We start from the raw sequence: 72,089 nt of genomic DNA on the forward strand, positions 1-72,089 counted from the left end.
ACGCGTTTGACAGACAGAATAATAATAATAATAATAATAATAATAAAAAAGAAGAACTTTGCTGTCTTTCTTGCGCTGCTTCTTCCATTAGCGTGTTCGACAAGGCGTCGCGGAGGAAGATACTTGTGTGTGTGTGTTTATAATGTACTCGTATGTACTGTGTGTGTGTGTGTGTGTGTGTGTGTGTGTGTTATGACAGCTGACAATCACACACCTCGTCCTCTAAGTCTGACTGACACCGGAGGACTGAGGGAGAATACAAAACAAACACACACTTTCGTCTCAGGCATTTAAACAGCCTAAAAAAGCCTTACCCTTAACCTTTACTCTAACCTTAACCTCACCACAGTTCAAGGTTTAGCCTGAAACTGAACCAGTTCCTCAGAAATGAGGTCCTGCCTCATTCAGACCAGGTTTTGGTCTCCATGGGGACTATGTCATGATCTTTCTTTTGAACATTTAAAAAAAGTAATGCAATAGTTACTCTCCCTGGTAACTAGTTACTTTAATGGAGAAGTAACTAGTAACTAAATCTAGTAACATGCCCAACACTGATCCCCAGTGACTGCCCACTGCTTCTTCTTCTTCTTCTTCTTCTTCTTCTTCTTCTTCTTCTTCTTCTTCTTCTTCTTCTTCTTCTTCTTCTTCTTCTTCTTCTTCTTCTTCTTCTTAAAAGGCCACATGATACTGCAGTAAAGACATTTTTAAAGCAGCTTTAATAACGTTGGTATCTTTTGTAGAAAAACGATTTCCATCCGTATTCAGCCTTATATGTGTGTGTGTGTGTATGTACAGCCTAAAAAAAAGGAAAAAAAAGTCCTTTCATGACACAGTTGTAACAGGAAAATGAACCAAAGGAAACTGGGAAAACTGCCGCGTCAGCACAAGTCGGCAACGCTGTGTGTGTGTGTTTTATTTTATTTTATCTCGGCTCAGATTACAGGAGTAAGTGAGTTGAATGAACACGGTGTGTGTGTGTGTGTGTGTGTGTGTGTGTGTTTGCATTCAAATTTATTGTGAATGATAAAGAGAGAGAGAGAGAGAGAGAGAGAGAGAGAAAGACAACGCACATCAATGAACGAGAATCCCTCACCTCATCTATTAGGTGTCCCGGGGATAGTGTGTGTGTGTGTGTGTGTGTGTGTGATAAGTAATATAGCAGTGTCATAGAGGAAGCCACTGTAACCTTTACACAGCTCTTTACCCTGTCACTTCCTATAAAAACACAACTCCATCACTTTGGGAGAGAAGGAAGGAAGGAAGGAGGGAGGGAGGGAGGGAGAGAAGCAAGGGAGGTAGAGGAGAGGAAAATGGAGGGGAGGTGAAGATGAGCTGAAGGGCGTGGACACAGACGAAGAGACAGAGGCGAGAACAAAGGATGTTTCAAGTGTTGCTGTTCTGATGTAATGTTCAGAACACGAAGGAACAAGAAAAACAAGAAAATGGAGGAGTGGAAGGAAAGAGGGTGAAAATGGTTTGAGGAGGAGGACGGACGGATCACAGGAAGTCAACAAGAAATAAACACGTGTATTTAAAACTATAGACTTTTTAAAATAAAATAAAACATGTTTATTGTTACATTTAATAGAGCAAATGTAAATGAGTTTCTGTTTCTCACTTGAGTTAATGGTCACAATCAGGTTTCAAGTCGTCAATAGAACATTTGTTGTTGATTTTGTACATTTTTCCCCCCATTTTGAAGAAAATAAACGATAAAATCAGACATATCACCATAAAAAAATAACCATAGATTTTTACAGTCATTATCTTTTTTTAGAAAACAGCATAGAAGACTTTAAAATTACAGACATTTTACAGTAAATTCAGGTTAATTATATTATGTCTTACATTTTTTTACAATTGTAAAATTACAATTTTCTTTTTTACAGTGTGGGCAAAAGTGTGATTGACGGCTGCTATCATCGTCATCATCAACGTCGTCTAGACACTTTTTCTTTGTGTGATGTCACAGAAATTTTAAAAAAGTCACGCGCTGTAATGGATTTTTTTCCCCCTGAGACAGAGCGAGAGAATTGGATTTGAATTGACCTTTTACCTTTTTAGCTTCTATACATTCACCACCATCACATACATCAACTCTTTGACAATATAAGGGATGAGGAAAGTCTTCATTTGACAGCTGCTCTATAATCTGTCTGGTTCAATCCCAAAATCCACTCTGATGCTGATCTGTCTGATCAATATGTTTCTGTAACAGTTCATCAAATATGTAAACAGTGGCATTTAACACTTTAACAGTGTTTTAATTGAATTTTATTTCATTTAAATACAACAAATGCAAAAATTAAAGATGTTTGGTTGTAATAATGCAAGAAAAAAACAGTAAAAATAACAGTATTATTCTGCATAAACCTAAAGATTGTTCATTAAATATAGATATTTGATCATAATAATTTGGGGAACAACCTGTAAAAACATAGTATTTTAGTATTGTTTAAGTAGAAATACAAGCATTATCACTACATGAACATGTATTAGTCATTTTAAAAAGGTTGAATATAGGTGGTAAAACAATTTTGTAGATTAACATCTTGTTCTTTTACTGCACACCTTTAAATATAAACACACTTCAAGAATGTTCTATATAGGTCTTTAGTTTTGGTTAAAAGAGGATTCTTAAAAAGGTGCAATATAAATTTATATATATTATAAAGATTCATGCAGATCATTTATTGAGACTCTTAAGATTTGCTTTTAAAAGTGACTTCGACTGCGTCATAAGTAAGAAATCAGTCGATAAATGACTAATAAAAAATGATAAAATAGCCGTCAACAGTTTTGTGCATTTCAATATTTAAATAACAACTAATAAAGTCATTTATAAAGATTAAAGACAAGTCGTCATAGGATTAGTGATCAAAAATCCTTAAGTTCAAGTTAAGTTTAGTTCACATGAGATAGTGATTTGTTTTCATTTACTTGAAAATAACTGAAAAATAACCACTTTGATGAAATCACAGTTATTATGTAAAGCTGCTCTTGTGTCGGGGAAGTCAAAGTGTTTAATGAATCGCTGTGGACTCACTTTTGGCTCAAACACAAACACAAACACAGCAGCAGCAGCAGCTGAGGATTAATAATAATAACAATAATTATTAAGTCTCGTTTTGGTTCTGACCTTGACCGTTGTCTCGAATGAAGATGTACAATAAGATTAATCCGTGGTCACTTTAACGTCTCACTTTCTCTTCTTGGACAGTTTTCAAAGGTCCAGTATAAAACATTTAGCCAAATTTATTAGCTTAGCATACTATCCTACATATATTTGTATCAGTGTATAACTGTATGTATTAGCATGGTAATAACAAGGGTAATAATGTGTAGAAAGTGTATCATGTGGTCATGAGAATTAGTCCCTGTTAACAAATTCTGGTTCAGGGAATGTTACCTTTTGGTTGCGGGAATGTTGCCTGAAGGTTCCCCCCAGGTTCTCCTGTGGTTGATATGGAAAGTTTTTCCAGTGTTCCTCTAACATTAGTTTTTAGTTGCACATTGGGTTCCCACAAAGTTCCCCTAACGTTACTTTGTCACAACCTTTATACAACCTTTACAGAACGTTCTCTTTCGGTTTCCAGGAAGTTCCCCTGACCACCTTTGTCACAACCTTCATACAACCTTTAGAGAACGTTCTCTTTTCGTTCCCAGAACGTTCCACTAACGTTACTTTGTCACAACCTTCATACAACCTTTAGAGAACGTTCTCTTTTGGTTCCCAGGACTTTCCCCTAACATTACTTTGTCACATCCTTCAAACAACCTTTAGAGAACGTTCTCTTTTGGTTCCCAGAACGTTCCCCTAACGTTACTTTGTCACAACCTTTATACAACATTTAGAAAACGTTCTTTTTTGGTTAGCAGAACGTTCCCCTAACGTTACTTTGTCACAACCTTTATACAACATTTAGAAAACGTTCTTTTTTGGTTAGCAGAACGTTCCCCTAACGTTACTTTGTCACAACCTTTATACAACATTTAGAAAACGTTCTTTTTTGGTTAGCAGAACGTTCCCCTAATGTTACTTTGTTAGGTCATGGGACCATGACCAAGATGATCTGCAGAAGTACGAGAGAAGAGAGGTGATTTTAGTGACTTTGATTTTCCCGCATTAAAATCTCGAAGGTTTCCAGAGAAAGGTCCGGCGAAGAAGGGAAATTGCCTTGTTGATGCCAGAGGTCAGAGAAGAATGACCAGACTGGTTCAAAACGACAGGAAAAACACATGACACTAACTCAAATAACCACTCATTACCACCAAGGCATGAAGACCTGATCTCTGTATGTTGGGTCATGGGTCACATTTTGACACAGATGGACGGCAACACCAGCTGCCACCACGACCACTTTATTTAGTTTAACTTAGTTTATGTCAATCAACATGTACAAGGCACCACGTAACCTAGAGAACAATTATGTGTCCTGTGTTCCTAATAAAGTGTCCCGTAATTAAAGAAACACCTTACTTATGAAGCTCATTTCTCTATTGTACATGTTAATAACAATAAGGCTCAAGATACTTTACTCCTATCAATACTCATTCCTCTTCAGACAGACGAGGTGACCTTTACTTTGCTGGACGCTGCAACATTCTTCATGATCCTCCTCATGACAGGAGGAGGATTCAGCGGGTACGGGGGCTTTCGGAAAGATGGAGCTCCTTGTAGCGCGATAACAAATCACTTACTGGGGGACATTAAAGGGCTGCGGCTGAGACTATGTTTCCGTCCGGAGACTAAAGAAATGTCTTCTACTGACTCTACTGTAAAAATATTGAACCTACGACACCAGGAATGTCCAGTTGCAGCTTTCAAGAGACTCTGTTGGATCCGAGCAAAAGGGACCAAAGCTGTATTTCTCTGCTCTCCATCCATCTTCTACCACTTTATCCTCCACGTGAGGGGCTGTACCAATCTCAGCTGATATATAGTATTAATAGGGCGAAAGGGCAGATTGCCAGTCCATAGTCGATTGGTAACAGAAGGGTTAAGACTAAAAACAGTTTCTTGTGTTCAGAATGTTTTCTTGTTTTCTAAAAGTATGGCTCCATGATGAGTTATAGCCATAACTTCTACTCCAATGTTTTAACAGTAAAAACAAAACAAACACACTGCAAGCTTGTTCAGGGGTTTACCCATTCACTTTAACACAAAACACACACAGAACAGCTCTGCCACTTTATTTAAAATCCCTTAATATGAGGAAATGAAGTAGAGAAAAGAACAGAGAGAAGGCTGCAGTACCACTGAGAGAGAGAAAGAGGGCAACAGAGAGCAGGACATCTCCGTGTTTGTGTACAATAATGTCGTTAAACTGTGACACAAATGTTTGTTAATCAAGTGGATTAATACCACAGTGTTTATGTCAAAATTCTGCATAGACACAGATTTGGTCCCCACTAAAGCTCATTTTCATTACTTACTTATGTACTGTTTTCATTCATTTGGCAGGGTGGTTAGCGACACATTTTCTGTCAGGTTTATGCCTTTCCTTGGACTTTAAACGTCCAGTGTGTAACGTTTAACTGGCATAAATGAAGTATAGTGTACACTATATAATATCTGTACTGTATCTACAGTCATGCCATGAAATGTCACTAATTGTCACACACTTGAACCTTCTTCAGAGGTTCTTACATCATTGTTGTTGCTGTGGATTTGGGCCCCTGGCATTCGCCTGCTTTTCCACATGAAACTCAAGAGAAAAACTGACAGATTGAGACATTTTCAGAACAGTAAGCAGGTGTAATTACATGCCAAGAAATAAGCATTTGAAAGGAATCAGAGAAAGAGGTGAGCCGTACTGCTTCTATACATTATGCCTGTCAAATGAAATGAAAAGGACACAACAAAGGAAGAAAGAAAGTAAAAAACGACTACCTATCTTTCCATGTACATCTCAGGTAATACCAGGCATCCTGTGTTTATCACAAATGAGGAAATGAAGAAGACAAAGATGAAGGCTTCTCCTCCCCGCTTTAATACCATACTGAGTTACAAGAGACTGTGTGCTGCAATGCAGGTGGAGAGAAAAATGATGCATGCTGCATGTACACACACACACACACACACACACACACACACAGAAATATAAACTAAGCTATAGCTTCTTGTCAATCACTGCCCACAGGTGACTCCTAACTGTGCCAAGATGCTGAGAGACTATGAAGAAGAAGAGAAGAAGGAGGTGGTGAAGGAGGAAGAACATATTTGACCTACTGTGATACACTTTACACACACTTAATAAACACAGAGAAAATATGATATGTAGCTTATTTTCACTGGTCAGAAAACCTGTTTAATGCATGTTAGGTATCTAAAGCTCACTTCGACCAGTGCCTGATTTTGAAAAATGCCAAGAAGTGGTCTGAGAGCTGAGTGAGGAGGAGTAGGAGGAGCCTCTCAGTCTCTCACTCACACCGTGCCTCAAGAGGTGGAGAGATAAAAACGATGTAAAGGCAACACCCCCTCTGGTGTTAATAAAAGTGGGAGGAGTCTGTGATTACCAGTGAAGCACAAGTGGATTTAACACAGTTGAATGCAGTAGCTGGTGTTTGGCCAGAGTGAGGCAGTAGATACGCCCATTATTTTGTGACAAACTATTTCCGACCATTTTCTTCGATGATTTAACGCACTTCCAATGAACTCTCGTCTCTCTGGAGCTACGTCGTTGTTGTCGTTGTTGTTCAAATCGCGCTGTGAGTGAAGCAGAAGGTTGAGGCGTTTCAGAATAAATCTGATCCGTAAAAAAAGTGATCAGATTCGACGCTGTCCAGACTGCCGAGAAAACGAGCGAGATACAATCTGGATATGCTTATAAATCAGCTTTGGACTGCAGTCAAACAAACAAGACTGTAGTTGGCAACGCTACGACATGCATTCATCGTCTAGAAGTTACCAAACATAATAACTATTTACAACTCAATGCAGCCATAATGTCTTGTTCTTTGTTCTTTAGCCACTTTTGCTTCAGCTGCATGAGTGACGTCGCAATTCAAGCACGGAAAAATAAAAACAGGACAGATGAACCGCTGCTGATGGAAAAGATGTCAATCGTCTCTTTTAGTTGCTAATTTTGGTGTGAAAGAGGCCACGTGTGCGTTATATGTGAAGTGTTGTTACACGTCATTAATCTGCTGTGTGTAGAAACCATCATTTTGTTTTGATTAAAAAAGATCAATAAAGAAATGATCGATGAGTGAGAAGAGTTCTGACTTTGCTGCTGCCTGTAGGGAATGATTTACTATGAAAGAAAAGCCCAAAAATACTGGAATATTAACATTATTTATTGTCACCATTAACTTCAGACAGTCCGTGACCTTTGGATCACACCATCTCTTCATCTGCGCCGCCTCCACCTCTCTCTTCACCCTGACGCTATAAAATAGTTCAGTTTAAATCCATGCATTAAGTTTCAACTCTGAGTTTTTTGTGTTTTGATTCATTTCTCAATGTCAGGAATTTGAGAACACAGTGATTAAGAGTGGAGACAAACACACACGGTGGGAATTTATTGACTGTATTATCATTACAGTGTTCTATCATCAATAATAAATGAGTTATCCCTTACATTTGTACAGTAATTTTCTGCCGCAGCGACACGCGGGATAAATCACCAGCAGCTTAAAAGGTCACCGGTGTTACCTTTACGAAGAGCAAAACAGCTACTAATCAAATGAAGCTGCATAATTTCACAAGTTATTTGTTTTTTTTGCCTCGGTAAGCATCGCCACCAAACGTCTGACTTTAATAAATAACACATTTGAACGACAAGTATCAAGCAGTGAAGTTATTGTCATAATCATAATCAGCTTTTTTGTCAAAACTAAGCTTCACTGAAAAGCCTGAAACGCTGATATTCATTGATATTAATATTAACTGATATTAATACACATGTCAATTAATGAACTATACAGGTTGATAATCATGTGATATATATGATAATAGTGTGTGTTAGCTCACTCTTTCCCTGGTTTCCAGTCTAATATGTGGTCATTGTAAGACAACACAAGTACTTGGGCACCATCATGGAGGACAAAGTAACTTTTGAAGCAAGTACATATAGAGTTTTTTTCAGCAAAGCCTATAGACATCAGATTTTCACCAACTATAACACACCTGAGCAAAAAGTACTCAAACTGTCTATTTTGTTACTTTATATTACTGCTAAAAATGTGATATAAAATGAATAAAAATCATAACTTTGACTCAACACATAAGAAGACGAAACAAATGTTTATTTTATTTTTTTATTGGTCGAATTTAACATTTGCACTAATCTGCTGATTTGGCTTAGTTGAGGTCTGCCAAATTGGTACTACTTTGCACAACCTTGGCAATGTCTACATCAAAGATGTGCGGCCATATGCCAAGACAGGTTGGGGTGAAAGGAAAAAATGGGGGACAGAAAGGACAAGAGGGAAGTGAGGTAGAGACAGAAGAAAGATCCCCCTCTTAATGCAGAAATCCATCCTCAGAGACAAGGTTTACTTTGTTCAAGAGACCAAAGTCCAGCAGACATCTGAGAGCCTTTGAACCGTCGTCTCTCTTTGCCTAAAACAAAATGTCGCCGGGTGACACCAGATGTTACATCACATTAGGTCATTTAGCAGACGCTTTTATCCAAAGTGACTTACAGTAAGTGGTAGATGTAAACACTTGACTGGAACAGAACCTGTGTCGACGTGATGGAGACGTTTTCGGGAGCTCGTATCTCTTAAAAGTTGCGGAATGAAAAGGTTACGATGAGGTGTTTTTTGTTTTTTTTCCTCAACACGTCCATGTGATGTGTGAGCAAACACATGACTGCTCACACAGTGACACCAAAAAATTAATTTGAAGCAACACAACATGACATAGTGTCTCAGTGTGTGTGTGTGTGTGTGTGTGACCCATGGGGTGTTTGAATGTAGCAGATATGAAACGGGGCATTAATTGAGCTTCAAACTAAAGGGAACAGAGGGAGCTGGGGGGCGGGGGGGGTAAGTTGTTTGTGTGTGTGTGTGTATGTATGTATGAGAGAGAGAGAGATTGAGATGAGTGAGAAAAAAGGGGGGATGAGAGAGAGAAGGAAAGGCAGCAGAGACAGACAGACGCAGTGAGAGAGACAGAGAATCACGCTGAAGGGAATAACAGCGAGTGATGCTCATTAAAACTGATTATTAAAGCAGCAACACTGAAGAGCTGCAATCAGGCATAGCAACAACATCCCAGATGTGTTTGCGTGCACGTGTGTGTGTGTGTGCATCTGTTGCACACATTCATCCACTGAAGTATCACATCGTTCCTGTGCATACAGTTAAAACATGCGGCTGATTTCCATGAATGTAACACTTATTCTGTTATTCTCACACACACACACACTCACACTCACACACACACACACACTCACGTCTGCTCTGTAAAGCATGAATTAGTCGTCTAACGAGTGCTGCCACAGTGAGCTTGAGCAAAGGAACTTAAGGCAGCAAACTCAAATGTCAAATGATTCAATGGTTCTGACAAAATCATGCTCAACCAGCTGGAATATTATTAATAGATATTAATATTTCAATACAATTTTTTAAAACGGTTATTTTGCATTTCCACAGCATAGTCCCTGGTACCAGGTACTTTTATAGTATTAGTTTTATTGCAACATACTTTTACTTGAGTATATATTTGAAGAAATTACAGTGCTTTTAATGACGATCGTTACTTTAATACTTTTTTACTTTAATATCTTTCTTGTTTTATTATCTATTTCTCTCCCTGTTGGCTATGGCTGACAAAATCTTGCCAATCAAATCAAAAGGGCCAGTAGTGTAATCAGTGGGGGTTGTGTTAAAAGTCAAGTAAGTCAGGTTTAGACTACAAACTCTTTTGGACTCAGTCTTCATTTAATCTGTGACAGGAAGTGCATAAAACAAATAAAAACAAAAGTTGGACACATGTGGAGCCTCAGGATATGACGTTGAACCTTTTGCAGGTTAAACATTGTGAAGCCAGAACAGAAAGAAAAGGTGCAATGATGTCAGGGGACAACAGTCTTCCACAATCCCTGCAGTCCTACATCATCAACCACTTGCATCAGTGAGAGATTTTGTTTCCAAGTCTCTACTCAGAAGACAAAATATTGCTCTGACTGGACTGTAAAGTAATAAATGTTCCTCCAAGGACTTTATCTCTCTGTATGCAGCGTCGAGATTTCATTACTTTGGTCAAATAAGGTTTTTCTAGTTGTTGTTTTCTAATAAGAGAGAAAGCAGTAGTTTTGGTGATAAAAGCACACAACAATGTTCGTGGTTGAGGCGGTCGTGTCGAGTTGTGTCGAGCAATGAACTGTGGCTTTTTATTTGTATATATGAGGTAGATGTGAATGTGAAGGCCTCACTCAAAGCACTCATTTAAAATTAATCCAAAGGCTTCAGTCCTCATGAGGACGAGGCATAACAGCGAAAAGTCCTTGAGCTCTGAGACCGACAATGGATGAGGTCACCGATGACGTGAAAAGCTTTCAGGGGCTGAAAAGTCTTAGAAAATCTTTAACGTGTGGGTGACAGGATATTAAACCAATGGATTTTCATGTGTTTAAAGGGTTTAAGCTGCCATCTGAGTGATTATTTCAGCATTAATTATCATCAACAAAACATGTCTTTTATGTCCAAAAGCTTGACACTGTGCTCGAACCAACTTCATGATGAAATTCTGTCCTTTTTTCAGTTTGTAAATTTGTGCAACGCAGACTTTCATTCTTCACCGTCTTGGATAATTATTTAAATGCTTTGAAATTGAAGCCTAACCCAATTTAATTTTTTTTTTACCCTTTTTCCTTCTAAATCATCATATTTTATTTCATATTTTCTCATCTACATATTTTGCTTTTATCTCATGTCTTCTGTTTCTTATATTTCAAGAGTTAGCTAGCTAGCTATAGTGCAGCCAAAAGATAGCTTCACGTTAGCTAAAAGGTGACATTGCTGACAGTATCTATCTATCTATCTATCTATCTATCTATCTATCTATCTATCTATCTATCTGTCCTCGCTTCTCTCAAAGCAAAGGAGAGAATGAATCATAGAAAACATGAAAATACACCCCTGAGGTGTGTGTCTTTTAGAGTGTCACGCGTCAGAAGCACATAGGTTAGCCTCCCAAAGCTAAGAACATGCTAACAGGTGTTTTTATTCAGCTGTCATGTTACCGTTGTGGTTGTTCACCTGGGAAGCAAACCTCCCTCTTTGCAGCATAATTCATACCTCCGATGTATATGCTCCGTATAATTAAAACTGTTGGATTAATGGTGATAACGACTGAATTAATGTGTTTGCTGATGCCGCACCAATAATTGGTGCTCAGCGGCATGAAAGCACCAAGTTAATCAAATTTAATTAAAAACACACTTCTCGATAGTCAACGTCAGCTGCAGTGGAGACGAATGCCCCACCCCCCCAATCCTTCCTTCTGCTGCACGTGGAACTATCTACCCACGGACAGTGATCAATCAAAACAAATAAAGCATCTACTTAATGTGCACACAGTATAACATTGTGTGTATTTCAGGCTGTAAAGGTTTGATTAGAACGTGACGCCTGCACTCCAGAGTCCTCAACTCATTTATTAACAACCCCAAAAATACCAGCACCTCATAACTATTCCTCACCAGCTCATATTAATCATCCTGTGTGCATAAGCTCATCCCTCTGCTGTCCTTTACTCTCCACGTTCTCTCTTATTTTACCTCCTCTCTGTTTTTATTTGACCCTTTGCTCAGGTTTGAATCCCCAGTGAGGGCTGTTAACTTGGACAAGACATTACGGAGCACAGGGAATTGATGGGGAGCTTATGCTTATTTGCTCATACGCTATTGGCTCCAATGTAGAAGTGGTTCCATGTACCGTTTAGGATGAGAGTCACCAAAGACTGAGGTGTGAAGCTGGAAATGACACGTTCACAGTGAAGTTCAGGGAAGGTGCAGACATTTGTGGTTTTATAAAGTCTGTAATAATTTAGCTCTTTAAACACCTTCAGGAATGTCAAAACTCTTTTCAAGAGCCGCCAGATTCAACAAGGTAGTGAGATAATAATCACTGCATTATGACTAAATTATTAAGTTGTCAGCAATTACCTTTGTTTAAATGACAATGTAATTAAATGCACATGTACTTGGGCAAACATTTGCAAATCCTTGTTTCTTTACAGGGCAAATATTATCTATTATATGTGTCACACAATTGTAGTTTTTTTTTTGGGGGGGGGGTGATAAAAGTTGAGTTGTGTAAACATAATTTAAAGGGTTAAAATTTCCAAAAAATATTATTAATATTTGATGTGCATATTTCAGGCTTCAGTAGCTTTAAAATTTTGACTAATTTAAAGTGGAAAAACAATATATATAATGTTTTTACAGCTGTTTTTGGGAAGGTACCATTTTCTGCCGCTAGGAACAAATTTGTAATTTTTTTTAGGAGCTCTTAAATCAGCATTGTTTTAACAAGTTTGAATTACTTTGTTTTTAATCAAATAAAAATAAGAATAAGGTAATAATTTAAAAAAATAACAATCAATATTGCTGCACCTGCTATGAACAAATCTTACAGGTGAATGTGTATGTTCTAAAATAACTGAAAAAACTTAGTACTGAGATTCATTCTATTTTTTTTAATATTTAAATTGTTAAATATACATACATGTTTCTGTATTTTCTTCTTGTTAATAAAAGGAAATCATTACAGCATTGTTAAAACACTATAATCATGGATCAAGATTTTTTTCAACAAAACATACCAAAGGTGCAGAGCTGAGCAAAATATGGTGGATGAAATTCAAACCAAGGAATGTATACCACGTATACGCTTCTACACACACACATACACACACACACACACCTTCCTCCCCCTGACTGCGTCCGTCTCTCTCATCTGTCCATCCCCTCTTCTCCTTTTCTCTTTCCCTCTTCCATGCCCATCTCTGTTCAAAAGGTTAGTAAATGTCAGATGGGAGTTGTCATCATCTTCAATGGCATCATCTTTCTTCATAGAAACAGTGTGTGTGTGTGTGTGTATGTGTGTGTGTGTGTGTGTGGAAGTTGAAGGGAATACAATTGAACAGAATGAAATAGAACAGGATATTGAAAATGGGAAATTACTGCTTTCAACACAACGCACTTGCACACACGCGCGCGCACACACACACACACACACTCATCCATGCACAGAGAATGACTTGAAACAGAGCTGGGAATGAACAGTATATATAATACTTCATGCCTCACACTATCTACTGTCTTTCCTCTGTTTCTTTAGCTTTCTTTTTTCTTTTTTGCTCATCATAAAAAAACCCACAGAACCTCACACTGAGCATCAGGGAAGCTGCTTGTGTGACTTTTTCCACACACTCAGATCTTCTCTCTCTCTCTCTTTCTCTCGTCTCACTATTATGTCTTCATCACAGCCTGTATTTGGCTCTCTATATTTTATGACTAATAGAAGGAGCGGGCCTTTGTGGCGACCACAAATCCCCACACTCCGACAGTTTTACAGCCTCTAAAGAGCCTCTTGACAAACGACTGGGCTGTAAACCTAATATTCTAATGCTGTGTGTTATTGTAATGGTGCGTGTGTGTGTGTGCTCGTCAATGTATACAACAGTGGACCTTGGCGTCGTTACACGTTCACCAACGGGGGACCTCCATGCCATCAGGGGACATTTTTCATATCCCCTGTTGGTCCTGCTTTAACTCGTGCTAAAATCATGTCTCAGACCCTCTGATGATTTTTTTTTGAAAAATTGCCACTAGGGGACCTGCACATGTGTGAGTGTTAAAGACCCTCCTCAGCACTGCCCCTACTGACTGGAGCAGGAATCACATGCGTCACTTCTTAGCGCTGTGTTCGTGATAGAGTGATGGATGCAAGTCAACGTATTTTAAATAGAAGTAACAGGCTTTTCTTTTCACCATCAACCAAAGCATTGTTGCTCTCTCTGTTGTGCAAGTGTCAGCAGAGAAGAAACCGCCGTTATGTGTGGTTTCACAACAACCATCCATGACAAGATACTACTTCAGCGTTTCATTTCGGTAACTTTTTCATTGATTTTGTCAATTTTTTGTTTTTTTCTTGGCATATAATTTTATTTCTATTTTTATTTGGATTTTGGATAGATAGATAGATAGATAGATAGATAGATACACTTTAAGGTACAGCAGCAGGGTTTCAGGCACTTTACAAATCTTAAAAAATAAATGTTAACAGGAAAAAAATCCTTGTATTTGTATTGCCTTTTACAACACATTGGTCAAGTGTGGTTGTTTTAAAATGTGGTATAGAAATGAACTTTACTTACTAAATATATAATAAAGTGGCACATGATTGCATATTGGCCCCTTCATGTTATGGTTTGACAAATCATGAGTGGAGTCTGCAGGTACATTGATAAGGCCACACAGGAACCGCCACCCCCCCCCCCCCACACACACACCATCCTCCACTTGATCATACAATCTTACAGTGTATATGTCTCACACCTTTTCTTTCTTTACTCGTCCCTAATCCCCTAATGGCTGTACGCTGTTATTTCCCCCGAGGGCCGGTGAGCCGAGCACCACTGCGGGAATGCATTAAATTCAAGAGTTGTTGACGCACGCTCAACGAAAAGCAATAACCTGCAAGGGGTCATTTTTTTCCCCCACTTTTCTCTCATTTTCAGAGGTCGAACAGAATTGCCTTTCCAGTGCCAGTGTGATTATGTTCCGTTTAACATGGGAATTATGAGAATTACACAGGTAAGTGTGGTGCAGCATGCCTTCACAAGATTAAAAACAGCTGCACTGGGACGCAGACAGGCACAAAGGACAGACGAGAGGAAATGGAGGGGAAATATCCTGAGGTGAGGCGACAAGACAGTTTAGCTTTACAGTTTTAATAAACGATATTTAGCCTCAAACTTTTTTTTCCGCAAGAATTACTTACAGTTTACGGAGTGAAATCGTCAATCCTGTGTGTTTGTTGCTGCAGACTGTGAAACGTAGACCGCCAGCTGTTTGAGAGAAGCTTAAAAAGCCCTAAAGCCCCAACAGGCAACGTGTTGAAATTTATTCTCTGTGCTTTTTACCTCGAGTCAGGGGGTTGGTGGCAAATATTTTATACTAACAAGATGTTAACCTCGTTCTCTTTACCACCTGCTGCCATCTGCTAAACCAGACCAAACATATCAGATGTTACTGTATCACAGGAAACAAGCTGAGTCACAAATTTGCTAGATCCCATTTCACCGCATGTCCCGACAACTTATCTCGACCCATTCATTCTGTGTGTTAACGTGTAGAGAGGAGGAGACACCATCCCTGCTAAGGTTTAAGGTGAACTGTAAGGGCTAACTGGCACTTAAAACGTTGATTTTTCAGGGGAACACTTCACATTATGAGATACGATTTCCAGATTAAACCAAATCCAAATAAACTAATGTTAACTACTAAACTAACGGTTCTTTTCTACTACACAGTTGTAGCACAGCTTGATGCGGCTTTTGTTTTTCCATTAATGATAGTACCTGGTGCTTTTTTTAGAACCTGTTTTTGCGAGGTTCCAAGCGAGCTGAGCAGATGCTAAAATATGACGTCAACAGACTGCCAATCACGGATTGGTCAGGGAGTGTCTGACAATGCCAGACTGAACAATGCCAAACTGTAGATCAGTTCAAAAGACATACAAATCCTGACATGCCCAACTAACCCATATTTTTTGAGGGCATATTTAAACAGATAGTTGAGGGATATATGCCCAGATTAAACAAATCCATTAATGTTGCCATCATTAACCCTGTGAGAAAAAATTACAACATCACTTTTTCTTAAAGACCACATTTACATCGTCGGTAGGTCCTATTGTTTAGCCCTGCAATGCCATTGGATGGTAAATGTGTAATTATGTAGCATGTCTTTGTTGTGATTTTACAACGTTGCGCTGCTTAAATGTTCACATAAGTAAAAATACTTATTACTACTAGAAATACAATGCATTGGATGATTCACAATTTCTAAATGTGCTATCACTGGTTATCTTGTTGTGCAGCTGTACTAACTACCAAAAACGTACTTGTTGTTGATCCATGTTATTGTACAGCCAGGGCCAGGTCAACAAGGTGCATAGCGACCTGCTTTATTTTTGTTTTCACAATAGCACGTTCGATCCCCGTTAAAAAAATTGTCACTCCTCAAAACAGGTCTTGAACACTATCCCCTCATAACTGAGTTCCAAGTAAGGTACAAGAGCTTGGGGAAGAGATAATGGTGCGTTCCATTTACGTCTGAAGTCAGCATTCCACTTGAAATGCCAGCTAGAAACTCTGACTTCCAACTACAAATGGAATGTACCATCAGACCCTGTGCTTACAGTCTTCCAGAATCCAGAATCATCCAAATCTTTTCAGACCATACTCTTGGAATAGGATCTTGGAGTCCTATGTCACGGTTTGTGAGGTTTCTCCGACTGTCTGAGTTGACTACAGCTGGGACGGACCGTCAAAGATCATAAAAACAACTGTCAGTGAGAGGCTTGGGTGAATGGGTCAAAAGTATTCTCACACCAGATGATGGAGGAAATCCCTGTGAGCATCACCCTGAGAGGTATGAGCCGAGCTCCCGTTGGGCCGGACACTCCTCCAGCCTGGATCTTCTACCTGAGAGCTGCTGAATTCAAAGTCTGGGGAAAATGGTGGTAAATACCTCAATCCTAACTCCACTGGCACAAGACAAGTTCATTAAAGCCACCGCTGCTGACTCTGTTACCCCGGCAGCACCCGAGGATCGATGTGCAATGTTTATGAAGACAGATTTGAAAATAATAAGCGGAGGAGAGAGGACAAATTAATTGAGCCACTCCAATTGTTATTATTATAATAGCCTCGCGTGTGCTTGATGCCGATTTAAATCCTTCCTGTGAACGATTACAGCTGTGTTTGGCACTCAGAGCTGTCAGGTGTGTGTGTGTGTGTGTGTGTGTGTGTTCTGCGGCAGATGCACACGCAGACAACTTTTGCGTAAAGTGACAGAGTGATGTCACAAGGCTCCTCACCTGGTGTCAGCAGAAAAGACATTAATTCACTTACTCGTCTATGAGTTGACTTTGATGGCAGGTGTAATTGAATCACACACTTGTGCACAAATAGCCTCGTGGTTGTTGCTAATAAATAAATAAACAGGCCTAATTTGGTGTCTCGCTCACAATAATTACAACACAATCTGTGATGTTGAATTTGTCTTTAATTGCTCCTCTGTCTTCCATCCCCTTCCTCTTCCTCGCCGTCCCTCCTCCCTCGCCCCTGTCGCTCCTCACCACACTGCATGCGAGGAATTAGCCGCGCTAACATTAGCCCTAATTGGCTGTCACCGCGTGCTCGGGAAACGTGAAGCCACTTCCCCTCGATATAATCATGTTTACACGCGAGTGCCGGGTGCCAGACTGCTGGGCTTGTCTCTGTCGAGCTTGTTTAGGGAGTAATTTACTGTAAAATTGGCTATGATAGTCAGTCACACACAGGCAGAGAGAGAGAGGAACCAGCTCAGCGTAAAATGGGTGCTTGTGTTGAGAGACACAATGATTTTCTTTAGTGCCGGTGATTTGGAAGTGCGGCTGAACTTCAAGAGTTTGTGCCTCATTATCACCAAATTATCTTAACCGTTTAAGCAGGAGAGAAAACAGACTTGTAGCAATGATTATTATTAGCATGCATGAGATGGATTGCCAGGCAACACAATCAGTTTGTTTACACGTGTTGTCTCTCTACCTCAATTTATCACACTAATTGGAGGATGAAACGAATCAGGATGCGCCTTCCAGTTGAAAAAAAAATGACAAAACACAACAAAGGCTCATAATTTATCCGTCACTGCAGCGCACACATGGGTTTGCTTCAAATAAAGTGGCTGAGCCTTTTCTTTTGTTACTTTTAACAGCACAGATGCAGTTTTCCTTAAAGTGTCAAGGATATTTCAGATTAAAAGCGCAGTGAGTGGAGAGGGCAGCATTCCTCATTTACTGCTCCTGTTAATTCCCATTCCCAACACAGTCAGAGTTTGCACACAGCGAAGTAGACCTGACGTTTTTCTCCTCTAATTGTGCTTTTCTTCTCCCTTTGCTGTTTCTCCATGTGTGTATTTGTGTTTGTTTGTGTGTGTGTGTGTGCATCAAAATGAGTGTGTGTGAGTGCACGTGCGTGGGGATACTTATTCATCTGTGTGTGTGTGTGTGTACAGCAACAGTGTGTATGTTTTTTGCCAATTAGGCACTCAATGACAGGACATGTGGTGAAGCAGCTCTCTGGACTATTCATGGATCAGCAGTTATGGGAGGAAAATGTGAAAATACCAAGTGGATTTACACACACACACACACACACACACACACACACACACAGATCTTAGTGGCTCACACGGATCAAATTGCCGTCTGCGAATGCATCACAGTCGCTCCTTGGGATTCACAAAATGTCTAAAGTTCAACTTGCATTTTCATACCTGAGAGTTCGCCTGGTCCATTCATATTTACCTGCCCTTCAACCAACACCACCTCCAGGGAGTTAAACACCTATTCCTGGTAGAAACTGCCTCCATGGCTGTTGTATATGAGGTAATTAATGTAGACTTACCAATGGAACAAACATCATCACACATCCCTGTCCCATTGCCTGCCTCTGTGGTAAGTTACGTGTTGGTGTACCAGAGTTATTATGGTATTATTTATGGTATTATTCCACCTGCCACTGCTCTAGGGCGCACTCTGTTAGAGGTGGCAGGTGTAACGCCACCAGTTTTAGGAGAAACAATGCCACAGCACTGTGTACAAACACTGTGTGCTAATGTGTGAACGTCAACTAAAGGAACCGAAGAGATGTTAACCACAGGTGTTACAAGTGAGTCGCTGTGTTTAAGTTCTAAAAATAGTCCACATACGGGGCAAGATACTGTGAGAGGTCCTTTCATCGAACACACGTTGCTGTTCTGTGGAACAGTGCTCTGCGTGGGCCGCATGAGACTGAGCAGTCGTCTTTTCCTGTACAGATAATAAATGGTGACGCAAAGGAAAACAAGTTTGGTATAGCTCAAAAAAGAATTAGAATATGTGGTTCGAATTCAAAATCACTCACATTTTTAACTTAGAACTTAGCTGGAGTGCAGTTTTGCAGTCACTTGGTCTCTGTGGGCCCCACTGCCCATAACTAAGAGTTCAGTTTTGTCCTGGTTGAGCTGAAGAAAAATCTCGGCTTTCAAAGTTGTAAAGTGAAGTCAAGTTTATTTATATAACCCAACATCACAAACATAATTTGCCTCAAAAGGGCTTCACAGTCTGTACACAAGTGACACCCTGTATCCTTAGACCCTCACATCGAGTGAGGAAAAAATCCAACCCTTGTAAAGGTAAAAAAAATATGCTCAGGAAGAGCTACAGATGGTTGGTGTCACATGTACAGAAACAAGTTACAAAAAACATCAAATTTACAAAAGGTGTAAAGAGAAGAAGAAAAAGAGCATTTCAAAAATGATTAACATAATCACTTTTATCTTCTCATCAAAAAAGCAGTTAAAAGGGGAATCAATCAAGAAATGTAGTAATGTAAAGCAGTGCATCATCAGCGTAGCTGTGAAAATTGACGCATCACCAAAAGGCAGTCAAATTTAAAAAGAATAGGGCCTACAGTGGATCCCTGTGGTACCCCACAATCTATAGCTCTTAGAAAATGACTCACTAATGTTTACTACACCACTTAATGGAGATAAGATTCAGACCAGTTAAAAGTCCAGTCATATTAGAGTCTGTCTAAAAGAATTGTATGATTTTTTACTACCTTCACGAGTGCTGTAATTGACCCCAGTATCCTCCACTTTACTTTTCTTCATAGGGAGGTTAAAGAGCTTGCATTATTACACTAGTGTGTCCCTTCAAATGTCCAAAAGACAAAAACTGTGGGCAGTGAAATGGAGGGAGAAGATGCTGTAGGAAAATGTGATGGGCTAAGCCATGATCAAGAAAAAGATGGAGTGGGCTGAAGAGAATAAGGATCACTCCTCCTCAGTGTCAGCTTCTGGATTAAAGTGACTAAATGTGTTTTACACTCTGTATTTCTCTCTTATTCTTTTTGGACGTGAAAGCGACTTATGCAGCCTTGAAGTGTGTTGTTCTGTTCACCCACTGCACCAGCGACACGCAGAGTCACTTCCTCCACCATCAGTCATCTCGGCTCTGCTCTCCTGAAGTGATGCCATATGGCGTCTCCACCTCTCACTCCATTCAGTGTCTCACCTCTTTATCTTCTCACTCTCCTTTCGTCTCTTTACTTTCTTCATGTGGTTTCTTCTCCAACTCAGTCCCGTTGTCTCTCATTACTCATTTTTTAATTTGTCTCCCGTTTCTGCCAAAAAGAAATAAGCCAAACGTCCTCACATTGATGAAATGTTCTTGTTTCAAGAGGAACAAAAAGAATCTGCAAATGCACTAAGCTATTTTTTTCTTGGTTACGATCCTTAAAACTAACCTGTAAATCTAGGGACTTTAGGACTTTTTGTGCCTTAAAACCTTTAAAAAAAGGCCAAAAACTAGTCAAAACCAGCCAAAATGGAAGAAATAATTTTTGTTACATAAGAAATGTTTACTTAAAATCAGTGACTAAGAATTTATACATGTGAAATGTGTTTCACAGGCATTTTGGAATGTTTCCAAGACAAAATTATCAAATTCTAACTATTTATTTTACCTCTATTTTGTCAGAAAAGAGACAGAAATCTCTTTTTATGTGGGAATGTTGGAAACATCTTGCTTCTTTGATAAGGGTACTGCCAAATTGAAGTCTCTTAAGACCTTTGCAACACCAATTAAAATGAAATCTTAAGCCAACTACACTACAAAAACCGTTCAAATGATATAATGGAGGGATAATTTGGATTCTACGATCTAGATAATTATTGTTTTCCAAGGAATGTGCAACAAATGAATCATATTTTAAGTTGAAATCATGTTATGTCATTAGATGTGTCCGATGCCGACCCACGCTCTTATGTACACATAATACAGAGTATAGATGAGGCATCTATGGGGCTGGTGATTCTTTCTGTCTTTCTCGGCATCTGTCCAAGCAACACACCTGCTGGATGCCACAGAACACATCAGTGTGGTGTGTGAGAGTCTCTCACTGCAGCCCTCTGCTCCTCTCCTACACACTCCACTCTTCTTCTCTCCTCCTCTCTCCTGATGCAGTTTTTTCCCTCCGTTTCTCTTTCAGCTTCTCGCTCTAATTTCCCTGCCCTCTCACCTTCTCTTCTCCTTGACTGTACTAACGTCCATTTTCGATCCCAAGACAGGTTATTTTTTTCCCCCTTTTCAAAAACCTCTGAGACATTATTTTGTTTTTGCAATGAAGGACAAAGTCTAGTTTGGAAAAGTAATCTACAGTGGGGTAGATATTTTGGATATTTTGCATATTCGTTCATTCATCTTCGACTGCTTTATCCTCCACACGTGGGAAGCTGCAGACAGTTCCAACAGATATAGGCTAATAGGCGGCTACGGTCAATTTAGAGTGTCCATCTAACCTCTGCATGTTCTTGGACTGTGGAAGGAAACCAGAGAACCAGGATAAAGCCTCTGTGCACACATGGAGAACATGCAAACTCCACACAGAAATCCCCTTGTTTGTGATCCAAACGGGTGACCTTCTTGCAATTTCAGCCACTGTTGTTTCAGTACATATACACATATATATATATATATATATATATATACATATGTATACATGTATAACATAACTATATAACTACAGTATCTGTATAGTGCTGTAAAACACCTTAAAGCTGTAGAGAGGGAGGAACAGTGGTCCACTGCAGTGCAGCATCTTGTGAAGGACATTTTGACATTTAAGCCGTTTTTAAGACAATTTTCGCCACGACACGTCCTTTTATTCAGCTGCTTGTTTAGTTTAAACCACAATTGTTTCATTACTTCTTGTTTTGTCATAATATAGGTTGACCAATATAATATTGTGGATTATGGCTGTATGCAGATGTCAGTCTTTAGAAATCAGTCAACTGGCTGATAAATAATGGTTTTGTCTGCTTTTGTGTTTCTACTACAGTGCCACTTATATATTCTAAATTAAAAATAGTGAAGTAAATAAATAGGTAATCAGAAAAAGTCATCTTTGTCAAAGAAACATTCAGTCACATTCATCAAGTTTTTCAGAGCAAAATGTGTAAACTAAATAATAATAATTGTTTGTTTAACTTTTCACTATGACCAACACCTATTTTAATAAAGGGAATTGTGAACATGGTGGAGTGACGCCTACAGAGCGATTTGTAGGATATTTGCAGGTAGACTTCGGCGCAGGCTGCATTTTCCCTTTCATAATCCACATTAATGGTGTTTATAACATGTTCAATATTTGAAATGAATGTTGTTCTTTTTGACAGCGCTGTAGTTTGATTTGACTTTACCTCCCACAACAGTTCCACCTCCTCCAGTCAGTGATATGTTATATGGACACAAGAGGTGACTGGATATCGTAGGAGCATATATATATATATATATATATATATGTTCCTATGATATCCAGTCCAAGGATAATGCATTCCAAATCCAGACTGTATACATTTCTTCAGCCTCTTACTTGTACATTTCTTCCATTCCTCTCAAAAATGTTCATTTTTAGGAGAAAGAGACAGAGGTTGTCAAAAATAGCAAATGAGACATTTATTCAGGTCAGTGCATATTTAAGGTGTTAGCTTTCTATTTTTTTTTCTTTGTCAACATGACTTTTTAACACAAACAATGTATTCCTCACTTTACTCATGAACCATGTGTATCTCTGCAAATATCCACCTTTATAATTGTTATTATTAGCCCACTATAGACCAGACTTGCACGTTTCATTACGAGGATTCACAAACGCCTGCCTCACATTTTATCTCCCGCAGCAGTTGAGACGTGGATGAGTCTATTTTTGTCAGCGGCTCAAAGCTTTTATGAAGATGCTGAGAATTTAAAGTGCACATAAAGCAACGGAAAAAAATATCCCCTCTGGCTCTGTCACCCTTAACATTACACACTGGAACTTTAAAGTCAGATTAAAGTGGTAAAAAAAATATAGTTTCTGACTGTCACTGCACAGGAAAATGTGTTACCAACCACCTTAGCAGATTTGTATGGGCGTGTCCACTGGAGGAGACACATGCGTACATATGGACCTTTTTAGTGGGGACCAAAGTAACTAAACACCGTTGTGTGTCAGTGTTTGTACAGAATATAAATGTAAACACTCTTGTTGTCATGTAGAGACATTTACACCATAATTATCACAGTTTACACAAACAGAGAGCTGGTTTAGCGACAGTGCTGCCCTCTGTCTCCCTCTTCTGTGTATAACATGATGAATTATGGCGTAACCTTTTATAGATATGGAAATCTATTTTGAATTCAATAGCACGTCTTTCCCTCCTTCCTCACACCCGCGTCTCTTCATCATCGCTGCAGGATGACAGTGTTTTCCTGAGGGGAACGACCTGCTGCAGCGCAGCTGTGTCACAGCGGCGGCAAACACAGGCAGGTGGAACATGTTTGTGCTGATTATCCTCCTCACTGACGCTGTCGGTCACAGACCACAACCAGAACCAGAACCACGGCTGAGAGCTCACACACACACACACACACACAGGTGAGGGTGTCAAGCACATCATACCTAATAATAATAATAATAATACTGCTAAACAAAACCAGATCTTTTAAAAAAGGTAATAAAACACATGAGGAATGTGCTTTAGACTGGTTTTACAAACCTAAACATAATAAAAACATCCCAAAAAAAGCAATTCTGATGTAAAAATCTGACGTTAAAACCCAGTTACTGACCAGTGGTTGAATAACTAAATAACACATTTATTTTCCCAGACTCAGAAAATAGAAAACAAGTGGTCAAAAATACGTTTTCAATTGTATGTGACTTTACAAACAGTTACTCCATTAGGTGAAGTCAACATTTCTATCACATTTTACATGTATACAGTACTTCTTTATTGCGCATTAGCATTGCTTTGTATTTTAAAAATAATAACTTTGATATATTTGTGTTTTAGAGAAGATCCAGGTTGTAGGATTTAGTGACATCTAATGGTGAAACAGCAGATTTATTCACTGGGACACACCTTCACAACCGGAGAGTATGTCGTTTTTCCACATTTGCATGTTAAGCTTTCACTTTATTACATGTTAAATACACACCGTGGCTGATTTGTCTCTGCTGTAGAAACTGCAAACTAAATACACCATGTTTATTTATTTCAAAGTGTCATTTGAGTGACATGAGCTGACGTGTGGATGGAGTCGGTGTCAGATTTTGTGAAAATATAACATTCATGTGTCCTCATGTGAATATGACCTTAGGAAAGGGTCAGTTCGGACAGAGTTCAAAGGTTAACAAAGGGCTGTGGGTCTGTGCTTTTATTTAAAAAATGTCAAGTCTGATGGTTTTTACCAGAGAGACACGTTCTTCTGTCTTCATGTCCATGTGGCTGCACTGACAGGACGTGTGTGTGTGTGTGTGTGTGTGTGTGAATCCACAGAGATGAAAATATAACGCTGCATCAGACTCAACTGTCAACTTACTCTGACACTGAGATGAGAGGAAGAGGAGGAGGAGAGACAGAGGAGAGGAGGAGGAGAGGAAACGCAACAACATGAGAATATTTGCCTCAGGCGATAAAGGAGCATCATACATCCCCAAACCCCTTACCCTTACCTTAACCTAAACCCCTTTAAAGATGTAAGGACCAGCCAAGATGTCCTCACTCCCGATGCTTTCTATGTGTTTTCTTTGGTCCTCACAAAGCAACAAATACAAGAACACGCACTCTTTGTTTGCTCCGCCGTGACCTGCTGCAGACAATTACGTCCCCCTCACTCTGCCACAATCACATTACTGCAGGAGAACAAGGCCAATGTACAGTCTGACAGCTGTGATGGGAAATAAACACTCTATGATTATACAACAGTACAATACATGTGTTGGGAAAACAAAAACATGGCTGAGTCACGTGTGCGTCAAGGGAGGCGTCAAGTGAAACACCTTGTGAACTGCATTATGGGTAAGTAGCCTCGCTTTACTTACTAGGCAGACGTTGAGGGAAATGTTGACATTTTAGAGAATCCTGTTACTCAAAATCATCATGTTAGCTCAGACACTAGAGTTTTTAGACCATTTCTATTTTCCTTGTTGCTGGCACCAAACAGAGACATAACTATGGGTCGTATGCATGATGTACGACCCATAGGTACATTTATAAAATAGGTAGTATTATAAATAACAGCAATCTGGTATCTTGTGTGTGTCGTCATCAAGCAATTTTGTCATGGTGGCCACTCGTGGTACTGCAACAAAAAATACTCGTGCAGCCCAAAAAGCAATTTTCCCATTGACCACAATAGTAAAAGAGACGCCTGTAAACGTGTTCACATGACACCTCGAGACGTGGACACAGGCATGTATAGATCATTATATTCTATATTTTTAATTCATGGAGTTTCACATTTGTAAAACCTTCCTAAAGGCCATAAAAGCCCAGAAAAATATTATTTCCCACAGTGACGTCACAGGTGTGTTCGAGCACAGCAAAGCGCGGTCATGTGACGTCTCGGGAACGGCACTTCTATCGGGGAAACGTACCATGTGAAAACTTTCTTTTATATTTTTGAAAATATTACAACAAAGCAGGTTTTAGTTATTTAGTTATTTATTCGTCGTTCATTAGGGATTTGTTTTCAAACTTATTATCGATGTATTAACGAGCCACTGTGTGGATTCATACTGACTGCGCTCACTTCACCACTGATGTCTTATCGTCACTATCTGTTCATAAAGTTACTGATAAATGTGATGAACACATGAATTAGAGAAGATAAAGATGTTAAGTGAAAGAATCTGGAGTTATAAAACTACGTTTAACACGTTGTTATTGTTCCTGAGTCTGCAGGATTTCTTTTTGTGATTATTATATTTACCATAAATTATAATGATAATTTAGCTTTATTTGTAAACCACCTATACAAAAATCAAAATCATCAAAATCATATTCAATGGAATTGTTTTTTAATCGTTGGTTTTAACTTTCATTTACAATTCCATGGTTTAAAGCCTGACACAAACGTGCCATCGGTATTCATGAAATCTGCTAAGTAGTTAAAGCATTCTACGTTGGTGTGATCGACTTCTGCTGAATACTTTTCCATGTCCCAACATGCTAAGTTTTTTTTTAGCCCTAACTAACCTCACTAACACTTGTGCCAAGTTGAGTTGGGAAAAAATTACTAAAAACGACCTATAATTAGGTTTCAGTTGGAGGACAGGTTGTCCTAACAACAGTGGACACCACTGTCAATTTAGCAACATTAGCAGACACTGCTAATTAAGTTAATTCCAGTTAGCTTCAAGCATGAAACCAACTCTTCTATCTGTGAGTTCTTCTTCTTCAATAAGGAAGGATCAGAATAACAACTGATAACAGCACCAAATATTATAAAATCCAGATTAAAAACCTATATTTTCTCATATGCTTATAATTTAAATGTTCATCCTTTGCATTATTTTGACGTAAATTATTGTTTTTATGCTGGACTACCATTATTCTAACTCATTCATCTAACTCACTCATCTCTCCCTCTATTTTAATGTATTTTGTTTTGTTTTTATTATATTTAGGTTTTGTTAAAATTGTTTGCTTAAATGTTTCCAAAAATGTAACTATTATTATTATTTTATATATATGTGTATATATATATATATATACACATATATATATATATATGTGTATATATATATGTATATACACATATATATATATATATATACACATATATATATATATATATGTGTATATATATATGTATATACACATATATATATATATATATACACATATATATATATATATGTGTATATATATATGTATATACACATATATATATATATATATATACAAAGCATATTGTGTTACCCATGTAACATGACATTTTATTGGGTGTGAAGACAAGTGAAGGTGCAGCAAGAGAATATGCTAAAGAAGAAGGAGAAACAACTGGTGGGAAAGTAAGAACAGAATGAAGTTGGATGCAAAGGGAGGTGGAGGAGATGAAGAGGAAGTGGAAGAAGAGGAGGAGGATGAGGAGGAAGAGATGGTGGGATGGTGTTGATGTTTGCTTCTTATTCCAGCACTAATTTTCCCCCTGGAGCTCATTACAGTCTGGAGAGAAACAGACCACAAAACCTTAAAAACTAACAGAGTGGAGAGGGAATGGAGGAGGGAGTTAGAAACCAGTAGGGAGAGGAAGAGAGAGAGAAAGCGAGAGAGAAAGAGCGAGAGAGAGAGAGAGAAAGAAGGGTGGAGTGGAAGCAAACGAAAAAGAGTGAGAGAGAAACAATAAGACATAATGTAGAAGTGAAGAGAAGTTAGGGGATTAAAAAATAGTGTGTGGAAAGTAAGGAGACAAACACACAACCCCGGTTGTGTGTGTGTGTGTGTGTGTGAGAACTCCTAAACCTCTCCAACAGTGGAACTCTGTGCTAATACACATTAACCACTAGGGGACATTATTCAGGTTCAAAATGATCAAAAACTAAAGTCCACTGTTGGATGGCGTAGAATGACGGTCCCCAGTTAGCCTGGTAAATGTGTATGTGTGTGTGTGGGGTACTTGTATTTGTTGCCTCTTCAGGACCTTTTCTTTTCCTAGAGGCAAGTTTAGGGTTAAGATTTAAATAGTGGTTATGGTTTAGGTTAAGGTCAAAGTTAGTCGTTAACTGGTTATGGTCAAAGTTAAGAATAATGTTTTGCAAATGAATAGAAGTCAATGGACTGTCCCAAACCTGTGCGTGTGTACTTATTTTGTGAGGACCAAAAAATAAACCAAAAAAAAAACAAACCCATAGGAAGTGAGGACATTTTGTGAAAGTGAGGACAGTTTTCTCGTCCTCACATTCAGTCATACCTTAAAAAGGTGTCCTCAAGAATGCGTGTGTATGTGTCTTTCTGAAGTTATACCAGCTTAAAAAATACATAAACACAATTAAGAAAAACTGCCAGACCAGGCTTTAAAGTAGGTTTAAGAAAAATAAAAGTCCCATTTAAATTTTATTGATTTCATCAGAGCAAATAAATAAGAAAACAGTAGATAAATTGATTTGATTGATTGAGAAAAAAAACAACCCAAAAGAATATGATCATATTCTAAATATTCACATGTAATTTACAGTCAAGATAATCATAATAATTATCATCATCATCATCATCATATCAGTTATAATAATAGTAATAATAATAATAAGAAATAAAAGTCATTTTTATAAGCTGTAGATTTTTCTATGTCGAGTAGTAGTTTCAGCTTTTTAGCCACAACTTGGTTTGACCCAAAAAACAAAAACAAGAAGCATGTTTTTAATCAGAAGAGCAGAACGGCAGCCTCAGATTTCCACACAATCACTAATAAGTTTCTCTTAGAATTTTTTTTTTCTTTTTTACATAACACTGAAGTACAGAAATACAGATATTACAGGTCATCAACCAGATTCAGTTTTCAGTATTATCAGTTTTAAATTCCTAATACCAGTAGAATAGAAACAGCGGCTTGGATTTTTCCGATATATTTATATAATACATATACTGTGTAAATGTATATATATATATATGTATATATATATACATATATATATATAGTAAAGTTCGTGGATTGTAAGTTCAGTGTCCAAAAGTCCAACATTGAAGAAAAAAAGCAAGGAAGGACCTGTGCTGGGAGGCAAACGAGTACAGCAGCAGATACAAGTACAGACGCGGGGGAGGAGAGGAGGGATGGGCGGCTGAGGAGCGAAAGAGTGGAAAACAAAGAGAGAGAAAAGGGTCGGTGACGGGTTAACTGAGCAGTACAAAAAGGGAAGAGAGAGACAGAAATCTGCACTTGTGGGTAAACAGCATAGTCGAAGAGAGAGAAGAGGATCCCGGAGAGGGAGGGGCCACAGATCTGAAAAACAGCAGCAGTGATGGAGGGAGGTGAGGCGGAGGTGTGGAGGAGGAGGAGGAGGAGGAGGAAGGGGGATGTTTTGACAGAATGGAGGTCGAATGTTTTGTTCGGCTGCCAGAGAGAGAGAAAGATGGTGATAAAAAACACGGGAGTGAGAAAGTGGAGCAATACTTTCTTAGAGACTTGTATCAATACTAATATTAGTTTCATTAGATCGAGTCACAGGAGAGTCGTGGCGCAGTATCAAGAGGATGTGGGTTCTTATTACATCTGTATTTAGGCGTCAATCTGAAATCCTTGTTGTGACAGAAATGTAAAAATAAATAAATAATGTTTTTGTTTATATTTACTTTATAAGGTATTTTTAAAGTATTATGAAATGATTTTATTTGTTAAAAATAGTCCAGTCTTGATGTGTCACATCTACGATAGTTTCATTATCAATGAGTAATACATTTAAAGGTCCAGAGGGTTTATCAGCAGATATTCAATATACTCCTCATATAATATAATGGTTTTAAAACAAACATTTGGTTTGCGTACGTTGAGAGGTAGACGTTTATTTGTACCTTAGCCAAGGGCCTTGCTTTGTGGGGGGACGGCCATCTTGTGCTGCCATGTTTCTACGTCAACCCAAAAAAAACCCCAAAAAAGAAAGTGGAACTATCTTTTATGGTATGTGAAGGCCACCGTAGTTCCCTGATGTCACTTATTCTTATAAACTGGACCTTTAACATATAACAAAGCATTAACACACAATGTGATTCAAATATGGAGTTTTCTAAAATTCCAATGGTTTTCAACATCTATGAGTTGTTGTTTTTTTTTAAATTGGCATAAGACTGTTTTGAATTTTGGGGGTGCCAAATATACTTGTTAAATTATCTCCAGGCTTTTACATTTACAATGGTAAGGTAATGTATCAAAAATATATCATGGAAATGCCTAAGTTACCTTCTTCAAAATAATATCTGCTGTTGCAGAAATGGCAGCAAAAATAGTCTTTGAAAGTTGTTTCTTGTGTCAGAATTGATATTGTGGGAATATTGGATCTGATATCTGACATTGATGCCATCCCAAATGTAAATATGTAAATGAAAAGCAGCACCAGCTTTTTAACTCTGTCACATTCTGGGCTGGTTGGTTCTTCTTTATGGCAGCAGAGTTTAGAGCTTTATGTAGTAAATGTGTCGCAGAGGTTGAGGTATCGATATCGAGCCATCCCGAACACAAAATGGTTGACTTTTTGGAACCGAAACATCAGATTTGAAGACAAAGGATACAGAAGGGGACAAAGTGGGAAGCGTAAAACAACTACGAAACTGGGAGAAACTTGGTCTCAGACGAACACAGTCATTTTTATAGCTATAAAACACAGCGTTAAAGGAGAAGCAAGCCCTCCCCCCTTATAAAAATCATAGTTTGGCTTTGGGGGGGGGTTGAGGCTGATCCAAAATCAGTGCGATTTAATTCCAGCCTAGGCTTAAAAAAAGACACTCCAAGTAAATGGGACATGGCGGATTAGGGCAGTTCTTGGAGAAACATTCTTCAAAGCTGATGTTGATGGAGATCAATGAATTAATGATTGAATGATGAATGTGGAGGGAGGGAGGGAAAGATGGATGGAAGGTTGCACTCAGGCTGTCGAACACCCTGGGACGTATAAATAATCGATTGCGTCTTTCAGCAGAGATTTGAGAAAAGTTTTGGGCCTTCCACAGCTGCAGTCAAGCCACAGAGGAAACACAAGGAAGGGATGGATGATGGGATGGATGACAGGAGGAAGGGACGTGAAGATGCTGACACTTAATCATTCCGTTCCTCGTCCCTCCACCCTCTGCAGCAGTGTCCCAAACAGAAGTCCCTTGTCACATCCCTTCTTCTTTATTCTTCTTTCTTGTCACTTCGCGTCTCCTTTGCCCATCTGCGTCGCACTTCCACCGTCTTCCACCAGCTTAATTTCCACCCTCTGCTCCTCCTCTTCCTCTCCGCTCCCTCTTTACATGGGGAAAACCAGGAAGCCTGAGAAGGTGGAGTATTTCCATCCCCCCATTAGGTTTCCTCTCTCCAGTTTGAGATAGACCCGGTCTCCTTTCTCCATCTGGATCAGAACGCCGTTGCTGGCCGCCTCGCGTGTCACATCCTGGTCGCCCGCGAACGCCGAAATCACCGGCCAGCCGTTGTGCATCAGGCTTACCTGGGTGAGGTGAGAGAAGAGAGACAGTTTACAGAGTGAAGAAGAAGAAGTGAAAACAAGATCCCTCACAGAGCACAGACATTTACATTTAAGCCTTTAGCAGACGCTTTTATCCAAAGCAACTTACAAAAGAGGAATAAGCTACATAGAAGAAGTCTTCGGAAGAACTCCAATAGATAGGAGCAGTGGACTGATACAGTGGGAGTGTGCAGAAGTGGATCCAAGTGCAGGGGAGGGGGTAAGGTAGTTGCTAGGACAGAAGATGCTCTTGGGTCTTTTCTGTTCTGGTAGTGCCCGGTAGGTCATTCCACCAGTGTGGAATGATACATGAAAAGAGTCTGGATTGTCTTGTGCGGGCTGTTGGCACCGTACTGAGAAGCTGACGTCACAAACATGTGGCGCGATGGCGAATCTCGTCTGTGATTGGACGGTCATTCCACGGAAGTTCAGAGGGTTTGTAGACTTGTAATGACAAGTATATTGTCAACAAAGCTCTATTTCTCTGCTTTCCAGTATCCATCCATCCATCTTCTACCGCTTTATCCTCCGTATGAGGGCAGGGCTACAGCCTGGATAGATCGTCAGTCCATAGTTTTTAGAATTTTCTAGATATCACAAACAGTCCAGGACTTACGGTAAGTACACATGCCGCGATGACAGGATTGGTAACAGAACAGGACACTTCGCCACCTGTGTTTTACAGACCAGCACCTGGAATTTTTTACTTTCTGGATCTGTATAGAACTTTACTTTCTGATAGCTATTACCATCTTACATAAGCATGAAACAATTCATCCCGATCTGTCGAGATGTCACTGAGATATACACATCTGAACTTGTTACATTGGACTTTTCATGTTAAATTTAAATTTAAATCCATTATCTGGATTAAATTTAGTCTGGTGAAGAGTCTGATACCAAATTACCCTCAAATCTTTGTGACGTCATCAGTGAGTGGATTCTTACCGAAATTCAATGGGAATATACTTGGGTGATCATCTACCAATCACAGAAACATTCATATTGATTTGTAGGAAAACTGTAGACAGGAAGTTGCTAACAGAAGGACAAACATAACCCAAAAGAGAGTCAATATCGTGATGACATCATAATTCTGGACTTCTTCATTGAGTTGCAAGATTAAAAGAAGAAAAAAAAGCTGGGGTAGGCAGAATAGTTTGGTATTATTGATCAATAAATCCATAATAAAAGTGGTCTGAGAGAGAGAGCGAACATGACACTACTACTTGTACCATTTATGTGACGGTTTAGCAAATTTTATTTAAATCCCCCCAAAATACTGCAACATCCTCATACTCCCAACGACTTGGTGGGCAGAGAAATGACAAGAGAATTGGTTTGACAATGGAAACAAGAGACAGTGCAGGTACATTTGAATTTATAATCTTGACATTTATTTCAAATCGAGCTGAAATCATGTTTGAATGGAAAAAAAACATGTTATTTTTTTTGCATCCATTACAGAGGGTTCCCATGGGTCCTTGAAATCCTTGAAGGTTTGTGAATTTGAAATAAAACATTTCAAGGCCCTTGAAAGAAAAATGAAAATCACCCTAAATAAACATGCGTCATTGAAAGTGCTTGAAAGAAGTTAAGTTGATATGTAGGTAAATGTCTCCCTTGTTTGTTACGACGCCACCTACTGTTCCACGCCCTGCGTTGCTTGATGTACGTAGACTCGGCCTAAGCAAAACAAACGTCGAGTCATGATTACCAGCGGTGTTGTGGACACTGTCCACTGTCTCTCTCTCCACCGTTGATGTGAGATACCGTGCATAACAATGAGCGAGTAAAGTTAAGCAAGAGAGCAAATGATGAACCTCTGTCTCACCAAAGAAAATGACAGAAGACTGACTTTGACCAAGATCCCAAGGACAATCGCTTGTCCAGATGCAGATCATGGATGGACGAATCGGCTCTTACAAGTTGCCCTCCCATCTTAAGCTGTGTCACCCTTGAGTTTGAGGGAATTGGTCCTGGATTGTCTTTGAAAAAGTACTTAAAATTGATGTCAACCAAGGCATGGCAATGTCATTGTGCACCAATGCTAGGTCAGCTTAGCTGGTTCAGAGCCAGAGACCGGAAAGGTAACAAAGAAATATGTTATTACGAGTAAAAGAAAGTAAACTCTTCTTTGTCCTGACTCTCCCTCTTTTTGAAACTAATGTTCCACTTCAAATATTTGCAATCGATGATGTTAATTATGTCGACTTTTGGACTATGTTCACGTAGCGTCAGCTACAACTTCCATTTAAGAACAAGTCAGTTATTTTACTCCTGGTCAAAAAAACATGAACTTTTTAAGGCAACATAAACGATCAAAAACGTTTGACTTTCAGAAGTTGTTAGTCATTAGTTGTCTCTCAGTTAGGGTTCACAGACAAAAGTCTAACTTATTGAAAAACCAAGAAGAGAAAGTGCACATAGTTACTTTTTGCAGCCCTATAAGTGGAAAGGTCACTATTTATTTAGCAAAAAGTGCCTATGCTGCAAAAATGGTCTGTTCAGGGCTTTATATAAAGCATGTGGCGACGATAAAACACCAGGATATTTTCTTTGCGTGAGACAGTTTTCAGGCGGTGCAGTCAGTGAGTTTTAGAAAAGATTTCACAAAGGCTTGGAGAGACATTTACACAGAGAGATTTACTCCAGACGCACACTATCTCTGACTCCACTAATGTTTCAACATCCTCTCCTCACAAAGACATGTACGTACAGTAGCTGTCAGTGATGTGTTCCGCTCCCTCCTCTCCACACCAGACAGCAGCTTTCATCATTTCACTCATGGAGCTGCAGCAAGAAATAAAGACGCTCCACGGCTTTGTTTCTCCCCCATGCTTCACTGAAATAATGGTTTTAAGCTTCCCCTGGTGCCGCCTCGGTGCTAAAACAAAGTGAAATGAATTTGAGAGGAGTGTCTCTTTATGCAGGATCACACTTTATAAAACCTGTGAAATCCCAGAGTAAACTCGACGCAGCACAACAAACACAGAGTTTGTGTTGTGATGCATTTTCTAAAGGAGGCCGAGCACCTTCAAGGTATGTGGTGAGTGACTGAGCGTGAGTCATGACATCCTGCTTTGTTGAATTAGAGTGCCTGCTCAGCAATCCAAGCAAACCAAGCATCTACTGTATAGTTACTGTTCGGCATTTGGACCACAGCTCCTATATCAAAATGTGCGGTTTGATCGCAATGGTGACAAAAATCGTAAAAAAAACTGGGAAAAATTTGCACATACACATGAATGTATGTGCAAATTAAGTCAAAGTTTTGATATGTAATACGTTTTTTTCACACAGGTAATAACAAGAATCTCTGCAAGAACAGCATTGTCTTCTTTGGTTCTTTTGTACACCATCATCAAACGTCTCTCAAAAACCTAAAGTTCTGGTTTCCACTGGTTTTGTTTTCATGCCGTTTTCCACGGATTCTGCTGTCATTTTCACATCCTGCCGTCGATGTAATCGTCTAATTGCCTTCACCTGGTGTTTCCCCTCCTCTTCTCCTGCACCTGCAGCTCATCAGCTGCTCATTAGTTCCCCAACACAAACACATCTGATCCACATCCACATCCATGTTACCTCTGCCCCATTTTTTGTGAAGTTTCAGAGCTTTACAGCAGCATTTAAAGCTCTGCTCCTGACCTTAATACTGGTTTGGGAATCTGCTTCTTGTTTGCCACTTTTCGGGGATCTTGATTTGCTTTTTGGACTAGTTTCCTGAAAATGTTTGACATAAGTAAATTCAACTTTCCTACATGTGAATCCCTTTTATGTTATGTATTCATGTGAACCAGGATAGGAAATAAGCACAGAATTGAGGCAAAATGTGCTTGAAATATAAATTTTTTTTTGGGTTTTTTATCGTTGCTAGTAGTTAGTAGTTTACCCCTTCAAATGTCACCACTATTGATCATTTTAAACCACTTTTAAAGACCCATATTCTACCGGGCCTTCCCTTGTATCTGGACAGATAATAGATCTCACCGCTTTACAATTTTTAGTGAAGCGTTTTTATCTTTTTTTGTCATAATTTGCTGTGTTTTATGTTCTTGTTGGAACTTTTTTTTACCTTCAACCCCGGGTTGTTTTTAAACGCACTATTAAAAAAATAACATTAACTTTTATTTCCCACTTGAAATGGACAGTTAAGTTTTGCAAAGCCTCATGAGTTTAAAAGTTTCCATCTATAGGTGACCGTAGCAAACGCAGCTCCCTGTGACCCTGTAATCCAATACAAGAGCTGTAGGATTACAGATTATAGAAAAGTATCTGTAAAAGTGCATTATTATAAAAAAAAAATTAATAAAAAAAATATTATTTCATAGTGTTCGAAATAATATTCTAGGGCTGAGAATCCACCATAAACTTAGAAACTTACGTATAAACTCTTATGGAAGAGCAATTGACAATACATTTAATTCTACCTAGAAAAGGTCTTAAAAATCTGCCCTTAAACGATCCAAAATGCACATGAAACGTGTTTAACAGGCCTAAAATAATAATAATGATAATAAAACCATAAAATACATGACAGGGTGGAATAAAATAGGAAACGGCTCAAGTCAAGAGGTTAAAAACCCTGTTTTAACTTTTAAAAGAAACTAAAAATGCAAATAAACCACAACACAGGGTGGAATAAAAAGGAGCTCGTAGAAGACTAGAGAAAAAGATAAGTTTTTTCTTTTTAAGAACACCATTGTCTACACCGTGATGTGATCAGAATAATAGTTTCTCTGCATGGGCAAATAAAATTAAGAAATACCACAAATCCTAACAGACACCAAAGGGCTGTTGAAAGACGATTCTGTAGAAGTTATATGGTTTTTAACAGCTGCTCAGGGCTGGTTTATAAGTCTCTGCAGGAGAATGTATGAATGTATGGAAAATGAAGGCAGGGACTGAACAGATGAAATACATTTGACTGCATGTTTTCTTACAATAATAGTGAGATATACTTGGTGTCATTAAAGAACATTAAAACACTTTTACAACACACGAACACACGAACAGTCCACTTCACACGGTCAATGTTAAGTTGTCGCTAACTGATGGAAAACAGTCATAAACATCCCATAATTATACACTTAAAAACCTCCATGAAGAGTCCCCACCACAGTCAAGAGCTCTCACAACCCAACTCTATCACTTTGTGTGTGTGTGTGTGTGTGTGTGTGAAACACTCAGACTATACTTACATTATCTTTTTTTTTTTTTTTCCTGCATTTTTATGGAATTGCAGCACTTCATGGGAAAGCTTCCATTTGCTGGAAATACTGTCACTTTACACAACCTCTTCCATCCAATATGTAATGTGGCTTATAGACAACATATTTATTTATGACTTACTGTATGTTGACGTAGATAAATACACAATATAGCGACTTGTACTCGTGTTATCTGTAAATGATCTGGTATCTTATGCTCTCTAGCCACAACAGCATGGCTGTACATTTTAAATGATACAACCACGGTGAAGTGAAATGACTGTTGAAAGAGAACTTTAGGTTAAAGAATTAACCACAGGTCTCTGAAACATGAGTGGGGTCAAACTATATTGAAAGAGGACTTTAGGTTAAGAGGTTAACCCTAGTTCCCTGAAACACGAGTTAGGTGAAACGTTAGGTTAAGGATTTAACCCCAGCTCTCTGAAACATAAGTGGTCAAAATAGGTTAGGGATTTAACCCCAGCTCTCTGAAACCTGTGTGAAAGAGAACTTTAGGTTAAATATGAAAATATGAAATATGAGTGAAGATAAACAATTGAAAGAGAACTTTTATCATAATCATACTAATAATAACTCAAAAGTCATGTGACTTGTGTGTATCTGTCTCATTTGCCATAAGAACAACAAACTCATCTCATGTCAGTGGGTAAGAATCCACACAGCACGGATGAATTAACATGTTTTTTTTTACGTATTTGCAGGAAACGTAATCGTCCTCCAGCTCCATGTTTGTGCTCCACAGTTAAAGCAGAAGAATCATCAGTGCAGGTGTCTTCAAGTCATTAAGGTGTGCGACGTGATTAATTACAAACATTACAACGTTTCCCTGCGTCTTCAATCACTGAGGGACGGTGAGCATAAAATAATCCAGATGATCTCATCATCAATAAATGACATCTTATTTACAAATGATGTCACGAGACGACGAGAGCCGAGGAAGTGAGAGCTCGATTAAAAGCGAACACTTTGACTGAGGCTTCTCAGGAACAATGTAACGAGTGTGATGTGATGCGGAGCAGACGCAGAGCACAGCAGACGTCAAGTGACAGCTTTTAACCACTTCATTCATTTCCGTTTTGTGGAGAAGTGAATTCACACAATTCTTCTTCTTCTTATTATTCTTATATATCATTATATTATTATTATTATTCTGAGTTGACTGAGTGTGATCTCATTTCTACACCCACAAAACAAACAGTAACACTTTAAGGAGGCGGGACTAAAAATAACAAGCACATCCTCGTCCACCCACAGTGTCAAACTGAGCTCGGCGTGTGTGTGTGTGTGTGTGTGTGTGTGTGTGTGGACACATGCGCTAAATAAAAACAGCATCGGAAAGAAAGAAAGAATGAGGTGCACATCCATTCATTTGGTACGGCCTAAACAAACCCTAAATTTTAATGATTTACCGTTGAATTACTTGCCGTTACGTACAGCAGTAGCAATCGCTCTAATGCTGCGTTCACACGGGACACGACTCTGTCCCGGGGTAACAGGACACTTGTGTAAAGAGGTTTTGATTGCATTTACACAAGAATGAATTAAACACTTTATTGGGGTTTCAGCTGTGTCATGTACGTTAAGTGAGAAAGTGATTAGAGACTTGTTCTGGATGAACGTATGAAACTTCACTAAAGTAGTTGACGACTTCTATATCTTACATTTCAAGAACATGTTTTATTTTTGGCTAAATTATAGATTATGTGAGTGAATATCTATATCAGACTTGACAGGTGTCTTGCTACGGGCACGACTAAGTGCAGTGCTGAGTTTGACGTTGTTTGGATAAGTCGTGGAAGAGATATCGCTAAAAGAAGCACACATTTGCTTCCGCCGCTCTACTGTAGCCACTCCCCCTCTCACTCACACAGCACTGTGAGTGAGACGAGGCGCCGTGAAGCTGAGGCAGACGACCAACCACAGACCGCTCACCCCACTCCCCTCTGGGAGGCGTCACAGGTTTAACTTCACAGGAAGTTATGTATGTAGTTCAATTTTCAATTTATTGTATGTCATTATGTCCGTATAAGTATTTGCTTTCTACTAAATGTCACTGAACTTTTGCTGTGTAAGAGTAACAATGAGCACCAACGATTACTGTGTTAATACAATCAAAATCTCTCTACACAAGAGGGGAGTATAGACAGGTGTAGAGGAGAGTATGCTGTTCTTGTTCTATGTTCTTCCATAGGTAACAACTTAACTGAGAAGAGTTTGTTATTTAATGAACTGTGATCTGTTTCCTTCCATCTGCCAAACACAACTGTCATTCACGTGAAATATCATTCATTTTCTCCGTTCAGGATCAGCTTTTTTCTTTATCTTTATCTTGACGCGTGATGTAATCTTCTTTTGTAAAGTCCAGACTCAGCAGAAGAACAACGGCACAGTTTTCAAAGACGGTGTGAACATTTCAAACTGGCAGAGAAATGACAGAAAACAGTAAAAGTCTGAAATGTTTCGGAAAATGTTCCAATCGGTCTTTTCTACTTATCTGTTGACTCGCTGTCATCTCTCTCTTTCTCACACACACACACACACTATAGTGATGTATCGCTCTAATAAAGATGTGACAGTGGCTTCAGAAGGATGAGTTTGGTGACCACACACACACACACACACACACACACACAGAGCATGAGGTGGACGCTCTCTCTCACACACACACACACACACACACACACACACAGTCAGTGACACCCACACAATTACCACCCATAAATATAAAAGCACGATAATGGGGCTGTGCATGATGTCAGGCCTCGATCGATCCACATTCATTTATGCATGAGCACCAATTAAGTGGCTGAGTAATAGAGAGAGAGAGAGAGAGAGAGAAAGAGAGAGAGAGAGAGAGAGAGAGAGAATCTGGACTCCGATATGCAAATCCAAGTTGTCGGCGTTTGACTGCAGCACTTAAAGCCGGCGTCACGATGACATCCTGTTATTGCGTCATCAATTCCTGTCCAGTTGTCTGTCTCTCCACGTCTCCATTTTCGTCTTTTGCTTTCTTCACTTGTTTCTCTTTAATCTTTTTCCTTCTCTTTTTACACAGAGGGAGAGAGACTTTGTCACAGTGATGGATTCACACATAATGGTGCGTCTGCCTGGCATCTGTGTCACTGTCTGTCTTTTAAAATGGCCAAGTTTTGTCAAGTTATGTCATACATCGTCATCATCGTCATTATCATCAATTCATTAGTCTGTCTCCTCTCATTTTTCCATTGTGAAACAAAGTTTATTCATTCAAGAAATAGTAAATAAGAGAAAGAAGTTCAGTGTAACGTAGAGAACGTTATCGGGTCTCTGAGTTTTTGAGCCACGCTCGTGCTGCCCGAAATATGATCATTTATGAAGAATAAGGATCAGAGTTATGAGAATATGAAGACAAATCAAAACAATACAAAGAAGAATCAGAAGAAAAATCAGTATAAGCGTCTGAAGAAGAAGAATTGGAAGAGGAATCAGTAACAGTGGGAAGAATATGAAGAAGAATCCTAACCAGAAGAACAGTATCAGAAGAAGAATCAGAAGAAGAATCGGAAGAAGCTGAAAAACAAAACAATTTCAGGAAGAATCAGAGAAGGGAAGAAGTATCAGAGGAAGAATCGGAAGAGCAATCAGTAGGAGAAGAATATGAAGAAGAATCAGAGCCAGGAGAACAAGATCCAGAAGAACATTCAGAAGAATATGAAGAAGAATCAGAGCCAGGAGAACAAGATCCTGAAGAACATTCAGAAGAATATGAAGAAGAATCAGAGCCAGGAGAACAAGATCCAGAAGAACATTCAGAAGAATATGAAGAAGAATCAGAGCCAGGAGAACAAGATCCTGAAGAACATTCAGAAGAATATGAAGAAGAATCAGAGCCAGGAGAACAAGATCCAGAAGAACATTCAGAAGAATATGAAGAAGAATCAGAGCCAGGAGAACAAGATCCTGAAGAACATTCAGAAGAATATGAAGAAGAATCAGAGCCAGGAGAACAAGATCCAGAAGAACATTCAGAAGAATATGAAGAAGAAAGAACAAGATCCTGAAGAACATTCAGAAGAATATGAAGAAGAATCAGAGCCAGGAGAACAAGATCCAGAAGAACATTCAGAAGAATATGAAGAAGAATCAGAGCCAGGAGAACAAGATCCTGAAGAACATTCAGAAGAATATGAAGAAGAATCAGAGCCAGGAGAACAAGATCCAGAAGAACATTCAGAAGAATATGAAGAAGAATCAGAGCCAGGAGAACAAGATCCTGAAGAACATTCAGAAGAATATGAAGAAGAATCAGAGCCAGGAGAACAAGATCCAGAAGAACATTCAGAAGAATATGAAGAAGAATCAGAGCCAGGAGAACAAGATCCTGAAGAACATTCAGAAGAATATGAAGAATCAAAAAAAGAATCAGAGTCCGAACAATAATCAGAAGATTACAAAGAAGAAAAATCAGTAGAAGAATGGCAAGAATATGAAGAAGAATCAAAGGATGAATTGGGAGAAGAATCAGAGAAATCTGAGACAGAAGAACTAAAATCTGGAGTACAAGAAGGAGAAGAATCAGATTCAGAGGAATCAGAGGACATGCAGTAGAAAAGGGTTGTGGGAAAACAGATTTGAAATTATGAAATAATCTGTCACTTTCTAAACGTACATAGAAGCAGCAGGAAGACCTGTGTCTTCCAGTGTTTGTCGTGAGGATTTGAACACATCCGTCTTAGTTTCCTGCAACAAACAAACAAACAAACAAACAAACAAACAAACAAACAGAGCAGAGAGAGTGGGCCTCCTGCTGCACCAGTGCTGTGACTGGCAGGTCGAGCTGCAGGTGCGATCAATAAAGCATGACGTGCAAATCTGCTGCCCACGGCCACGTTGTCTAATGTCCACAGTTTTCAAGGTGAAAACAAATGATCATTCTTTGATTTCAGCTCCTGGAAAATGTGAAGAAGTTCTCGTTTATTTGCTTCTCGGTGACTGAATAACAAACTGAAACTCTTCGTTTTTTGGGACAAAACCAGACAAAAATAACCCTCGTTTCTAGCTTCACATTTCAGGAAAAATACATTCCTGCTGCACCTTTTTTAGAATCTTGAACATCCTGTTTCTTCTGGCACAGAGGTTTTATTTGGGTCAAGTGTGTTTTCCTTTTCCATTTGTGGATTCTCTGCTCTTTTGTTAATGGTCCTTTTGGAGCAGATGTCGTTAAAGAAGCCGAAAGCAAATGCCTTTTAGAAATACAATCTGGAGACACGGCGAAGTGCCAGCCGTTAACTCTCCACTGTGTTCTGTAACCAGATTTAATGAGCACTATTTCCCCCCATATGAGACAAAAAAGACGTAGTTAACACGCAATAATTCATGAATATTCAAAATGTAATAATAAAAAAGGATAGTCTTGTGTCTCTAAAGGAAAATCTACAGTGACATAAACTGTTATAATAGTAGACGCCTGAAACATAATTTTACACAAGTTACAGTAACTTTTAAACCAGGCAATTTAAGTTGCCTGGTTTAATTTATATCTATTTTTTTCTGGCATCATCCCATGTTGTATGTGGCAGGTGCTTTTGTTACCCAGCAACAGACTGTGCTGCACAAACCTTTTTAATGTAGAGGGGGCGACTACACACAAAACACAGTCACCGTCAAATCTTCCAATGAACTTCAACCTCCTACTAAAACTAAAGGTTTCACTTAGAAAACACTGTAGTTGTACACAAATGTGTTAAATTTGAACAGTATGACACATTTAAAATAAGTGTTCTTCTAACTCTTTCCTCTCTGAGGTTATTGAGTCTCCTCAGTCGTTAAATTAATATAATATTTTGCATATTCATGTTGCAGCAGATGTAAATATACATTGTATTGATTGTACAAAATAAATAATATTTGAAGAGGGCACGAGCAGATGAGTCAGGGAGGTAGCAGCCTGTTCTTCATCAGTCATATCAGGGGGTCTTTACATGTTTTTACCGATATCTGGTAATACATTTTAAAGCCAATATCTTCTACCAATACTCAAACTGTGCCGATGATATTATGCATCCGCAGTGGTATCAGTTGCTGACTGGTCAATGACAATGTGTCAATAATTCAATAATTTACAAAATCAGAAAATTCATTCTGCATTCAGGCGTCCTCACCGCCAAGTTATAGAAAAGTATCAATAAATGTCTGTGTCTATAAGTATCGGTATCGATATGTAGTATTGGTATCAATAAAATCCTAATGATACCCTAGTTTAAGAGCCATGTACTTGGGAAAATAGGATTATAGTCATAGACTTTTATTGTTTGGGCCGAATTCTCTGGTTTGATTCATCTGAATTAAAGTAAAGTTGTATTTTCCAGTGTGAAGCAAACAAACTCAAATGTACCTGTGCTGTGAATCTGACTCATGAAACTAGCACATTATACACAAAGCTTAGCAAATTGAAGAGAATAAATCCAAACTTAGACACAAGATTTGTGTGTGAAAAAACAAATACAGCATCCAGCCTCTAAATAATTCAAATTACAAAACAAAACAGAGCTGATGCAAGCAGATGGAGGCAACCAAGGGCAAAGGTCACAGCCTTGGCTTTAACTATTTACAGGATGGAGATAAGTTCACATTGTTACAAACGTCTGCAGATCTTCTGTTTGAGGAAACTACAGAAGCAAACACTTCTGGTTCAGTGAGAGAAAAAAACCTGCTGCCAAATGTCAAACAGCAGCAAATGATGACGTTTGATTAAGAAAAGTCCTATATTTCAATAAGATCCATGATTCTGTGTCATATTACCCCACAAAACGAGGAAAATATGTCACGAGGCGCCAGATCTGTCTGTGTCTTTGTTTTGCTTCGTTCAGTTCTTGTGTTAGTTTAGGTTTAAAGTCACGTTCAGTTCATGTCACTTTTGGTGTTGGGTTGGATTTTCACTTCCCCTTTTATTTTGGTAAACGTTCATGTCTTCCTGTCGCGTTGTTTTTTCATCAGTCTTGACACATCTCCCCTAACTCCCTCATGCACTTCACCTGGTGATGCTTAAGTAATCACTCGCACCTGCCCTTGATTCCCTCTGCCTATATAGTGTCCCCAGTCTCTCAGTCATGTGCCAGTGCGTCTTTATGCTTCCAGAGAACACGTCAGAGTCCAAGTCTGTTTCGCCTTTTGCTGAATTAGCTCTAGTGTCAAGTTTTGTCTTGTTTATTCTACTTCTAGGAAGAAGTGATTTTGATTTAGTTTGTCTGTTCAAGAGGACAAAAATAAAAGCCCTCTTTCATCGTGCCTCCTGTCTCGAGCATTTGGATCCAAGCAGTGTATTCGGCTTCCTAACAAAATAATAATATCTGCATTAAAATACTCGACACAACAAACTCTGTAACCAAATTTCAATATTTTAATCCTGAGAAAGCACAGAGCTACACAATCCAGTCAAGACGCAGGAGCACACACTTGGTGTTTAATCAAACCATTTCAGGGAGGAGATTTGGGATCTCACAGAAACTCTGAGAAGACACAATCAACTCGGCTTGTACAAGTTACGGTTCTAAACTAAAGTACGTAAACAAAAAACGGTTATTGCGATGTTCTGCTCACGCCCCCAATCACTGTTCAGTCGTAAAATATCAAGCATGTTCAATACTTACAATTTGAAATGGGGAAGACACTGATGACGTTAAAATCAAGTCTGTTAATCCCTCAAACTACAGGATATTTAATCCTCTAGTGTCATGACACGATGACAGTCCTTTTAAATAACACTCTTCCTTCACTAATTCTTGCTACCCCAATGCTGCCTCCCACAGATGCCGCCAACTGTAAGTTACAGGGTTACAAAACTGCCTGTTGGTTGTGGCTTCTTAGCCGAGAGCAGATGGTTCCAGAGAGAGTTTGTGTCGTCCAGCTTCTAATGAAAAATCTGAAGGTCACGGACGATCGGGGTTAAGTCTGGCTGCTTATGTTCTCGTCAGGACTGAGCCGTCATCAATAAGAATCTTCAACCTTTACTCATCACTGACACTCACAGACACTCACAGACACTCCCAAAGCCTCGCTAACAGAAAAACTTACCTGGTTCAATTATGGCGAGAGTGTTCCTGACTGAAATTGTTACAAATGTTACAAACAAACTTAAACCAGGAGTACTCAAACGTCATATTGACAACTTTGCACTGTTATGCATTAAATATCAGCTTTTAAAGTGCAGGTGACTCCGTCAGAACATTAGCTGTGCGTTTTCTAGCGAATACTAAACGAGTAACAAGTGTCCATCAGTGATCACGAGTGTGTTAAAACGTGTAGCTGACTTCCTGACCATCATTGATCTGCCTTTTACGCCCATAAAAGGCAATTTAAGGAGCTTTTCTATCCCACAATATATTAATAATAGATCTTGATTTATTGTGATTTGTGTGTCATAAACATCCCTATCATTGTCAAATTGGCCAAATGAAGCCCTTTGGTGGGCCAACTTTGGTCCACAGACCCCATTTTGGGCCCCGTCTTAGTCACAGATATTATAATGCACGGTCAATACTAAACCAAGTTAAACTCTACGTCATATTGAACTAACTTTGACTATTGAAAAACTCTATGACCCAGAAACCTAAACAGTGTCATGTCCTCTCTGACGCACAGAGATGATAACTGCAGTAAATGACTACATCTCAGACGTTTGATGCGAATGACTAAGCGCTGGCGACTGGAGTAAGCGTACGCACTCTTCCGCGAGGAGGTTTTAGTTATTCCGGGCAGTCTGGACGAGGTCCGAGCGACGATGTGGACGCCTGCCACTGTGGAAATGCCCAGTGCTTTTTTGGCAGACACCTCGACGCAAATGCGACCAGACTGAACAGCTTAAGTCCATGTGTGAGAAAACACTAGAAAAAAATCTCTTGCTAGCAGACGGACACAATGTGGCAAACACGTTGTTAATGATCTGAGACTGTGGAGAGCTGTTGGCAAATGTAGATGTACTCCGTCTCCTGATGCTTTTGTGTGAAATATCAAGCGTTTGCCTTTTCTCGGTTCTGTCCTACTGTTCCCATTGGCCTCATCCCCAAAGTGTCGCCTCCTAGTTTGACCATCTGATCTCTGAAGTCCTCAAGCTATTTCAATATAAATCCCCCAGCTCGTCCATTCAGACGCAGCCATGTTTAACCCACTTACACTACGGCCAAGTCTCTTGCCATGTGTTTGCTTCTGTGCTCCTCTGGACCCAGCTTATATTTTTTGGTGCCCTGCTTGCTCCTCAGGTCCACACCTCCTGCTCACTTGAAGCATGGCCACATCTAACACTGTCTTCATCTGCTCTTAGCACTCTGGGCTGCTTTTCCCCCAGCGAATCCCAGGCCTCTTTCGTCGTTGCAAAACCATTTGGGGTTGCAACGTTCAGCCTGGTTCGAGTTTGCTTTCACACTTTCGCACCTTTTGAATAACGTGTTCCCCTCCTCACCTGAGGCGGCGCTGCATCACGAATTACTGAAGAAGACAAGACAACTTCTGTTTCCGCCACATAAGAGCAAAACATGGAGCTGCATCAACTCCTGTCGCTGCAACAATGGCCTCAGCCATTTCTCCCAGCTATCGTACCCACAATGCCCTGCGTTGCAGTCCGCCTCCTGCATTTGGTTCACTTCAAGCGAACCCAGACCTACGTTTTTAGGCGGACCAGAGTTTGCTTCTCTCCAACCAAAGCGGACTTTTCCGAGCAAACGAACTAGGGTTCGATGAAGAAGGAGCTGGTGTGAATTCACCCTTTCACTCCACCAATCCTCAACTGCACACAAACACCAGCTAACCTTCTGTAATTGAATTGAAATTAAAAACCCACACATCTGACACATCTGCTTCATCAGTTCATCAGTGAACCAGAAATCAATGACCACACACAAGAACAAGGCCTATAATAACTTCTGAATTACAAACTTTTCATCATATTCATTTTCTGAATGGATAAACACTTTTGTCATCATTAACATGATGTGACATGAGCTGGAGAGTTTATCTCTCTATAATCTGCTGGGGTATCTTTCATTTCAAGACATTTCACTTTTCATTCCTGACCTTGATGATGTTGGCTGTCAGTTAATAGTGATTATCTGTACAGATGTGTGTGAAGTAAATGCACAGATTAAAATTCTTCATCTCTCTGTGTTACATTTGTTATACTTGACAAATGTAAGAAAATGGTTGACAAATGTTTAATTTAATGAATTACTTCCACTCTTTGTGTGGTTTCTTTTCAGTGTAGATTTAAATTAGGAAATAAAATGTATTTGCATTGTATTGTCATGTTTATCATATGTATTGTTTTGAGTGATGTTATCTGTTGTTTGACTGGGGCTCAGTTGCAAAAGGGACTTTAATGTAAATGTGACTTCCTCGTAAAATAAAGCATAAAATTGCATCATGGCACTCGAGTGTGAATGTATTAAAGTCCCCTGAGAGTCATTTTTCACTCACAGATATCTTTAGTGTGAGATATTTCACTAGATCAGTGGGAACAAGTTTTACCTCCTGCTGCCGCTGCAGGGAAACATCAGGTTACTGTCAACATGTGTTCTTTTTTAAAGGTATTTCCAATCAAAAACACAGTCATCGTCATGACGACCAAACATAAAAGCAGCTCACAAACCAGTCAACTCACTCTCTTACTCCACCTTTCCTCATGTGTTCACCTGCCACCATCGGAAAAGCACATGAACACAGAGATGTGCTGCCTGTCAGTCATCTATAAAACACCACCTAGGGGCAAGTGCATCAAAGGTGCAATGCAGGGAATGTACATTTGAAAGGGTATTTCATGGGTCTATTTAACAGGCAATTAATAAAAACATTCAGTGCGTAACTTTCTGAAAATGTCGTAACTTTCTAAAAATGTCGTAACTTTCTGAAAAAGTCCCCACTTTTGGAATGTCGTAACTTTCTAAAAATGTCGTAACTTTCTAAAAATGTCGTAACTTTCTGAAAAAGTCCCCACTTTTGGAATGTCGTAACTTTCTAAAAATGTCTTAACTTTCTGAAAATGTCATAAATTGCGTGAGTGTGTGCCATTTTTGTGTTTAGCCAGCTGAAAAAGCGGCACAGGGAGTCTATATTAAATAAACTGTTTGATAATCTCTTAGCACGCCGACAGAGAGGAGAAGTTTCATCTCAGTGGTAATAGCCACATATCAATGTTTAAAACTCTCTCTCTCTGTGTGTTTGAAACAGAATTAGCCATCGCTTTAATGACGTGGTACTAACACGCGACAGTTTAAATCAGCGGCCCCATTGTATACAGTTACACAACATTCATTACGGATCACACAAACTCAACAATTGCACTGCATTCACACTGAAAATATCTGTGTGTGTGAAAACACAATATTGTCATTGTGGTGTCAAATCACTGCCTTATATACAGACTGATGGAGGAGGAGGAGGCGCACGGCAGATGGTGAACACTCAGTCACTTGTATTCTACACATAATTATGAGTTTTCTTCATTCAATGTATTATATATAATATTATTATATTAACTGAAAATGGATATTGTTCTTTTTTTGTTTACCTTGTAAGCTTCCGTTTAATGACGTGAAACACATGCTCTTCCCACTTTGTCCATTCAGGGCTACTGTAGAAACATGGCGGCACAAGATGGCGGACTCTTTAAAACCTAGCCTAGGCTACAAAACAGAGAAATATACAAAAATAGATCTGTAGATTTGTATTTGAACAGTGCAAGGTAAAGAAGAATGAAGACGTAGCTACTTTGTACGTGTACTTTTCAATATTTACATCGGGACTCGAAAGTTGGAAGCAAAGTCGGGAAAAAAACATGGACGCAAGTGAATCTCGGGCTAGCAATTGTTAGCTATACGAGTCCATAACAATGCTCTACAACACGGGTCTCAAACTCAAATGACCTTGGAGCGACCTTTTTTGGAAAAAAGCAACCTTGGATATACAGTATAAGCTTAATATTATATAATAAATTCCATTATGATATTGCAATGATAGATATTTGGCAGAATTTCAAAATAAAAGTGTCTGTGTTGATATGGAATAACATAAAGTTCACAATAACAATGTATTTATCAGGCAAATTTATCTATTTCTAAAATCACAGACACAAAAAGCTCTATTACAAGTCAATATTAAGTGAAATGGACTGGAGCATGAGTTCCGACTACAAATGAAACGCACCATTAGTTCTGTCTGAACCTTTGCTTCCATTTTCTACATATCCACCATTTATTTCTCTCAGACGACCTTTTGTCTTTTTTTCCTTTTCCTTAAATGCCCTTCATTTACCTTCGTGTACATCTTCTCTCCCTCCCTCCAACCCACCAACTCCTATGGGTTCTCATATTTCCTCCTTATCTTTGCCCGTTTCCTCTTTTGCCCTGGCCTTGTCATTCCCCCCTCACCTGTTTTCCTTCACCCTCACTGTTTTGCATTAACTCTCCTCCTCCTCCTGCTGTCTCTCATTCTCCTGTCTGCGCCACAGTAGCTGCCTCTAAGGCAATCAAACAGTGGGAGATTTTGACACAGCAGATGCGCCGGATGGATTTGTGGGACGAGTGGACGAGGGTTGAGGGCGAGCGGCGTTCAGGGGGAGGAGCCAGAAACCAACACCTGTTTGTTTTGTGTCAAACATATTGTAATTTTATTATCAAAAAGTGTTTTCACTGAGTCTAAACTACAAAAGACTTGTCACAATACAATAATGTCAAATTCACTACTGATAAATGGGACAAAAAAACTTTGTTTTTCTTTATATGAATATTCAAACAAAACAAACATAAATGACGACACACAATTTAGGTTGTATTAAAATACACATATCATTAACCCTTTATTGTCTGTGCTTATGGTGACAAATAAAATGACTTTGTACATATTTTAAATAAAGGACTGTGTTCTTGATTATGCATTTTCACAGTACAATTTGTACTACTGTAAATTGACTGACGTTTACTTAACTTCTCAGTTTCCCATAGTGGCCACACTTAAATTCATAAAAATACAAAAACTGCAGTTTTGCTGTTTGGCAATAACCTACTTGTGTCATGCTAGCAATATTAGCATCACAGCGCTAGCTTGCATCGGCAATAATATTAGCACGCTAGCGTTTGTTAGCGAGATTAGCATTAGCGCGCTATCTCGCGTCAGCAATATTTGCACACTAGCGTGTGTTAGCGAGGTTAGCATTAGCGCGCTAGCTTGCGTAAGCAATAATATCAGCACGCTAGCGTCTGTTATCGAGATTAGCATTAGCGCGTTAGCTCACGTCAGCAATATTTGCACACAAGCGTGTGTTAGCGAGGTTAGCATTAGCGCGCTAGCTCGCGTCAGCAATATTAGCGATAGCGATATTAGCACGCTAGCTGGCGTTTGTGATATTATTAGCTCAAAAGCATGTAAATTAAGTCAAGGGGTTAAAAAAATTAACTACATGTCATTTCTGCAGCTCATTAGCTTCTCTAACCTGACACATTCTCATTCATTAAAATAGATCTTGAAGCTGCTGTAAGTTAACTATTTTAGACAAAGCTTGTGTTAAAAGTGTTAAAAGATCCTTGACATGACTCTCTCCTAAAGGGCTTTAAACTTAATAGTTGTACTTAATTGTACATAAAACAGCTGTAGTTGTCAAAAATTAACTACAACTATTTATTTTCTGTAGTTCTGGTGACATTTTCATGTGCAGATCAAATAGAATTGTTAAAGTAGACTGACACTGTTTGTCTCGTTGCTGTTTGACTTTTCTTAACTTCAATTCAGGTGATTTTGAAGAGAAACATGACACTTTCACATGCACATTGTTGTAAAGTTTGTAGTTTGATTCTGCTGAAAATGAGAAGAATTGAGTTTAAATAAAACATTTTCAGGGTTGTTTGCTTCATATAACAAAGAAATCATTATGACAGAATAATTTGGTTTGTGGACAAAACAAGACGTTTGAAAACATCATTGTTTTGAGGTTTGGGACACACTGATCAACATTTTTCAACATTTTCTGCCATTTTTTGAAGAAAAGAATCAACAGATTCATTGTCACAGCCCTGTAACTGAGTATAGACTTGCTTTACAACCCCAGAATTAAACATGCTCTTTGTAAAAGTCAGCTCTCTCTTTTCCAACCATGTGAATCGCTCTTTCGTCGTTTTACAGCTATTAAAGCCTTGCGGCTACGCTATGACAACACCACAAATTAGCACAAATATGACAAAGCCCGCGGTAATGTGAGAGACGTTATTGCCACTGCGGATCCGTGCAGTATTCCCGACTTAATTACCACGAGTCAAGTGTTTGCCATCCATGCTCTACCACACAAAGATGCCTGGGAGTAGGCCCCCTACCCTTCACATTCTCACCCGCCCTCGTTGTTGTTGTTATTATTGTCATCACTGCTGCTGCCATGTTAATTAACTCAAGACTTCAATAATGGAGTATAAGCAGCAAAAAAACCTATTGCCTAAGCCCCTGGGAGCCAGCAACGTAATGTCACAACAGTTTAATTTGCGAGAATACTTTGTAATTAACACTGAGTGGCTTGTACAGCATCATTATGTGCATGGTAAACGCCGGAAATGGGCTTAAGAGCGCTAAAGGGATTTCCGTCACTTGACAAAAGACGAATATGAAGAATGTACTTCTTCTTCTTCTATGGGGTTTAATGGCAGCTTTCATCCATGATGTTGCATTACAGCCATCTTCTGGAATCGGACGACTCCTACATTACCCACAGTCTGACATGTTCTTTAATATAGTCTATATGAAGAATATAAAGAAACAGGCTGGAAAATGTATATCTTCAGGGCTGATTATTCAGGGCCGTTATTTGCCATTTTTTTTATAATAAGATTACATAAATGTTGCTATGTCACTAAAACCTTATATTTTCATCAGAAAGTTTGTTGTTTTTAGTTTACTCATGACCAGTTTCAGGTATTCCATGATTATTTAACACATTAATTAATGCAAATACTGTTTATAATTGCACTGCAGTCTTCTTCGTCTTTTCCTTTCGGCTGCTCCCTTCAGGGGTCGCCACAGCGAACCAACCTCCTCCATCTAACCCTATTCTCTGAATCCCCCTCTCTCACACCAACTAACTTCATGTCCTCTTTCACTACATCCATAAACCTTCTCTTTGGTCTTCCTCTAGACCTCCTGCCTGGCAGTTCCAACCCCAGCATCCTTCTACCAATATACTCACTAGCCCTCCTCTGTACATGACCAAACCATCTCATTCTGGCCTCTCTGACCTTATCTCCAAAACATCTACCATGTGCTGTTCCTCTGATTGACTCGTTTAATTGCACTGCAGTGCAAACATGAAATGTAGAAGAGAAAAAGGATTGTTTTGTCTTGTTTGTCATATTTTTTTTTATCATATTTTGCTAAAATATTGGCAGCCATAGAAAAACCATATCTGTTGACCTTTGATTAAAAATGCCTTCACCTGTTTGCTCTGTTCAAAACCAAAAAAAAACAAAAATGCCCCATCAGCCTTCAGCTGCTTTCCACCGCTGTCCGTGGTGCTGAAAACATGAAGCTGCTGCTGCTGCTGCTGCTGCTGCTGCTGCTTCATGGAGCCCACACCACACAGCACAGCAGCTCGTCCCCCTGCTGGCTACACACGCCTGACTTGGCTCTGTCCTCTGTGCATGTATTGATTAATTAAGATGGAGCCCGGCGGGTGGCGGAGGACTGGCTTTCATCCGCCCGCCTCCACCGTCGTCCCCGGGGGAAAGACATCTTAAACATTTACAAAATGATTGCCAGTGTGGGTGATATTCAACTTTTATGAGGGAAAAAACTCAGCGAGGGGTTGCATGGTCGGGGGGCCACACACACACACACACAGACACACATAAACAGGCATTATAAAGACATTAACACACATTACCTGTATGGTTTGGCGGTTGTAGACTTTCACTACATGGAAGTTAAAACTGTAAATCCCTTTGCGAGGCGCGATGAAATTACTTCTCTCTTCGTCAAAATTCCTCCCAATGTTTACTAGAACCTGCAAAGAAAGACAAAGAAAAGGAATAAAAGCAGGACATTCTGTTGGTGGAACTACTGACTATACAAGAATAAATCATCATGGAATGATCAAAAAAAGCACAAAATGTGACCCCAAATTCTGCCAAAATTGCATCTTCCCAGATTTTTATCTGTAATCGTGTGAGAGTCATGTAATTAATTTACTATTTGGGATATTTTCATGCAGAGGCCTTTTTAATATTTCATTCTTATTTTGAATAGAGGACTCAAAATGGGCCCCTGTAGCCCCTGGACAACATTGATGTAAAGGAATAACTCTCATTCCCTTTCATCTTTTCAGCCTTTTAGAGCTTAAAAACTTTATGAGGGAACGAGAAAGAACTTGATCAATCTTTCAAGATGAAATTATGGATTTCTGCAGCCAAATGTCTGCTTTTATGGACGCAGGCCAGGAGCTGTGGGGCGTAATTGAACGGCAATTTGCCAGGAAATTAACCTTTAACGGCAGGCGGGTCGGACCTCGCCCTCGTGACCCGCCTTCACTAAATTATTTGGGCTGAGAAGACGTCACTTCACACTCTCGGATATTGTCGTGAAATGAGGAAAAGAAATGAGAAACATGAGAAAAGGAAAGCTGAAATATTCACAGGATCATTTTCTTTCACTTTTCTGGAAAACGTTTAATAACGAATCACTTTTAGTCCACGAGACCATCAGCAGAGGTGCACGAGATTACGCATAATTCATCCAGCCTCTCACTATATTATGTCACAGCTTCATCACCGAAACGGATTTAAACAGTTTTTTTAATGTAAAAACCGATGTTCACCATGTATTGCACATTTGGACAATAATTGGTGTTGTTATTCAATACAGTATTCTCTTTTTTAGCATTTCCCCACTTATAAGTAACATTTCTACATCATGTACAGTAAATGTCGCGCACACATTGTATCAAACTCGCGCACATGCAGCATTCAACAATTATAAACTCACTCTGCGTCTCATTTTGTCTTTGGTTTTAGCCCCGAGATCAGTTTAACCCCACTTTTTTGTAATCCAATCCACAAGAAACCTTGTATTACATTAACATTTTCCTGTTCCCTGAGTCAGAATTGATGATTATTGTCTCCACCACTTCATTTGAGTTTGAGTTTGTCTGTTTTCTGAGTGGAAAAATTAAAAAAGTTTAAAAATAATAAAAATAATTTGGATGATATTTTTGGTGAATGTGGGTTTTGGTTAAAGTAAGAAATTTGTAGATGAGGAAAAGTGCGCGGCCTCGGCGGAGGTTTGCGCTCTCTGAGTGCTTTCTATTATTAATTATTATTATAGAATAGAATAGAGTAGAATAGAACAGAATAGAATATTTCTGCTTCCTACCCGATCAAAGTAGATGACCATGGTCCGGTTGCTCATCTCGGACGGCTCGTGGTTGGTGTTCCGGACTGCGGAAAACGCCACTTTGGCGCTGCCGGAGCGCACCGAGATGCCGAGCGCGGTTCCCGTGGGGTCCGCGGTCGGGTTTGAGTCGCACACCACTAAACACTTCCCCTCCAGGACGATTGGTTCCGTCTCGTTCTGAGCGCGGGCCGGAGCCGGACCCGCGAGCCACACGGCACTGAGCAGGCAGAGCGCCAACATACTGTACCGGAGCAGAGCGCGCCTCAAACCGCGGGTCTGTTCCGCTTCTTCTTCTTCCTTAAAGAAAAAAGTAAGACACAAGAGTTTCTCCTGGTGAACCGTTGTTTGACAGGTCGCTGTCAATCCGGGTTTTGGATTAAAAGGATCTAAAGCGAACTCTGAGGCGGATTATTGTCAGCTTTCTCTCCTCTTCTCTTTCACCTCCGTGTCTCCCGTGGAGCTCGTAGTGGGTTTTTTTCCGCCACTTCTCGTCGTCCTGTCTCACTTCTCAGCAGCTTCTCTGTCACTTGGAGCAGACGCGGCAGCAGCGAAGCCCCTGCACGAGTGTGACGCGGCGGCGGCAGCAGAACTCATAGCGCGCGGCAGGCAGCTCCGTCTGCTCTCTGTGTCGCGCGCGCCTGAATTATTGATATGTGAGATATGAGAGTTTCACACACAAAAGGCTCGAGAGAGAGAGGGAGAGAGAGAGAGAGAGAGAGTGAGAGAGAGAGAGAGAGGATGCTCCCGCCCTTCTCTTCTACTCTTTTTTTTTCTTTTTTCACACACCCCTCCCTCCCTCCTTTCCGGCAACGGAGCCCATCAGCGGATTAGCGCGTGCGCGTCTTTGATGTTTTCCAATCACCGTGTAAAGACCACACCACTCCCCGCCCTCCTCTCTCTCTCTCACTCGCACACACACTCATATATCTATCTATCTATCTATCTATCTATCTATCTATCTATCTATCTATCTATCTATCTATCTATCAATAAAATAGCAAAAATTCAATTCAGCTGTTTGTTTATCTTAAATTTAGGTTAAAGTGAACTAAAATTCTATCTATCTGTGTTCATCTACATTTTTCTTGGCATGTAAACCAAGAAAATTCATCATCCTCATCCTCACCATCATCATCATCATCTACAGTAAGTCATGTGACAGGTGTGAAGACGTGTGAACTCTCCCTGGGGGGCTTGATAAAAACGTTCACTGTAAACAAGTGTAAACACGGTTGAAATGATGTCTAAAGAGTGAGAAATGTGAGGTTTCCTTGAAGCTGCGGCAGATGTTAAAGATGCAGCAAAGCTTAAAGTGAGCTAAATGAGCTCCACTGGGAAACAAACCAACAGGGGGGGCACCACACAGAAAATGAACTATACGAGGAATGATATGGTTTGTCTTTAAAACCTAATACGTGTAGATTCAAACACAAAAACCCACATAGTTGTAGGTTTTCTGTCCTAATTGAGTTGTATTTTTGTGAGGTTTTTCCTCAGAGCCACAGGGAATCACTGTATAATAAGCTCCACAGTCATGATGCAGCAGACTGTACTGTATATAAGAAGGAGGTCGTGGAATGGAGGGGCACTTAGTCACCAGGGGGCGACTCTATAGTTGCAAAAATAACTTTTCACTTGATTTATAAAGTCTGTAAAGTTTTTTTCGTGAGGAGTTAATGGTTTCAGTCTATTTTAATACATTATGTAAAGTATGGTTGGAACAACGGTCTTTCTGTAAGGAGTTTGCATGTTCTCCCCGTGTATGTGGGTTTTCTCCGGGTTCTCCGGTTTCCCCCCGCAGTCTAAAAACATGCAGGTTTGGAGATTAGGTAAATTGGACACTCTAAATTGACCATAGGTGTGAGAGTGAATGTTGTGATGTGGCTGTGCGATGGACTGGCGAACTGTCCAGGGTGTGACCCCGCCTATCGCTCTATGTCCGCTTGGATTGGCAGAGCACAGTTAGGATTACTAGGGTAACCCTAACGCTAGAAGATGGATGGATGTCCCCCTTTAAAGGGAAAATAGACAATAAAGCTTGTAGTCATTCAGATTTAGTGTTGGACGATACCGTGAGATATGAAGGTAGAAAGTAAAAAAAACGTTAAGTTGTAAAAATGGTCAGACACAAAATAACTTAAACAAAGTATTCTTATTATAGTTATTAACCGACTTGAAAATATCTTAAATCATGTCTTTCTGGTGGAATGTAATGTGTTTTTTCATAATAACAACACACCAATGGACACTAATGTAAAGTATGGAGTGCCTCAGAGGTCTGTCCTTGGGCCGATAGTTTTTCCAGATCGTAAATGAACTTAGTGAAGTTCTCTAAATGTGACTGGTGTATTTTATTTTAACTGCCCTTACATGAACAATATACAGTCTCAACCATTCATTTCCTATGCCGGTCATTTTTGACCATTCAGGAGCATTAACGGTGTAACTAAGTTGAATCATCAAACGGTTGTTATTGTTCTGACGATATCGTGAAGTCTCGAACCACAAGATTAAAAACTTTAGGAGAAGTCGTAAAATCAGTCAGATTAGATCGAAACACAAATTCTCTTGTGAAGTACAATGAAAAGTTTGACATGTCGTGTGTTGTACGGGTCATTGTGGCTCGGTTCAGCCTAACCCAAGGCTCAGAACTGGTTTCTATGGGCTACTAGTAAACTACTCTCTTTCACCTCCTTTGCCTCTAATCTCCCATCTCTTCTCTCACTTTCTTCCTCTCCTCCTCCTCTTCCTGTCTCTACTTTGTCATCTCTGCAGTGGTCCTCCCCGTCGCCGCCGCTGTTTGTCTCTCCCGGGAGTTGTCTTCAGCCTCTAATACCGGCTGACGGTGACTGACAGGCCAAAAGGACTTAAGTGAGACGCAGGACGCAGGGGACGAGCCACATCTACTGCGACTCTCTGGCTCTCTCTCACTCAGTCCTCCTCTCTTTCTCTGAGACCACTTTGTTCTCTGTTCATTTTTTTTGTCAGTTATCGGAGGTTCTCGGTCACACAGGTGGAACATTGTCTGTCAGGGTGACACCGGTCTGAGTGTGGTTTACCTGGACTGACAGACGGGAGGAAATAAAACCACCACCACCACCACCTCACTTTGTTTGTGTGTGTTGGTTTTTGCTCAGCAGACAGATATGTAAAATATTTACAGCAGTGACCGTTACGATGCTTTTCCATTAGCCAGTTCTACTTGACTCTACTCTTCATCGTCATAGCACGGCTGCAGGAAACTGACGTCCAGCTCCTTCTGGATCCTCTCGTCAGCTGCCAAACACTGTAAAGCTCTGTAAAAGCTGTAGACAATGAATGAATGAATGAATGAATGGATGAAGATATGAAGAACCATCACTCTGAGGAATATTTGCTCTGAAAATGGGCTAAAAAAAAAACAACAACTTTATCTCGCAAAGTAAACGATGATGGATGTCTGTTATAACCTGGTGTGACATTTTATGGCAACATCACTTATTATTTGTTGCTGAGGTTTTTATGATGATTTGATGTTGTAGGTAAGAGGAGTAGGTGTTAATATAAGAATCACAACTGCAATAAATATCTTGGGTCCATTCGTTCATTCATACACATACTCTGTATTTATAGAACACTTTTCTAGTCTGGAGCGGAGCCGGGAATCTAACCCCAACCTTCGAGTTGAAAGACATCTCATCTCAACAGCATCTGTCTTCAACTTCCTGTCCACTTACAGTCCTTTATATTTCATCTCATGTCCCTTGCAGACTCTCGTTTTGCGTCTCCTCTGGTTGAGACATTTTTTAGAGGGGTAATGAGGCTTTTTAGGTTTGGTATCATTGCGTCCTTTAAACCCATAGCTTCATTACTGGGTGGCTGCCAGTGGGTGGCGCAACAGACCAAAACCATCCATCCATTTTCTATAGAACTCCGCGTGTCCAAGAAGTTCCTGGTGTGTGTGGCCCAGACATGAACATTTAAACTGTGAGTAAAAAACATGTTTCCTTAATCTCTGATGACACATCATGTTCCATTTTTTTACGACTTAATAAGAAAATTTTTTTTACATTCAGCCCGTTTAAAGTTCAGCCCTGGATGTTAAATTCATCGCCTCTGGCCCACGAGGCCTCGTCGTCCTCTCCCTAGCTGCCTGTCTGTCCACCTGCCAGCCTAATTACCTGTCTCCATGCTGTCTGTCTGTCTGTCTGTCTCTCTGCCTGCTGGCCCACGATGGCTGTCTCTCCGCAGACTCTGAGCGTGCGCAGTGCCGTCCTGACATTTAAGCGGTGAGATCACCAAAGTTCATCTTTTTTAGGGGTGGGTGAAGACAAAATGATCAAACCAAACCCTTCATCCCCAAACAAATCAAATTGTTTTGATGGAATAAAGTTTGATGAACTCTGCGTAAAGAAAAGTGGAAAGAAAAATCTGGCTTTTTGTTTTGAGTCCCATAATCGTCACTGGTCTAAAAATAGTTTGGAAGCTGAGCTGGTGTGAAAACTAAGGAATAAGAATCACTTTTTCTATTTACAAGACTATTTTATCATTTATAGACATTGTAAATAAAATAATTATGGACACATTATATGGTATACTTTTTTTATAAATAACTCTGGCAACAGTCAGGTGATATTTTCTCCTTCTCCTTTGAAACACAATATCTCAAGAATGCCAAGATGAAATGACCTCCCATCTGGCATAAATGTGAGGTTACACTGATTCAATGTTGGTGGTTCTTGGTAAAAGTTCAAGTTCCAAATCTTAAGTGCATCCAATAAGTGATGATTGTGGAATATCAAAACAAATTCACATTCACGTTTAGCCACTGAACAAAAGGCTGACCTCACCAAACCGACACCCAGTTTAGTCCACGGCATCTTTATCTCACCATTCTGACACTGAGACTGAAGTTTTTGTGTTGCATTGTAAACCAAACGGCACCACACATCAAATCCCATAGAGAAAAGCATTGATTTTACCCCACGGCACACAGGTGTTGTTGATCCACTGCTGCCTCCGTCAGTGAGTCCAAAATGTGTTATTTAAATCCCTCAGTCGGGACTAACCTCAGTGACACAAGCGGACCAAACAGGGCAGAAGTGGACCAACATCTGTTGTGTTCTAATGAACTAAAAACGCAGATTTTCTCTATGGACTTTGGTTTCAAACTTCAGTTTCTGGGAGGAAAATGTTGTCTAACAGCAAGGTAGACTTAAGCAACTGTAGATTTTATTAGGTAAGCTTTTAGTTAAGTGGTTAAAATGGTAAAAGAAAAACAAAAAAAAACAAATGTATGTTATTTATATGAATCTACAAGAGGCTGCATGGACTGAAAGTACAACAGTAGTAAGTGCTGGAATATGATGAGAGGAATTAAAGCGCTTGACAGCTGCTGCTTTTATACAAAGATAAACTGGGCGTAAAGTTGAGCTCTTTTTCTACTTTACATGTTTAACATTATGTTTATTTCACATGACTGAAGGCAGCAACGGAGACACAGAGACACTCGAAACTGCAGACATGGACGTCAACGTTGCCCTCGACAGCTGAGCTGTTGAAAATAAAATGTTGAAAATACATAAATAAATGAATAAATATAGATTTGACAGTGGAGGGAGATCGAGTCTGTGTCTGGGGGAAGACCAGAGTTTAACCTCAGCCGCGCGTCTTTGTCATGTCAAAAACAGCTGATGCAGCTCAACCCTGACATGAAACCGACCACGTCTCTGTCAAAATGTGTTTGTTTAGCAGAATAATAACAGAATAATAACAATAAAATAGCTGGCCTAGTTGTAAACGTCCACTGTGGAATAAAATAAGACGAAAAAACTAACTAATGTACTGTGCATAGAACCTTGAGATGACTCTGCAATGAACCTGCTTTTAGAAGCTGAATTTTGACGTCTTTTAAAGTCATGTTTCCTGCTTTTTTTGTCAATACATTTTATTTCCAAAGCGCTACATATATTTCCCAAACTTTTGAGAATATGGGAACCCCTCTTTTTAAAGAAGACAACCCAATTCATTCATATAAATCATGACGAGAGCAAATTTGTGCAGAAAACAAAGTTTCTCACTCTTTACCTCCATTCTGCAACACCTATTAGGATTTTGAATGGGTAAACTAAACAGACTAGGGCTGAAACGAATCCTCGATTACTAAATTAATCATCATCTATTTTTGAGAATTGATTTTTCAGTTTGAGTGAATTTTAAAAGCAGTTTCTGTGATTTTTTTCAGCTTCTTAGATGTGAATATTGTCTGGTTTCTTTGCTCCATGTAACTAAGAAATCATTAAAACTGAGACGTTTGAGAACGTCGTCATTTCCATTGTTTGACAAACACTGATCGATATTTTTCAACATTTTATGGACCAAACAATAATGAGCTGCAATTTCATTTTTGGACGTTGTTTTTGATGTTGCCAATTTATTTGATGACTCAAAAAAAATCTCCTGCGACCCACTTTTGGGCCCCGACCCAGTCTTTGGGAACCTCTGTTAGACAGCACTCGCACAATAATGTTCATTGTGCGAGTGCTGGAAATATAAATACTGCTTTAAATGAGGTGTAAAAGGGAAAGTGTGGATATAAAATGATACAACATATGGTAAATGAAGAACAATTAAATCTTGTAGAAAGAAAAAAAACACAAACGTGTTATTCTTGTTGTTTTTAATCAGCAAAGAGGATCTCAGTTTGTTTTACTGCAAAACAACACACCCACTCACGCTCACACTCACACATACAGCACACACAAACAGTACGAGGTTCACTGGGAAATAGACAGAAACATGTTCTTACACAAAGACGCTCACACACACACACACACCGTTACAGAGTCGGGTTCAGCAGGTGTGTGTGTGTGTGTGTGTGTGTGTGGGTGGTTTCATGGTAGCATGTATTCCCATTCCCTGAGGAACAGTATGTTTTTTTGTTTGAATATTTTATTCAGGCTCTTTCTATATGATTAAACACACACACACACACACACACACGTACCTACACTGACATACATACAAGGCACATCACAAACTCACAAACAATATTTACAAAAATAAATAGCAAAACAAGCTTTTTTGTTGTTATCGATGTTGTTAGTCCGCCTCTGTTTGGTCTTTGTGAACAAGATCTGACTGAGGGAGCGTTTGTGTGTATACAGCAGCATCGCCAGAGTGGGCGGGGACAAGAAGGGGTTATGGCCGTGCTGGAGCCAGTCTCAGCTGACATAGGGCGAAAGGACAGTTTGTCTGTCCTGGACACCCTGGACAGTTTGCCTGTCCATCACAGGGACAAACAACAATTCACTCTCACACTCACACCTACATTGAATTTAGAGCAGAGGTTTCAATCTCGACCCCGAGGACCAGGATTGGGAAACGTTTGAAGCCGGATGACCATACTTTTTGTTTGAAGCGTCGAAAGGGCTCCAACGATCGGTCAAATTTCATGGTAAGGTAGTTTTGGGTGTCTCCGGAAGTTACCAAATATAGTTATTTGCCCGATAAAGACTTAAGGATGGATTTTGAGAAGTTGCCCAAGATCCAAGATCCTATTGGAAGACCATTTCTATCAGGTCCTTTACAACAGGTAAGGTCAGGAGGAAGATTCTGTCCTCCTGACTACACCTAAAGCAGAGTGGTGAGAATTTGGATTCAAACCCATGGTGTTTGAAGGGAAGTGAGGTCAGAACATTTTTAATGAGTACAGTAGAATTTAAAGACATGAAAACAAGGAGAAGGAGGGAAAAAAAACAACACATGCCCTCTGCTGTCTGTCTGACCTCCTTTTGTTTCATTGGGGAGGTTCGCTCGCTGCTTTCCTCCTGCTTGTACTTGTCATCCGTCTGAGAAACAGGCAGTGAGTGAACAAAGAGAAAAGAGAAAAGCAGAGAGGAGGCAGAGGATGCTGTCGACCACCTGGGACATTACACAACGAGAAGACGTTGAGAAAAGAGAGAAAAGAGAGAAAAGAGAGAAAAGAGAGAAAAGGCCATCGTTGTGACAGTCAGCAAAAGTTTGACTTTTTCCCACAAGCTAAAGTGCGCTTTTCCTGGTTAAACCTCTCATTTTTAATGGAACATGAAGCAGCTGGATTATTTATGCCTTGAACTTGAAGGTGAGCTCAGCTTCAATGTGGATCAAGTCGTGGCAGGAACAGCTGTAAACCACAGTATGAACCCAGAGACCGTTCAGGGTAGAAGATTGTTTCAGGCTTTCAAAAAAAAACCCCAGGTCACCTCAGCCAGACAATGATCCAACATTATGTAACGTGCAGCAGGAAACCATGGAGAACTGGACGATCACACAGTCCTCACAGGCAGAGCTGAAGGTGCAATGTGCAAATAATAATAATATCTGATGATAATATGATAATATCTGGTGTGTTTTTTTTAGTTCCTGCTCTGGCGAGGTTCCAAGCGAGCTGAGCCGACTCTAAAATGGGACGTCAACACACCGTCAGAATCTGTCATGACCAAGAAAGCTGTTTGTGTTTAGTTGTTGTCTTGTGGTTCCCTGTTTTATTTTGAAATTTAACTCTCTCCTCCCATTTCAGGTAACTTGCCCCTTCCCCTTGTGTTTTTCCCGCCAGTCTGATTGTCTGCCCCGCCCTGATTGTTTCCACCTGTTCCCCATTAACGTGTGTATATGTAGCCCTGTGCTATATGTTTCAATACGTATATGTTTATGTATTGACAGGTATGTATTATTTTTTTGTTTCAATATTATATTTTTGTGAGAACTGTTTTAAGAAACGTGACCTCTGAACCAGAACGGAAGACGCACGGGCAAAGCTTTACACTTCTTTTTAAGAGAATTGTCTCGTCAGGTTTTGTACTTTTGTTTGCTACTTTGTCAAGCCCTTGTTTTTGTTAGTAGTTTTTCCCTCGAAAGAGTGTTTATTTGTGAGCTTTAGCCTTTGTTTTTTCCCTCTTATGAGTGTTTTTTTGCTGTACTTTCAAAATAAAAGACTGTTGTTGTTTTTTTTACTTCGTCTCCCGAGTCGTGCAATTGGGTCCAAGTCCTTGTTGAGTTGTCACAGAATCAGCCTCAGCAAATAAACTTAAAAAAATCCTGAAAAACGTGCATTAATCTCCAACCTTTAGCAAAGGAAAGTCTAAAATCTCAGTATTTAACAGAAGAGTCTGGTGCATTTAGAGACAGCACTGCTGAAAGCCAGCGATCCAGAGCCTGAATCATGCAGCAAACCCTGGTCATGCAGGAAGTACTCAACGATTCTGTGAACAAATCGTTTTTTAATAAACTGATTCTAATGATTCAGTTACACTGAAAACAACTGCTTTGTGTGTTGTCTGTTGTCAAACAACAGTATTGTACTATATTTCCATGTCGTGACAAAGACTGATGCATTTAACATCATGACTAAGTGATTGAAGGCAAACAGTTGTGTTGTTGGAGAACGGTCGGAACATGGACCGAGAGCTCTCTCCTTTCAGGGAGCTCTGCAGGCTCACCTGAGCAGTGTTATGGTGACAGAAGGTACCACACTGGAGATTCATCCCTGAAAAACTGAAGTAAACTGAAAAGTTCAGGATTCCCCGAACTCTTCACAAGTGGAAGAGAGACACACAGCGAGTAACAAGTGGCTCTTCTGTAAAGGTGGCTCTCCAAACTCACGCCCAAATACAGCATGTTCTCTGGCTATAGAGGGCTTCACATAAGGACAGGAGATAAGACCAGAGTTCACATCGGTCAAGCATTCCTGCAATGAAGAGTTCCTCAAGACCCAAAAAGGATTCTGTGTTTAGTCTTCTCCTCACGACAGCTCAGGATCTCTTTTGTTTTCCGTTCTAATGTGCGCTGCATCTTCTTGGACCATCTTGGACCACCGTTTTTGGGGGGTATTCATGATCAAGAATGTGATGAAAACCTTGCAGTATAATGCAAATCAATAACCAGCATTTGTCCAATCACAGAACAGGATGAGGAGAGAATGCAGCAGAGTTGTGTGGAGAGGAGATTCCACTTCTTCACCCTCTCTGGTCGCTTTGTTTATTTGTTTATGGCTATTCATTGATGGATTGTCCAGTGAGGTGCATTTGGTCAAAATGTGAGCTCTTTTTTTCCTTCCTGTAGGAAGTGAAATCATCACTACCACAGTTTTAATTAGCACAATGTAGTATCCACAATGTTTCTTCAAAGGCAATGTGCTGAAATGCACAGTCATCACATCTAGATTTACAGTATTTGTTGCAGAAAAGTCCAGTGTAAGCATTTTGTGATTATAGTTTTTCTTCTACCACCTGTTTTTAGTCGTTTGTTTGCTGAAAAATCTGAATCCATTTCAGCACTGGGACAGTCTTTCTACTGTACTTTTTACTTTTTACTAAGAATTAGCGAATAAAGATAATTCTGATGACCAAAAGGAAGTTCATTTGTTTTTGGGGGGGTATTCATGATGAGGAATTTCATGAAAACCTTTCAGTATAATGTATATCAAGGGATTAGAGAGATAACCAGACCAGAAGAGGAAATCTTCCACAATATGGACAAAAGTATTCAGACGCCTGACCATTTGCAGCTACAACAGCTTCTAATTTGTGTCCAATCATTCTGTAGAGCACTGATGAGGTCCGAGACACCGGTGTTGGGCGAGAAGACCTGGCTCACAATCTCTGTTCCAGTTCATCCCAAACGTGCTCAGGGATCTGCCAAGTTCTTCCGCACCAAACTCAAAGTCAAACCCATGTCTTTTATCGTCCTTGCTTTGTGCACTGGAATAGAAACGGTTCTTCCTCGAACTGTTGCCCACAAAGTTGTCCAAAATGTCCTTCATTGAAGATAAGAGGCCTAGAGACCAAAGTCTGTTTGAAACACCTGAATTCAATACAAACAGGTGTGTCCAAATACTGTATCTTCTGGCCTCCTGGGAGTGAGATTCATGCAGTTATCAGAGGTGGTCTCCATAACTGTCAGTCAAAGTTTTACAACAGAGGGATTTATCTCACCTGCTGACGTCTGGGCACCAGCCAAACCTTATTTAGTCTGATCTCTTGGCCATTTTCCCCTGATGATATTCTGCAGTGGATGTTCAACCTCAAAGTTCAAAATGATCCCAGAGGGGCAGTGATAGTGGGAAGGCTGCACATTCAGTTCACAATTAGCATTCATAATGAATAGTGACAGTAAAGACAAGTTAAAACAAAGGTTAAAACCACTGCTCGCTCCATTACCACCATCCTGCAAGGGAAATGTGCATGTGTTATATCGTTATGTGAGTTCAAAGAATTTCTAAAAGCATTTAATACAAATCTGTGGCCATGTCACCACAGCTGTTCCTGACTCTCTTCAAACTGCTGCGGCCGCGTTCCAGCTGACCCCGGCCCCAGCACACAGCAGCATCACGTCCCCTTGTTATTATTGATGTATCAGCATCATGATGTTCTGACACAAACCTAATAAGTTGTCTAATATCCAGTGGTCCTGGCATAAGATTAATTAACATATGTTCCGGCTATTTATAGGCGTCTTTTTTGAAGAGCCGGCTGCCATTAAGTAAATTATTGCCTGTCGTCACATCCAGCACTTGTACTGAAATAATCAAATCAGATATGGAAAGTGCGGGTCTGTAATCTCATTTTCTCAAACTGATTACATTTTGTTGACAGGACACTGGTGGGTCTAGTGGTGGCAGAGCGTGACAGCCAAGTGCACAGAGAGGTCGGCATCTGATAAAAAATATGCTGCGAAAATTGGACCATTGGATTCACAGGAAAACCATAAAAATGAGGGTTTCACTTTCTAAGATAGTCCTTATAACCTAGCTGCTTGACAATGGGGTGCTGAAATATTCAAGAAAATCACTTTTTATGAAAACTGGTGTGTTTGTTTTAAATGACATATACTGTAGCATGTGTCCAAAATAATGTATATATATATATGTATGTATATATATATATATATGTATGTATATATATATATGTACATATATGTAGATTTAGATTCTCTACAGTATTTAATTTTTTTATTGTCTGTTAGTTTTTTGGATTGGATAGTTTGAACAGAGGTTCCTGGTGTACTGAGGTAGAATGAATTACTTATCTTAACTTTTTTTGCTTTAATAGGCTTATGTAAATTGTGTGCTCACTTTTTTTTAAATCTTTTCTTCATTCACCATTAAACTGAAAACTCAGCCCTAAAAAAGTTCTACGCAGTGCTCACACGAAGAACATGCTGTTTTTCTTTTTTTACTAGTTATGTAATTATATCACTAATGGGATTAAATCCAGCAGAGCGGGAAACATTTTACCGGTTTTATTTTTAATAAGCATTAATGTTGGGCTGTTGGTGACTAATATGCGACTCAGTTCACTAAACGGAGAGTAAAACCGCACGTTGTGTAAATATTAGACGATGGGGATAAAAATACATGTGGCTGATGACAAAAGCAAATAATCTTTCTCTTATTAAAGGTTTGGGAAACATTTTCTTAGTTATTTATGGATTTATTTAAGCTTGCAGTAGCTTTTTATTTTTATTGAGGAGAAAGCATTCAGAAAACAAGCAACACACACTCTGGGAAATCTGCCATCAATATTAGATGATCTCCATCTACTATCAGCCATAAAGTGAACCCACTCAGTGCAAACATATTTAATATGTGAGGCTCCTGGGTGAGTGCATATGTTCTTTTATTCTATGTCCAACTGCATGTTGCAAATTCTAATTTGGGAGGGAAATATCTCACGATAAAAAACATGTTTTCTATGAATCTGTTATTTGTGTGTTGGTAATTTAGCAAATGAGTTAATTGCGTCATATTTACATTGATGCTTTCTGCTGATTGGTTGATTCATTTGCACTGTCCTAATTAAATAACCTCAATAAATAAGTGAGCAGATGATCAGTTTTGAGGTTCCTCTGGTCAGTGTGTCATGTCCCGTTCTGTCCTTTAAGTTATGTTATTTGTTTTTCTGTTCATTCATTGGTTCCTGTTTTATTTTGGTACTCATGTCTTGTCTCATTTCAGATCCACTTCCTGTCAAGTTTCCCTCCTGTGTGATTACTGGCCCCGCCCTAATGTGTTGCACCTGTGTCACATTGTCACAGAGTGTTTAGTCTCGGTCTTCCCCTCCTTCAGTTCCACATTGTCTTTGCCCTCGTGTGAGATTTTCCAGCGTTATTTTTGGATTCCCGAGTTACTGTGTTTAGACCGTGATTGTATTTTGACTTCTCTTTTGCCTGCTGATTTGGACACTGTTGCCTGTTTTGGACTCTGTGTACCGACACGTGACCGAAACTGTTGCTCTGTCTGGATTCTGCTTTGAGAGTTCACCATTGCCTGAGCCTGACCCAGGTGTCATTCAACATGGACGTACAGTAGAATGTTTTAATTTCTTTTGTATCATCTGTTGTCTTGTTCTTTGCGCTCCCTCACTTGTTCTTTGCGCTCCCTGATTGGCTCTTTGCACTCATTCACTTGTTCTTTGTGCTCCCTCACTTGTTTTTGCACTCCCTCACTTGTTCTTTGCACTCCCTCACTTGTTGTTTGTGCTCCCTCACTTGTTGTTTGTGCTCATTCACTTGTTATTTGCACTCCCTCACTTTTTCTTTGCGCTCCCTCACTTGTTCTTTGCGCTCCCTCACTTGTTCTTTGCGCTCATTCACTTGTTCTTTGCGCCCCCTCACTTGTTCTTTGCGCTCCCTCACTTGTTCTTTGCACTCCCTCACTTGTTCTTTGCGCTCCCTCACTTTTTGTTTGTGCTCATTCACTTGTTCTTTGCGCTCCCTCACTTGTTGTTTGCGCTCCCTCACTTGTTCTTTGCACTCCCTGATTTGTTCACTCGTTCCCCAAGTTTTCCCCGTCGACATCCAACAAAATAATTCTAATATCTAACGTTTGTCAGATTCTAAATGCTATAAACAAGTTAAAGACAGACAGCGTCTCCAAACCTGTGAAGACTTCTGGTCTTCACAGACTGGTCGCTCAAAGGCTCCAATAGTCAATCAGCAGGCATCTTTCTAAGGCCCGCCCACAAACAAACAACTGGCTCTGCACTGGCTGTAGTGTTGGGTGTTTTTCTTTCCTGAGCTGTAGGTTGGTTCTGAACAGGTTGGAGATCCCTCCTCCTAATCCAGGGTGGAGTCTGGTGGCACCTGCATCTCATCAAGCCTCGTTAAGGAAGCTTTTCTTAAAGACCTCCAGGAGCAACCAGTCCTAGATCTGCTGAGTTAAGTTGCTAATTTGTACTTACCATTCTTACCTTGTGCCTCCTAGTTAGTTCCTCGAGTCCTGGAAGTGACAGCACGTCTTGTGCTCGTGATCTGCCAACCTGGTTTGAACCTCTTCCTGCTCACACTGCTGCGGCTGGTTTTTATCATATTTAAATCACTGTGCAGAGCCTTTTATTCCATTGTTATTCATGCAAAGCACTTTGTAACCTTCTTTTGGAATAGTGCTGCATAAATAAAGTCATTGCGTTCGTATTTAAAAGAACAAACCGGCACACTCAAGTACAATATATTATAAGGAATACTTCATTTTGTGCCCACGGGTGCTGCATTAATCACAGCAAAGAGAAAGCACTCGGAGAAACGCAAACTTCAGCCAAATATGTGTATCCTTAATATGGATTGTCATCCAAAATCAACATCACAACCACAGAAATGTAGTTTTTGACATATTTTTCTCACAAACACAAACAAATACAGTAAAACTCATAATAAAAACCCAGAATTATTAAAGTGGGGTGAGTCAGTCACAGCTCCACATTCACAGATTCTCATATTGAGTGGATTTCATCGGGACATCCTGATGTGTTTGTGTTTATGTTCGCAGCTTACGTCTCTGAACTGTTTTTTACTGTAGGTCATTAAAAACAAAAGCTTTATTCTTTACTATCAGGGCCTCATAGAAGGGCGCATTAACCCTGATAGATGCTACGTTCAGTGGAGCTGTTAAATTTTATATTCCATATATAAAAGCATAATAAAAAAATACTCAATAAAATTTTAAATCACTGCTGGAGAAATGATGTGCGGTTTGGAGAAGTACAGTGTGTTCCAATGGAAACGGTGTTTTTTTTTTAAATGTTAATGATGACGATGATTTGACTATATAACCATGTTTAAGCCCCACATTTCATTTGCATAAACATACTCACACTTTAATGTAGAAACATGTTTAATAAGATGCTCCCACCAGAGCTTCAGAGAGTTACTTAGAGTCATTTTAAACACTTATATGAGAAGTTTTATCATGTTATTGTACTTTATTTCCTTTATATATATAGAGAGAGAGTGTGTATATATACACTTGGTTTACTTTATTAAGTAAGATTGGATTTATTTTGGCTTTTATTTTAGTTTTTTTAGTTTTGTGCATTTGGTTGACTTGACTTCCTGCTTTATTTTGTATAAAAGCGCTCGTGTCTCATTATTCCCGGGTGTTCCTCGTCTGTTGATTATCTTCACCTCTGTTGTTGTATCACTTAACACCTGTTTCTTTTGTTTTCTCAGCTCGCTCTAAACGCTCCACTCACCTGTCGCTGCCTATGTTTCCCCCGTCATGTTCCCATGTGTCTTCCTGCGTTTATGGCTCATCCATGTAAGTTTTTTTTCCCACTTTTTTATTATTATTATTATCATTGTTGTTGTTGTTATTATTATCATTATTATTATTTAACATTTATTTGCCTGTGTTATGTCATGCTGTTGAGACACAGGGGTCTCATTTTTAGGAGAGACCTGTCAAGGACAATCACAAAAGTAGGCTACAACACAGAGTTACAAGACATGACAACACAACAATAAAGGAAATAAAACAAATTGTCTAGAGTGAATAAACAGATTAAAATACTATAGGAGAAGGAGCAAGTTCCCAAAGATGGCGTGACCCTATTTAAAACAGCTTGAGACTCTTGTTGCAGGTTGAGAATGTCTTTTTTGCTAAGCTCTGTGCAGACAGAGGAGACAGTAAAAGTCCTGGGAATGTTAAGCCCCTTTCCCACCTGTGGTCCCAGGGGCGGAGTCATCACTGCACGGCTGCATGAAACTGCTGTGACTTTGTTTCAGACACGACACAAACACAGATGCGACTGACTCGTGACTTGTAAAGCATTTGTTTTCAGTGTAACTGAATCATTAGAACTATTTGTTCAGTACTTCCTCCATGACCGGAGCGCAGACTCCGTCTGAGGACTGAAATACAGCGGCAGGGTTTGTGATCAGCAGTGCTGTCACTAAACACACCAGACTCCTCTGATAAATACTGAGATTTTAGACATTTCCCTGGTAATTGTTGGAGATTAACCCACGTTTTTAGGATTGTTAAAATCTTTTTAACTGATCTACAGTTACATTGTTCGGCTTGTTCTTGTGTCGGACTCTGACCAACAGAGGAAAACCCAATTTCTTTAAAAGATATTCAATGTGGGCTTTAAAAGAAAGTTTTTCATCTATTGTGATGCCAAGATATTCTGAGCACATGTAAAGGAAGAAAACAACGTCATCTTGTCAGCATTTGAAAATGCTCTGGTTAACTGTGATTGACTTTTATTCAGATATTTGTTTTATTTTGCTTCAGGCTCATTAAATACTTCACTTAAAACAAGTAAGATGGGTGCGCTTTGCTTCCATGAAGACTCTCAACTCGTCCTCCACACTCAGAGTTTGGCTTTGACCTTTATCTTCTTCTCTTTGTCTCTCATTCGCACTCAAACCCCCGAGAGCATACAAAAAAACTCAATTTCCCACAGTTCCCGGGGTGCGACCCCTCTGTCATGCTAATGGGCTGCGGTAACCTGATTGTGGGAGGTTCGTGTGTGAAGGGGAACGCTCACCTTGACCCTCCTCTCCAACACCTGTCTGATGAGCTGTCATCACTCATCACTTCACACAGTTTCTCTCTGTACGTCCTTCATTCTCCGCCTCTGTCTTCTGTTACAGTCAAGTGTCTTAGAAACAGAATAAATACAGTCGTACACGCCGCAGTCTGTAGATCGTTGCATTCACTATGTAAAAGATATAAAGGAGCTCGTTGAGAGGAGGAGAGGGAGGAAAATGAATAAAGAATCAGGTGAGGAGGGAAGAGGAAGAAAAATAATTTAGTTCACTCACAGCAGAGATCTTCAGTGGGGCTTTTATTTTTATAGCCGAGCACACATGGTTCCCTGGTGTTGTGCTTACGTGTGTGTGTGTGTGTGTGTGTGTGTGTGTGTTATAGTCCATTGTTTATGTCTCCCGTGACCACGCTGAGCCTCGTGTTGCAGCAATAAACCTCCGTAAACTAACAGCCAAAGAATTAAACCTTCACCTGATGTGTTCCACTGTGGCCTCTATGATTAACACACACACACACACACACACACACACACACACACACACACACGGTCATACAGGAAACATCCATTCATACAGGATATGGTGCTGCCACCCCCACACTGAAGCCTCATTCACAGTAAAACACTTCTTAATTGTATAGTATACTTTACATATCACAATATTCCATCATGATATTGCCATAAAAATAGATAGATATTTTACAGAATTTCAAAATAAAAGTATCTGTGTTCACAATAACAATTTATTTATGATTCAAAATACTAATTATATATCTATTAATCAGAAATAACTTGACATTAAGTGGCGAGCCACATGAAATTGATTGGAGGGCCACATGTGGTCCGCGGGCCCTGAGTTTGAGACCTCTGCTTTAAAGCAATTTCTCTTCAAGAAGATTAGCTTTGCACCACAAATGAGATTTCAACGCATCGCTGCCAAAAACAACGAAGATAAAGAAGAAGAAGAAATGAAAGTGTGTGACTGTCTATTGAGCACAAAGTGAACGGAATTAAGACAAAAACCTGTGAAAATCCAGCTTTAAACTGCTTTTGTAACTGAACATTTCATACAGGTGTATGTAAACAACCATTTTTACTTTGAGTCAAAAGTTGATTTAAACCAGTTTTAACCAGTCTGGTATTTAACACACCTGGAAAACAGGGACACGTGAATGAGTTTACACGCTAACAATATGCTGCAAAATAGCGTATTATAGTTATATTCTGATGTTTCTTCTTCTATTTTGAGCGTAGAGACTGGTGTGTGTGTGTGTGTGTGTGTGTGTGTTGGGTCTGTGTAAGGTGTATGTAATAAAGGTTTTCATTTGGTTACGCGGCTTCAGAACGGCCGTCCAGAGGAGCCTTAGATTGGATCTGCTGTGTGTCCGACGAGAATAGGAAATAACATCAGCTGTCAGGAGAGGAAAGGTG

The 72,089-nt window shown here is 39.6% G+C and overlaps 1 protein-coding gene across 1 annotated transcript; it reads right to left on the minus strand.

Moving 5' to 3' along the window:
* Positions 1 to 28,181: 28,181 nt before the first annotated feature.
* cbln1 (cerebellin 1 precursor) lies at positions 28,182 to 54,550 on the minus strand. Its single transcript, XM_058646102.1, has 3 exons — positions 53,854 to 54,550; positions 52,370 to 52,489; positions 28,182 to 31,237 (listed from the first exon to the last, which is right to left on the minus strand). The coding sequence occupies exons 1-3, from the start codon at positions 54,112 to 54,114 to the stop codon at positions 31,040 to 31,042; spliced, it is 579 nt and encodes a 192-aa protein (XP_058502085.1). The 5' UTR covers positions 54,115 to 54,550; the 3' UTR covers positions 28,182 to 31,039.
* Between the last annotated feature and the right edge of the window lie 17,539 nt (positions 54,551 to 72,089).

This window comes from Solea solea, chromosome 12, assembly GCF_958295425.1.
Source record: "Solea solea chromosome 12, fSolSol10.1, whole genome shotgun sequence".
Taxonomy (NCBI): domain Eukaryota; kingdom Metazoa; phylum Chordata; class Actinopteri; order Pleuronectiformes; family Soleidae; genus Solea; species Solea solea.

What these genes read in the sequence shown, in the direction of transcription:
- cbln1 (XM_058646102.1), bottom strand. Translation starts at nt 54,114, where the DNA reads ATGTTGGCGCTCTGCCTGCTCAGTGCCGTGTGGCTCGCGGGTCCGGCT. An exon ending in TGGTCATCTACTTTGATCGG is followed by an intron (nt 52,490 to 53,853) that starts GTAGGAAGCAGA and finishes CTTTCTTTGCAG; the next exon opens with GTTCTAGTAAACATTGGGAG. An exon ending in ACAACCGCCAAACCATACAG is followed by an intron (nt 31,238 to 52,369) that starts GTAATGTGTGTT and finishes CACCTCACCCAG; the next exon opens with GTAAGCCTGATGCACAACGG.